Below are 72,089 nucleotides of genomic sequence, written 5' to 3' on the forward strand. Positions count from 1 at the left end.
ATTATTTCTTTAAGGAATGGGACTTTGATCCTATGATACCTTTTCCACCAGTGGTGGAACCTGAACACCCAGAAGCTTTTCTAACTGTTTATCCCAGAAAAGCAGCACAACCTCATGGTTTTGGATTGCCTCTTATGATTGGGGCCACTTCTGAAGAAGGCTTATTGAAGACGGCTTCTTTATTAAATATTCCTGGTTTGCTGGATGAATTTAAAGAGAAATTCTATGATGTTTTACCCATTGTGCTCAATTATGATCATTTATCTCAAGCTGAACAGACGAAAGTTACCGAAGATTTGGAAAACTTCTATTTTAGCAATGGCCATAATTACAACAGAATTAATCATCAAAATATTACAGATGTAAGTTTTACCCAAAAATTATAAAATTTTAATTCGCATTAATAAATTTATTTTGTTTAAAGTTAATGTCAGATGGTTGGTTTATTGCTGGGGTGGATGAGTATATACGTTTACGTCTTAAAAGTTACAAAGCTGCTCCCAAAAATGTGGCTCCCACCTATGTGTACTTATTTGAGCATAAAGGAGCGGCCAGTTTTTCGGAACTATTCAAAGGAGGACGAGAAATGTTTTATGGTACAGAAGAATACACATTAATTTTTATATAATTTTGAAATTATTTTAATGAGTTTATTTTCTATATTTAGGCGCTTGTCATGCTGAAGAATTACTATATTTATTCCCTATAGCTCGTGAACTATTCGTTAGTGCTTCGCCCACTAAAAATGATTTGAAAGTAAGAGATATTATGCTTTCATTATGGGTTAATTTTGCTAGAACTAGGTAAATTTAATTTAATTTCTACTGAAACAAATATTCTATTAAATAATTACTTTTATTTACAGTAATCCCACCCCACCCGACAGTAATTTACCTAAATGGTCTGCTACTAAAGATTATCCAGTAGTTTTTGCCAAAATAGGCAACAAAAACGAAGAAGACTCAAAACTTTTCCAATTCGATGAGGAACTTTATCAAGATAGAGTTGATTTCTGGCGTAACTTAAATCCTCACATTCAGGCTAAAGATTTTCAATTGAAAAATGAACTTTAAAAGCAAATTGGCATCCACTTTGTTAAAGTACCTACCAAATCATTATTAAATTTATTCTATAAACATAAGTACATAATCATATCATATTTTGTAATAAAAAAACGTTTTTATTTTTTTATGTTAAAAAAATTAAGGTGGTTTACTTACATTTGTGTTGCAAATTATTATTTAAATTGACATATACATGAAGTAAATTATGGTAAAAAACTCAAAAAAGTACCTTTTTAATCATGGTTCACTACTTCACAAACTTTCGCATTTTGCGCTGAAGTTCGATGAATATAGACCACAGGAACCGGATGAATTTTATTTTCTGCATTTGAATACATATTGTGTAATATAAAAGCTTTTTCAAAACCAAAAGCTTTTTGTCAAGCCTTCATTGAATAAAATAAAGCACACACACACACTTTGTTGCTATTTAAAAATACACACGCGGCGTAACCGCATTAACAGACGACGAACGACTGCGCTGCTCATTAAACAATTTGAATTCATTTAAGTAACGAAGCAGCATTAACCGGCGACGACTGCGCTGCTGCATTTCTACGAACATTTAGCCACGAAAAAAATACGAAATTACCAATAACTGAATTATTACGTTTAAAATGTGTTAAAACATTTTCACTTATTATTCTTTATATTTTTAAACACATTTTATATAATTTTAATACATTTATTTTTAATTTATAACTATTATTTAAATAATTTTACACATTCGTTACACAAATTGACCACGCGTTGCGAAATTAAGATGAAAACTAAAACAGAAAAGGATTAACGAAATAAATGTAAACAAAAGAAAGAGAATATAAATAGGCTTAATGTGTTGTTGTTATTATTAACTAAGGAGTAAATAATGTAACGGACTAGAGAATAGAATAATTTGTTTACGTACATAATTTAGAGTCTAAATTTTAGACCAAAATATCTATCGTTGAACAAATTAATTAAATCAATTAAATTAACTAATATTAATAGGTATTTATTTAACACAAAAATGTTTATTTTAGAAGTTTCAGAAGTTTCTCTAAATATAAATGTTAGAATATGATGATCAACATCTCAATCGAATGATACTTTCATGGAGTATATTTGGATTTTATACTACATATATTTGAATTCAATTATATTTTATTTCGATTTAATTTATATACAGTGCCGGACTTAAATATTCACACAGCATACAGATTTATCTTTAATCGTCCATATTTTTTAAAAAAATATTTATTGACATAACTTATTGAAATATATGTTAAAACTAAACATAAGTTGGCACATTTCAGTAAAAATAAATAACTAATGTTTCGAAGTTCGATTTCAAGGGGACAAAAATATTCACGCAGTTTCTAATTTTTAATATTTTGTGGAGTAGCCTATATTTTTAATGACTTTTTTTAATCGCCTTGGCATTGAATCGACAAATTTTTGGTGACGTCAGCTCCAATATTTTGACATTCCTGTGACAGGACTTCTTTAAGTTGAGTCTTACTAATAATATGGTGCTTTCCTACACGTCTGCCCAATTTATCCCACAGATGTTCTATGGGATTCATGTCAGGTGATTGCGGAGGAGTCGGGAGAATGTAGGGAATATGATGCACTATCCATATTCGGACGTCATGGGCTGTGTGTTTGGGGTCATTGTACTGTTGAAAATAGAAATGTTCCCAAGCGTTAACTTTATAGCGCATTGTAGTAGGTTTTCTTTTAAAATATTAAGGTACACTGTTTTGTCCATTGAACCGTCGATTAAAACTAAGTTTCCTACACCAATGAAGGTTGTGGCCTTTGTTTTAAAAATATGGAAGATTAAAGACAAATCTGTATGCTGTGTGAATATTTAAGACCGGCACTGTAATATGGATACAATAAATAGAATAACAAGTAAGATTGATAAGGCTTTCGCATCAACTACTAGCAGTTCTAGGAAACTGTCCCGAATTAGTGATTTTACTTACCTAACTGACCCTTTTGGATTACCTTTTGGATTACAATGAGACTGCATGGTAGCTGGTCCAAAGTAGTCAACGTCAGTTACCTTACTAGCAACCTAAATGGCTACTTGATCAGCTACATAACTAGTTATATTAACATGTTCAGGTGCTAATTGACCTGAAATAGTCAGTAAACAGATATGTCATAGACATATAACTGATTGCTTGTAAACAAATCAGCCTCCGACAACTCTCAAATAGATTACTTCTGATGGGTAAAATAACTACTTTTTGAAGTCAGTACAAAATAAAGGTTTAATTTGATTACACTTTAAGTTACTTAGAGACACTACAGTAACAACTGACTTCACGCTATGTTACATGGGATGTATAAAGTAACCAATTGACTTCTCTCTGCCATTCAAAGAGCACGTACGTGTCAAATGACCCAAAATATATAAGTTGGAGTCAGACATAAGTGTCAATTACTGTCTATAAGGGATACATTGACTATTTGCTAAACTGATAGGTTTCCCATGTGAACAGCTGTTACGAACAAAATAAACTATTGTGAATGAAAAGTTCATAGGAATATCACTATAAAAATTTTCCCTTTCAGGATATGGATATTTCATGGGAACATAAATTTCACTTGTTATAGACGATAGTGGAGATTGAGCTCATAAAATAAAATTGGTTATTAAAGATTAAAGAATGTTTACTTATCCCCATTAACATCTGTAATACCATTTAGGCAACTGACAACGCAACTGAAGTTCGGTTGCTATCCATATTCGAGCCATAAACATTAATTGTCAGAAAATATGATAAATTTGTATGGGATTGTTTCCAAAAACGGATTAGAATGTTTCGTGGCTAGTCTAGCAATTTTGGTAATTAAGCGTTAAGTGTTTTATTTAAAACTTTGGTGACCCCAACTGAAATTTTCCGACAAATATTTCGTTCTTAAATGTTCTTTTTGAAAGAATCTTTTTTGATTTTCTAGAGGGTTAAGATTAGAGATTTTATTTTTCGGGAACGGGATTCCCTGCTCAATTGTAAAGACATAATTATGTACGTTTTCTTTCTTATAATTTTCGGGATTTAGATTTTCCGAAAATCCTCTACCAAATCCCGAACACCGGGATTTTCAAAAATCAGTCCCGATTATCATCTCTAGTTAAGATCTTCCACAAAAATTATACCCATAAAATTCCGCAATATAACTCAGACATTAACTTACAACATTTAGTATAATGCTCACTTTGACCAAAAAATTAAAACTTTGACCAGCTGGACCGCCCTTTCAGAATTTTTGATATCATTTTTGGTAATATATCGCACCAACTGGTTGGGGGGTTACTCTCTATTGCAATGCGAAAGAAAAACTGAACAATTGGTACTCTTTATTGCGTTTTCGCATCGCACAAAAAATGTGTTTAAAATGTTTTTATTTACAGTTTTGACATTTCATTTCGCTATTGTTTATTTTGTGGTGCCAGTGTAGCTTATTTTTCAACTTATATTGCGAAAGCGTTTTTGTAGACGATACAGAGTACTAAATTGTATTCTTATCGCATTTACCTTTCGCATGGAACTTGCTTTCGCATCGCAATAGTGAGTAGCCCCCTGGTTCGTTTTAGTTTATTTAAAATTGTAAAAAAACACAGCATTATAGATTTTCTTTGGTTTTATTATTTTTTATTTTTATATTCTTTTCGTTTTTTATTTGTAATTTATAATGAAATAAAATGTTTATTACAATTAATATTATTTTGTTTTTAAGTTAATTTCATTTTGTTTTTTTCATTAATTACTTTATTTTTAATAGCAATTGTAACCTATTAACTAAAAAGTTCTGTTCTCTTTAATAAATAATTTTTATTTTGGTTTTTTTTTTTAAATTTATACACTGAAATTACTAATTGTAGTGAAAATAAAATTGAATTCTTTATCTTGATTTTTTTATAATAATATATATAGAATTATACATATATAATTGGTAGTAAATGTTTTATGTTTTCATTTATTTCTTAGTGTTTATTAATTATTAAACATTTTCAAGTGTAATATTTTCATTTAAATTTATTTTCATTATAAAGTATTAATTCTTTCTTTTTTACTTTTATTTTATGTCAACAAGATTGATTTTTTTTTTTTTTTGTTTTAAGAAAAAAATATTAAAAATAGTATAATAAAACTAGTTAAATAACATTGCTAAAACGATTTTTTTTATTTGTTTGTTTTGTAAGGAAATTTGAAATTATTCCTTAAAATTGTGTTAAATAAATTAAACGAAAAATATAAAATTAAATAAAATATGTATATTTAAATTAAACACAAAAGCGGGCAATAGGCAGAAATAAACAATAAAACAAATAAAAATAAATAAATAAATTTATTAACAAACAAAAAATAAACAAAATAAATTTGTATGTTAGTAATATAAATTAATAAATAAATTAAGTAAAATAAAGCATCTTTGTTTTTGTGTAGTGTGTTTGGTTTTTTTTTTGTAAATTAATGTATGTTTATAGATTTGTTGTAATAAAATGTGATGTTGATTCTTTAAGTTTTACATTTTTTAATTACATTTAAAGCCTACATGAAGAAATTTTAAAATAATGATGTATTTTCAACTTTTGTTTGTACAAAAAGTTCCTAGAAACATTTTAAATAATTTTATAAAATCTATATTATTTGTATATTTGTTTTTATTTAGAAATCATTACTATCTCTTGAGAAAAAAAAGTATGGAATGAATTCCATTTATTCCCTCCTGTTCAATAAATCGAAACATTATGATTTATTCATTTTAATTTTGAATACGCAAACCTGTTTCAATGTACAAAATATTTGAATATCAATTTGTCAGTTATTTGTTTTTGGGCGATTATTTCAAAATAAACCCACCGCCCAATTCTGTAAATCGAATCCGAGTAACGTTTTCGTTTTTAAACGAATTCGCATATTTTGGTTCTGTAAATCGAATCCACATAATTTAATCGATTTACTTTCGAGCAAACCTATTTCAATGTACAAAATCGAGCGATTTATAGTACATCAATTTATTTTTAAAATTTTTGCCCCAGTAAATCGAGTGATTTCAAAAACGTGCAATTTTCAAAAACGAGTAATTGACAAATTGATGTTCTACAAATACGTTTGTTTGCTAGAAATTAAAAAGAGTAAAACCATGTGGATTCGATTAAAAAATATGTGAATTTAAAAACGAAAACGTTACTCGGCTTCAGTTTACAGAACAGGGGAGGAAATATAAGCAATCAAGTATGTGATGGAAATCGATTTCGAAACTGAAAAATATTAAATTTAATCTTTTTATCATCAATTCGCATCACATTTCTTGTCTCTATCCAGTTTTTATTTTTCGTCTGGACAAAATATTACTTGAAAATCCCTCAAAATCGGCTGTTGTGCCAGAATATTTATAGTTCAAAATCTATTCTAAATTTCGAACAACATTCGAAGCTCTATTGACTCTAAAAATGTCGGCCTTATATGACCCTATAAACATTTTGAAATTCGTAAATATTAAAGCATGGTTCGTAAAATATTGCGCCAGAAAATTGATATTTAAAAATAATATTCTTCAAAATAGTCTTAATAATGTCTTAATATTAGGGTTCCTTTCGAGGAAATTTCGAGAAGTTCTTTATAAGTTTTCATCTTAAATTTACAATATTATTTTCACAGAGATAAAACAGATTAGTTGTGATTTGTTGCCAATCGAATAATTTGATTATAATCCTAGATTATATTCAATACTAGCAATAGAAAGTGAAATAACACAACAGAAAAATTCGGTCATTTAGACTGAATCATTTGATAAGCAATAAATTTGGTTATCACAACGAAAACTATTTCCTGTATGTGACAAAAACAGAAAAATGTTTATTATAAATTGAAATTTTAAGTTCTTAAACAAATTATTGAGATTATTTACATAAAAATATCAAAGGATATTCACATTTAGAGAAAATAATGACAATAACAATGTTTTAAATTTGTTTATATACTGAATCTGATTTGAAAAAATTCATTTCCAAAACGAATTACTAATTTTTTCCCCTTAAATTTGTTAATATAAGTCTACATTATTGAATTTGAAAAATTTTGCTGGTTTTTGGCTTAATTTAATATTGAAAAATTCCGGGGATTGAAAAGTTACCTATTAATATTTTTTTATAAGTTTCGAGTTTTAATAAAATATTTATAAAATTATTTAAAAAGTTGAAAACTTGTGTTGAAAAACATAATTATTTTTATAAATTACTTTTTTACAAAAAGAGAATTATTAATTGAAAATTTGTAAAATGTAAAAACAATAAAGTTGTTTAATTCTTACACTAGATTAGTCAGTTTGGTAGTAAAGAGGAAGAAGTATGTATATGTATGAGTTTTGGTTAATTGGTTATGATTAATTTAGATGATTGTGTTGCCGTTTGTTGCAAGTAAACTGTATAAATTACTCTCAAAAATATATGAAAATCGCTTGTTATTTATATATGTATGTATTTATGTATGTATATTTCTTTTATGTGTACTATATACTTTATATCTGTATACTATTTTGTTTTTGCTTTTCAATAATTACTATTATAGCATTAAATTTGTAATTTAACTATTATTAATGATGTATTATTACATATTTATACATACAATAATTAAACGATGCAAAACAAAAAATAGAACTGTTAAGAAAAACAATGTATATATTTTTAATACTAAATAATACTAATTCAAAATTAAAATAATAAAAAAACGTATTTGTGTAAAATTGTAGCTATTTAAAACTAATTAAAGAAATGTACATAAATGAAAATTGCTAAAAATGTTTAAAAAAAAAAACAAATACTACTAAATATTTAAAACTTTGTTTTGAAAATTTATAAAATTAAACAGAATTTCTAATACCATTTATAATTAATATCAAAATACTTATAAAGGCTTAATAATGGATGGAATATGGCAATAACACTACACAACAACCGTATACATAATGAAAAACTGGCTAGCTAACTTTTCATTAGGAAAATGTACAAACAAAAAAATCTTAGCCACGGTTGTCGAGGTGTTTTAAACATAAACATAACAATTTGTACTATTTAATTTTTAAAAATATATACATGGGGCAAACATAAATTTGCCTGGAAAGTGAGTTCTAGATCAAATTTTGTTCTGCTAACAATTTACTTTTGTTTCCCGTTAAAATTATTGCATGTATAAGTCACTATGAGAATTAACAATAAATATGCAAAATAAATAAATGAATATTATTAGGCTCTATCAGTCACTGACGTGAGTGGTATTCGTTACAACACTTTAATCATTGTATGGGTAAGATTTCATACCTTTCTTTTGTTTTGTGTTGTTTGTAATTTCCTATTTTATGTTTCTAAATGTAAATTAAGTGTGTACCCGTAGTAAGACAATCACTATTTCAATCTGTTTGGAATTTCGTATTAAAATGAAAGCTTGTTTGGTGTCAAAGTGTAAAAATTTTAAAACTAATTTCGAGAATACATTTTGAAGTAAAACAAGTAAGAAAGTATGGTCGGTCAAGCCCGACCATATAATACCCTACACTAAGTAAAAGAGCAAAAACATTTTTCTTTAAAAATTTCAATAATTTATATTTTTGAGTGATTTTCGGAAGTTGGCCTTAATTGAAGCTATGCTCAATTATGGACCGATCACCATGAAATTAGGTCGTGTAATTTATGTCTATATTAAAGTTATCTGTGTTGAATTTTGTGTGTATACCAACATTTTTAAGATTTATGCACGTTAAAGTGATTTTCGGAAGCGGGTCTATATGGGAGCTATGACTAATTATGGACCGATCGTAACAAAATTGGTGACATGAATTTTGTATATATACAACTTATTTGGAGCGGATCCAAATAAGTTGTATACCAAATTTCATCGAAATGTTTTCAAAATTGCGACCAGTACTCTGCGCACAAGGTTTACATGGACAGCCAGCCGACCAGCCAACCAGACGGACGGACGGACATCGTTTAATCGACTCAGAAAGTGATTCTAAGTCGATCGGTATACATTAAGGTGGGCAAACATTTTTTTTTAATTTATTTTTAAAATTTTTTTTTTTTAATTTTTGAAATGAAAAAAATTTTGAAATTTATTTGTGAAAAAATTTTATAACAAAAAAATTTTTTTGGTGAAAAAAAAATCGGGTTAAAAAATATTTTTCCCGATTTTGACCTATTATAGATCGAGCTTAATATGGCCTTATATACGTTGTTGCAAACGACTTTGAAATATCTATCATTAGATATCCATATTGTCTGTATTGATGACTTAGTAATCCAGATATAAATCAAAAAAGACCCAAAATCGAAGTTGTCCTGGCTTTTTCCATATATGTATCTCAGCCATTTAAATAACAACCAAACCAGGACTATACCCAACATATTGATGTATAATCATGTTTTCAAGTCATTTGGGACCTTCGGGAAAGTTGATTTCAACAGACAGACTGACATGGATATATCGACTTCGCTATCTATAACGGTGAAGGGTATAAATATACATAATGTATATTTTTACTTCGTAATTCAATAGGAAAGAAAATATTTTCTGAATTACAATGAACAAAGCATACAAAATAAAATATAAATCAAAATTTATTTGCATGGCTTCATTTGACTTACTTTTTGAACATTTTATATGACAAGTAAATGCCTGATTTTGGTATGCTAACAGTTGACCTTATGATACCGTGTAATTCGATTCGAAAATCTGATCTTTCGAATATATTTATGCAGTAACTGCCCTGACGATATTTTCGCATTCATTTGGTCAAATGCTAGCAGACCAAAATCAGGAAATCAACGATTTAATTATAAATTGTGTATTATAAAAGTTTTGAGTCAAAAATTACTTTCGTTTTACAGTAAAACTTCATTTCGAGATATAAAAAAAATAATATGTTTGATATAAAAAAAAATAATATAAATTTTTACTTGTTATTCAAACGAAACTAAATTTTTTTGAATTCTATTTCGCCTTGTTCGAATCGAACTCCCCTGATATTGGTGTGCTAACATTTGACAAAATGTATGCGAGTCCCCAGGGTGGCTACTGTGTAATTCGATTCGAAACTTTAATTCGAAAATCTTATTTTTCAGTAAATCCCACAATGACATTTTCGCATACATTTGGTCAAATGTTAGCAGACCAAAATCAAGAAGTTAACTATTATATTATAGAGGCAATTCATGTTAACGTTTTTTGTTCTTGCGAAAATGCACAATCACAAAAACAACATACAAAATACGTATGGTTATTGTGATTGGGCGAAATTTCGCATTTTCTCAAGTGTAAAAAAAAACAGTGACGTGAATTTCCTTATAAACTGTGTATTATTAAAGTTTCAAGCCAAAAATTTCTTTCGTTTTAAAGTAAAACTTTTATCCCCGATTTTCTCAATAATTTAATTATTTTTAGTGTTTTGTATTGGGCTAAATCTTCTAATTAAAATAAAATATTTTAAGCATTTCGCAGTCTTATGTAGAATTTTCTCATTAACAATTGGCAACCAATTGCAAGCTTTCATTTTAAATAGAATTCCAAATTTTATATTGCCCCGTTTCTGCATAACGAACGAAAAACTCGTCATGAAAATTTCACACAAATTTCCCACTACAATATTTCGTTCGTAATAACAGAATTAGGCAGTTCGTAACATTTTTGTCATAATTTTGTTTTTATATAATTTATAATGAAGCCAGTTTAATATTATTTGTTTTTTTGTTTGTTTTGGTTATTCGTTAAGTTAGTAGTAAGGAGCAATAATATTTTTCTTATATTTCTTTTTGTTTTCATAATAAATTGTAAGTGATGTTTTTTTATTTTTCTCTTTTTTTTGGGGGGGAGGTTCTGTAATTAGTTTACTTTCCTGACTATCAAAAAATTTGTTCTCATTATTTATTTGCAACGACTAGTTTTACAATAAATATAATTTCTATTATTTTTTTCTCTCATATTATCATCATCTTTCAATTTGTTGTCATTACTAACTATTAGGATTTTGTTAAACTCTGTAAGTATGTATGTATATCGATTTCAGCGGTTTTCAGAAAGTAACCTAAACATTTGAGTCCATATTATAAAAAAAAACTTAAAACTTAACAAAAAACACATACACATTATTTTCAAAAGGGTAGTAGGAGAGTCAAATATATATGTATATATATATAAGTATATATAAATAAAAGATTTAAGAATTTTGCTTGTTTAGTTAAGTTAAGTAATTTTCCTAAAGATTCATGTTATTTATAGTAAATCAGTTAATCAGCATACCACATCACTGCATGAATGGCCGGTTTGTTTCTTCATATAGTTGTTGTATTTAGTTGTAAATTATCAAAAAAAAAAAATAAGAAAGGAAATTTTTTTTTGCACTGGCTTAATGTTGTTTTTCGTTTTCTGTTCCTTTAGTTTATATCATATAACAAAGCGCAATTTTCTTTTCTTTTTATCATTGTTGTCCTGTTGAGGTCATTTGTGTTCAAAACTGAGTTTGCTTTAAGCTCAGTCGGGTTAGTAATTTCTTAATTGTAGTTCCTTTTGTTATTTAAAAAATTAATTAAATAAACATTGCTGAGTGATGGAAGTTTCCTTGGTTTAAATTGTCTACTTTTTCTGTTTTGTTATTCATTTCGTTTTTGTGTTTTTAATATGCACGAGGAAGTTTATCATCATAACCACTTACGCACGTTCATAGAACAATATATAGGCACTGGACGAGACAAGATGATGTTCAGACAATGAATCACTCACACTGTAAAGAAAGATAATAAATATTTTTTTGTAATGAGGGTGGGTACTAAGGATTTGGAATTAATTTAAAATCAAAACTTACAGATTATCATTAAATTCATGCCATTTCTTTGAGACAGGATGTTTGCAAATAGCCACATAATGGCCACCAGCGGTTGAGCCTGAAATAATAAAATAGTTCAAAAATATTATTTTAATGAAATTAAAAATAATTTACTAAAAATAATAAATATTTGTTTACAGGTTGATGCTCAAAAAAAAAGAAATAAACATTAAATTAAATCAAACTATTTATTACATTACACAATTTTACATCATATACATAAAAATGCGGGATTTACAATAGATGGCGTATCTTTTGAACGCGGTTTTTGTCATTTATTCTCTCTTAGTTATTGAACATTATAGTGTAAACAACAAAGTTTGCTTCGAAAATGTCGAATTTTGTATTAACAAAGCGTCATATGTGACAAGTTTTACTTTACTTCTTTAACTTGCCGCTGAAACACACCGATTGCTCGTGCGGTTCAGAAGTGGCGATTTTCAAACGGAAGACAAAGATCTCCCAGACAGACAAAAAAGTTTAAAGACCAAGAATTTGGGGCATTACTTCGTGAACATTGTTGTCAAACTAAATAAGAGCTTGCTAAATCATTGGGAGCTACTCATGCAGCAATTTCAAAACACTTGCAAGCAGCAGGATTCATCCAAAAACAGGGAAATTGGATACAATATTGAAGCTGAGAGACATTGAAAGACGATTTTGTATGTCTGAAATGCTGCTTGAACGCTATAAAAGAAAATCATTTTTGCACCGAATCATTACTTGCGACGAAAAATGGATCCATTATGATAACTCGAAGTGTAAGAGATCGTATGAGAAGCCTGGCCAGCCATTGTCTTAATTAGTTCTTGGCCTCAAAAGATGACCTGCACATTTTAGCTCAGAATCAATATGTTGATAGAAAGATTCGAAAAGTTTGATAAAATTTAAAAACTTGTTTTAAAAATGTTTTTTTAATTATTTATTTTCTTCTTTTTAGAGCATCTCTTGAATATTTCCAATGTAGTAAATTCGAATTTTCGAACATATTTGAAAATGCTTATATTCTTTCTATTGAAAATGCTTTAAAATTTATATTTTTTTTTAAGTTTCAATTTGAAAATAAAACAATTTTTTTTAATTTTTAAACATTATTTTAACAGCTTTAATAAAATATCCAATTGCCATCAGGTTAATGCATGATATAAAGATTATTTTAACAGCTTCAGCAATTTTCAAATTTCATTTCGAATTTTCGAACATAAAAAATTTAAAAAAATTTTGTAATTTTGAGCATGTTATGGAAAAAATATTTATATTTTTGCTGCGAAAATAACAAATTAAAAAATTTTCAAAAACTATATTCTAGCGATTAACCGGTTATATTGATGAAATATCCAAGTTATTGGCCAAGAAATCATAATTTCTTAACAAATGCTATTTCAGAAATTACTAATTCGGCCCTAATTTTGTAAATCACGTCACCAAGTGATATTTATGTGCAAAGCAAAAACAACAATTCACACATCTCAAAAATTTGTTTTTGTTTTATGTACAAATTGTAAACCAAACAAACGCACAAAAATTCAAGCGTTGATTTGCATTTCATAATTTTAAAATTGTGTACACAAAACAAAAACAAATTTTTAAAATGTGTGAAATGTTGTTTTTGCTTTGCACATCACTTTGGTGACGTGATTTACAAAATTAGGGCCTAAATGAATTTTTTTTTAAGTTTTAAACAACGATAGATGGAAGTATATTGATTTGAATTGAATTTTCGAACATAATATTGTATTGTCATTAGGTACGAGAAATGTTTCAAAATTAAAATTTTGACCTAAACTAACATACAAACATATTTTGAAATCTTAATTAAGACACTACCATATTATATTCTCTTTACATATGTTTATTGTTATTAAATCTAAACATATCGAAACTTACCCATATGATTTGAAATAGCGTATAAAGAATAGTTAATATTTGAATTGGTATTTGCACCATAGGGACCCATATTCAATTCACGCTCACCCGTTGGAAACTCAACAATATTCGATAATTTACTCCAGCGTGTTTCAGAGAAACGTTTCAAATCTAAAACAAACAATAAAAATCATATGAATTTAATAGCTTTCAAAAAAAATATCGCTTAAATAAAAAAAAAATACTTACGTATAACAAGATACTTTGGAAATCGTTGAATTGTAAAACTTTTCGTACATTTCCGCCGTGTTTGACATTTTGAACATGTGGGCATTTCATCACCATCCAAAACTTCCTCACGTATAAACAAATCAAGACAGGCATCGAGTTTGCAACGCGACGAGGAAGGCAGCGGAACACTTAAATCCCAAAAAGGATCAAAAGTAACACTGCAATTGCCGCAGGTGGTACATCTCAAAGTACTCTTAAGTTGACCCACAAATAAGTCACGTATTAAAGAATTCTCATGGCGGCCATACCAATCCCAAGTAAGTTCGGCCTTTTTATTGTCGCTGAAACCATAATATCATCAAATTAAAAAGGGGATTACATTTGAAAATTACTTTGTTGTTATTACCTTAAGTTATCATCTATTTTTAAATGATCACCTTTAGCACCAGAATTGAGGGCACCATGCAACGAATCCAAAAAGAATCGTAAGAATTCTTGAGCGTCTTGTTGATTGTAATCACTGTACATGCGATGTTTGGCGGAGAAGGATCGTTTTAATTCCATGGGTGTAACACTATTTACATTATTTGTCCACATTTCCTTAATTAATTTGGAAAATTCTGCATAAAAACCAAAAACCAAAGTTATAAACAGTATTTATTTATGAATTGTGTAATTTTTTTGTTGTTGTTGCATTTTTTCGTACCATATAAAATTTGTTGATCCTTGGACGTTGGAGATTTAGTGGCGCTATAATTTCGTAGGTATTTTGTCAATTCATATGTGTGACTAAGACACTGAATAACGGAGTTCATAAAACATGTATTTCCGATATTTCTCAGTCCACATAGGCCTAAAATTAACAACAAGATACATATTTTTTATTATATAATAGTCAAATCAAGTAAAGTTTAAACAAATTTGCAACATTTATTCTTTTAATATGATTGATTGATTCACCACACCAATGTTCTCACGATGAACCATTCGTTTATTCCTTATTGAGGTTTAAAAAAAAAATATCAAAATAATGTTAAAAAATAAAAACAAAAAAATATTGACAATTTGAAATTTTTATAATCATTATCGACTTTTAAATATTATGCTGGGTATACACGTTACGATAAGTCGTACGATAAATCGTATAAGTATGAAATTAGTAACGTGTATCATGTTGTCGTACTAACGAAGTATGAAAATCAAAAATTTTTGATTTTTGTGATATTTTTATTACTTGTCATTTTTTTCAAAGGAAATAGTACGATTTGTAGTAACGTCTATCACAAAATCGTACTTTAACTCATACTACGATTGTACGAAAAATAGTATCGTGTATACCCAGCATTCTATTTTAAACAACAAATGTTTTTTTGCTTCGAAAATGTCGAATTTTGTGCCAACAAAACGTCATATTCACCAAAACTTATGGTGAATGTGTTTCATCGGTTTCAACGTACGAGAGATGGTTTGTGCTTTTCAGAAGTGGTGATTTGTGAAACTCAACAGGAGCTTGAAAATTCATTGGGAGCTACTCAAGCAGCAATTTCAAAAGTTTGCGAGCAGAAGGATTGTCTAAAAGCTGCAAATTGAAGCCGAGAGAGAGACCTTGAAAGACGATTTTGCATATCCAAAATGATGCTTGAACTCTATAAAAGAAAATCATTTTTGCACCAAATCATTACTTGTGATGAAAAGTGGATCCATTACAATTACCCCAAACTTAAGATATCGTATGTGAAGCCCGGCCAACCAGCCGAATCGACACCAAAGCCAAATATCTATGGCGCTAATGTAATGCTCTGTATTTGGAGGAAGCAAAAAGGTCGTCCTATCTATCATAAGCTGCTGAAATCTGTCAAGACCAACACAGGGAACCTGTACTGAATTCAACTTATTCGTTTGAAGCGAGCATTGGCCGAAAAACAACCAGAATATGAGGATAAACATGAAACCGTAATATTCCATCATGACAACACTCGGCCACATGTTGCAATACCAGTTGAAAACTATTTATAATAAAGTGGTTGGGAAGTTTCGCCTCAACCTTATAGTCCAGACCTTGCCTCGACCGACTACTGTTTGTTTCGATTGCAGCAAAACGCTCTGTCTGGAATACGCTTCATCTTAGAACAGAGTATCCTAAATTGGCTTTATTCTTTCTTGGCCTCAAAAGATGTGCTGTTCTTTTAGTTTGGAATCCATATGTTGCCAGAAAGATGGGAAAAGGCCATAGCTTACAATGGCCAATACTTTGATTAAATTTATTGTACAATCCTCCATTTTTAAGTCACACATAAATATCATTAGTTTTTGAATATCGCTCATTTATGAAATAACTTGATTTAAAGATTAAGAGCGAATAAAGTACGTTTAAAACGCACTAAATTGAATTATCGAAGGGAAATTTATAATTTAGTTAAAATAATGATTAATAAATGATAAATTCTGCTTTGAACTTACCTTCAGTTTCTTCATCACTAGCTGTTGATTTCTTATTTTCGTCTGTATGATTATGAGACGTTGAGGAAGTCAACAATGCTGATCTTGAGCTGTCCCTATCATAGTAACGAGATGATGTGGGTGAAGCCGGCGGTAGAACACTTCGTAGAGTTGCTGAACTGCGAACCTAATGAAGCACAATACAAATTTATTTTAAAAAATAGTTAACAAACTTTAAGCTACATATTTTTCAAACATAAAAATATTAAGTAAAAAAAATTAAGCAAATTAAAATCTTATTATTTTTCGGTAAGTTAATTATAATTAAAAAGAAGCCAACAATAAAAATAAACAATACAAATAATAATAAAAGCATAAGTAGTGATTAAAAATTTTGGCACAATTTCTACCTCGTTGCGAGTTAAGAACGTGTCAGGAAATCAAGGGAAATTTAAAAGGGGCAGGGTAAAACAAGTGTAAATTGGTGTTTTAAACAAAGTGACTACAGTGTAGTATGTGATATTAAAAAGCAAACAAAAATTATCATGAAAACAATAACAACAAAAAATAAATAAACATAAAAACTTTACAACAACAAAAAAGCATGCAAAAGTACACAAATAAAAAAAATGTAATAGAAAAAAAAACAAAAGTACGACCACCCAATCGCGCGAAAGAACTAAAAGATCGTGTGGCGACAAACGCCCACTATTTCTACCAGAAACATTAACAAAAATAAAAGAAAACTATAAAATGTGCCTAAACTTTAGAGAGCAGCTAAAAAAAATAATTAAAGAACAAACAAAAAATTCCTATTAATCAAACAAAATTAATCATTTTTTGTGTTTTTTTTTTTAATATATATTAAAGAAAATGAATCTACTCTAATAAGTATTTGAAATTTTCGAACTATCAGAAGTGGTTTAAAATAAAATAGAAATAAATACTGTGAAATTTGTTGTGGGTGATTGGTAAAATGAAAATGATGAAACAAAGGCGAATAAACTTGGAGGAATTATTAAAAAAAATAGTATGCAGTTAAATTATTTAAATAAAAGATGTGTGTATTGTAATTTTTCTTAAAGAATTGTTTATAAAAATATATATGTATATATAGTTGAAATATATTTTATTTCTTTAAAGTACACAAACAGCCTATCTATTCCCCATATGCATAAAAAAATTGAAATTTATAAAAGGTTTATAAAACAAAATTTCTATACAAAAGTTGTTTTATAAACCTTTGACAAGTTTTATGCATACGGGGGTATATCTATGTATATCAGATATAAATCAAAAATAGTTAAAAAATAGAAGTGGTTTTTGCTTATATATCAGCCATTTGTGTCCCGATTTTCCCGAATTTAAATAGAAACCGGAACGATATATGTATTTATGTATCAATAGTATATGTATATGTATACCCCTACCACTCGTGGTGAAGGGTATAAAACAAACGGATTGACAAACTTAAACGGCATTATTCGGAATAAATGAATTTTTACCCAAAAAAAAATATATTTATAAAACAAATTTGGTTGATAAACCTTTGAAAATCAACAAAATTGCAAAGAAAAAAATATTACAAATTTTCAATAAAGTAAATTACAATTTACACACATCTCATTTTAAACACTATTAACTACATTTCTTTGAATAATGAAGTTTAAAAATTTAATTGTTTTCACTATTGTTTTTCATTGCTGAAGGTGAACTTACACTGTTGTCGTCTGTGTTATTACAAAGACCACCGGATATGGAGGTTAATTTCTTTTTGCTCACATCACCATCAACAGAACTGGAGAGTCCTGTATATGATGAATCTTCCGATTGGACATAATGTTTACTCGATTTTAGAGGCAGACTACCAGTACTACTCGGACTACTGCTTAGCGCATGATGATGATGGTGATGATGGCGCGCCGAAGCCGAAGATACAGCAGCCGAGGCATTCGGATAAATACTAGTGATGACTTTGCCAGCCGTTGAGCCGGAACTGCGATAAGGTGTACGAGTTAAGGAGCCACCACCGCCACTCGGTAGTCGCAGGTTACAATTGTCCAAATCACTGCTGTGCCGGTGATGTTGTAAATTACTAGTGCTGCCACTGCCACTGTGTGAACGCAGCGTTACCGAGCTAAGCGGTAAACGTTTCTGTTCACTATAACTATTGAATTTTTCAATAGACGCTCGAATACTACTCGAGTCAATGGGCGTTTCATTGCGTCTTTCGGTGGCAGACGTGGGTAAACTACCATTGGCGTATTTGTAGTTGTTGACCTTTTCGAAAACCAAACTGTTTGCCGATGACGCAGAGCAGGTGGCTGTGGCAGACGACGTGGAACATATAATTGTTGACTTGGGTCTGACTCGACTTTTGGTTACGCCAGAACTGTGTGAATGATTTAAACAACAACGTGGTTGTTCGCATTTACGCTCGGACATCATGGGTCCCGTTGTTGGCTGCTCATCACTGTCGATGAATTTAATGTCGTCTTGATCCAAAGACGTCTGCATATTGTTATTGCCGGAATTTGTTATACTATTTAAGCTACTATTACTACCGTTATTGTTGTTATTATTACTTTGGTTTGGGGACGAAGACGACGATGATGACGACAAGGCGCCACTAGCTGAGTGTGTAACTGATGCTGCTGTTGACGTTGTAGCGCCACTGCGATGCACCAACGGTTTTACTGTGGTGCGTGATAATAATTTTGCTGAACTATAGGAGGAATTTGTTGTGGTATAGATGGATGAGGATTTCTTAATAGCGGATGAATTGGAGGTGCCTGGTGTTGAAGACGATGATGTGGATGATGATGATGATGTGGCTGTGGCAGATGATAATCCTTTGAACTGTGATCCAGAGTAGTTGGCCTTATTGATAGACGTGGCAACCGCTGTGGTTGTTCCCAAATGACTCCCATTACCAGTTCGTCGCATCCCATTTATTGTGGCAGCTAAAGCTGCTGACTTCCCTGGCTATAAATGTAATTTTGTAATTTCAATGTTTCTACGCAATACATACTTTCAAACACTTAATTTCAACTATGAAACCACTGTGCCTAATCAGTGATTCTAATTTTAGGAATATTTCCGCAGTTAAAAGTTAAGCCGAATTTATAGTTATTGAATCCGCCTTTCAAAATTATAAGATCAAATACTTTTCGTTCTGTTTAGCAAAAAAAATGGTGCTGATTGGCTAAAATACTTGTTGTTCAAATGTTGTTAAGAAAGGAATCCTAGGCTCTCATTTGTTTGTTGCTCAATTAACAATTAACTACTATAGAAGTTATGGTCCATCAATCATGAAAAATAACCCAATTTAGACCTTTAAAAAAAAAATAATAAAAATATTTTCACACATTTAAAAATAAAAAAAAATAATAATTTTTAAAAACCTAAGTATCGTAGTTTTGCTGGGTAACTACGGAATATATAAACAACTTACCCCCAGTAACACGAAGCCTGGTTATGTTTTAACTAATGGTTATACTGACAGTTTTCATACAAAAATAATTTTAACCGACAGTATAACTATTGGTTAACACCTAACCAGGCTTCGTGTTAATGGGGGTTAGATGGTTAAAATTTCACATAGTGATGTAGAATTCTATCTAGTTTAAAACAACATCAGTAATTATGAAAAAATCTAATTCTAAAATTTTAATTTAGCGGTGTCGGTTTTCTAATGGATTAGCTCAAGTGGAACCATAGATTAGCTAGAATGAATATTTTATAGAGAAAGGAGTGCTCTCAAATTATGTTGGAAGAATATCGCGAAGACACCGTACAATCTATGTTTCCCCGATCATTTAAGAGCTGATTTGTGCAACATGAATTGTCTGTTATGGAAACGCCGGCACGTTCACCAGAGCTTAATGCTATGAAAAAGAAGTGGGGACATAATTCAGTTGATGATATGAAAACTACTAAAAAATTTCATAAATTCTATATAATGACCTTATTTATTTGACATGCACATTTAGCTATTTTTGTTTAACAATAGAAATAACACTAATCAAAGGAGAGGAAAGGATTCAAAGTTTGAACAAATATTTTACATAATAGTATCAATCAATACTATTTGTATTTTTGGATAAACTGGACGAAAAGTATGTGAGACAACTATATAACCTTATATGACCTTATAATTTTGAAGGGCACCTTATTTTGCATGAAATACAATTATTATTTTAATAAGAAAAGTATTAATTTATCTTTGAATTTTATTCTTCATTTTGAAATTTCTCTTGATTTAACTTTTCACATCATATAGAATTGCGCCACCTACTAAAATGCCCGTGCATCTCTATTATTGCATAATTTATGTTTGAAATGTGTCTAAAGGTTTTTTTTTTTTTGAGATCTTGAAATGCTTACCAAATTATTATTAGTCGATGAAAACCTATTTGTAATATTATTGATCGAACGACGATTATCAATGACCACAGGCAAAAATTTCTTATTTGATGTTTTTTCGGTTGTTGAGGGTTTATAAACTTGAGCATGTGCCAATTCACACTCAGCTTTCAGAAAATTTTGATCTTTGAATTCCGGAACTAAGAAAAATTGCTGATTAGCTTCTCTTACAGGATTGGAATTTGTTGGAATGTCGTTGCATTTAAAGGGACTTGCTGCTTTCGTGGAATGTATTGATTTTGTTAATGTTGTAGAATTGTTTGGTTGATTTTTAGTATTATTTTTAAGAGTGGTCGTCGTCGTTGGTTGTTGTGAGGTTCTTACAGCAGTTTTTGGTTTAACTGCTATTACAGGATTACATCTTTGCTTGAGTAATGGAAATTTTTGAAAATTATTTCTGTTTTTTTTAACATCTATCATTATTTAATTATTTGAAATTTATTATTATTGTTTTTCTTTTTATATTTTGTCTATACTTTTTCTTTGTTTACATTGTTTTTTTCACTTTTTTTGTTTATTTTGTTAAGGTGTTGTTGCTGTGGCATTATTTGTTGTTAAATGTACATAAATACATTTTTTAACAATAAATCACTTGGTTACAACTTTGGCTGTATTAGTTTACAATTTCTCTGCTATCACTAATTTCTTTTTAACTTTTTTTTTTAGTTTTTTTGCATATTTTTATAACACTTTATTCCATAATCCTAAAATGTAATTATTGGTTTGTTTTTATAAAGTTTGTGTTGCTTTTACTTTAACAAGCTAGTATATTGTAGGACCTGTAAAAAATTAGCTGGAAAAGGAAAATTTTGTTAAAAAATGATGATGATGGTATGTGATAATTGTTAGAAAAGAAAATGATTGAATTGAGTGATTTTATAATGAAATAATGGGAAAATGTCAAAGAAAAACTATTCTCTGATGTCCATCAGTAAAAACACAAGTTAGATTAAAACTTTTGGGACTAGGGTAAAAAAATGCATTTTTCAAGTTGCCACATACGAGAAAAATTAAAAGCAAAGTAAGAAATTTCAAATTAAACACTATAATGGTTCATAATACCTATTTAATAAATTAAATTATCTTCAATTGTTACAAAAAAAATACAATTATATTTGACAAGTTCTTCCTAACAGAAACTAAAGCATAAGTCAAGCAGAAGAAACTCTGCTGCCAAGAACATAACTCTGTTGTCGAAAAAAAACTAAGGTGTGAGAATGTAATACTAAAACTATGTGAAATCAATATCAACAATCGAGATGCGCTATATTATTAATTTGATTCTATGAATGGAATTATAGGAATAATAACAACTTTACAAATCCTAATTAAAGGTTCAATGGGACTTTTTATATTACTATGAATTTTAATAAATAAATAATGAGTGAGCCAGAAAAAACTTATACTTGTATTAAGTTAAATAAAACTTATACCGTTCAATATAAAAATTCTCAAAAATACGTAAATTTATTCAAATATTGTAAATATTTATTAAACATTACTTTCCGGAAATGATTCCATTAAAGATTTTATAGTTGCTTCCGTCACATTTCTGGACGAGGTGGTCCACTTACGCTTAAAATCGTAAATTTTGTAGGCACCACGTAATATATATTTCTGTGTTTATCGTGCCTGATGTTAGAAATTATTGGATTCTTTTGCCACAACTGTGAATTTTGTATGTTTTTTTGTTCGGTATTATTCTTGAACATTCGTCCAATAGCCACATACAAAGGATAATTTTTGGCTGACTCACTCTTTATTTAGAATGTTTTTCATAGTTATAAAAATATGGGGTAATTTATGGTAAATTTTCGCGAAATTCAAATCGCAGATACGTCTAAAAGATGGAAGGTATTGACATAATTTTTAAATATTTTTATTCCCTCAGATATCCTCTACAAATCCTAAAGAGTTGTTTTAAAAATTCTAACATTTATTTAACAAAATGTTTAAAAAGTTTTAAATTAAAGTTTTGAAACTTCCGTTAAAAAAAATCTATCTTTTTGGCCATACCTGAAATAAAACATTAGTTTTATTTCACTCTTTAAATACATTTTTTTTTTATATAGATAAAATTTAGCACTCTCTAATCTTAAAAACTTTTCGTACATTGTTGTTTACAAAAACAAAATGTCAAGCAATCATCATAGATGACTTATTTCTGTAAGAGAAAATAAATCGCATAAAAAGGCACGTGCAAAGCCCGTATTACTAAATTTTTAGCTACATTTTGTTACACCACACAATCTCAGTACAGAGTGTGTGTGTGCAGCATGTTGTGTTAGTTGCAATCATGCACATGGTTAAAATGCATCTTATGTATGTAGGTTTATGGGTTAGTTGCCGGGTTAAGTGGTATTGGTTTGGTTTACAAGAATAAAAAACCGCTCAGCCATATTTGAGTCATAATTAGAGGACGTTGCTGGCTATTTTTATGGTTTGTGTAGGCGATAATTATTACCTTATTTGTATCGGTGTCTTCCAATTCATTATTTTCATCTGTTTTATTTTTACTACTACTATAACTGTTGACTTCTAAGTCGGGAGCAATGGTTTCATGGGATGAGGAGGTTTTTAATTTACTACTACTACCACTCTTTGTAATGCTCGAGCTGGATGACACGACAGATGTTGCGTTATTCTCTGTTTCGGTTTTCGGCTCGGAGATTTTCAATTTATTAAGTTTTACATAAGCCACCGTATCGATGCCATTGCTGGTGGCTTTTGATGTAGCTACAGATGATGAAGTTAACGATGATGTTGATGGTATATCCGTATTGTATTTCTTTCTGGTTACAGTATCGCCGCTGATGCCATTACGTAGTGGCTTTTTATCTTCATCATTGACTTTCGGTTTTCGTAAACTTGTTCTGCGTAGAGTAAATGTTGCAGTTGGAACATCTTCAGAGCTGTCTGATTTATTTAGATTTGAATTTGAATTAGATGCACTTATACGACCGGATAGTGACGATCTAGTACCACTCGTTGACCTACGGAGGGATGCAGTAGCACTGGCAACAACATTATCTGTTTCATCTGAATCATTACGACTATAAATACGACTATAGCGATTTGTTCGGGGTCGATCCAAAGTGATGTTAGCTGTTATATCACCGACCGTTGAACGTCTCTCCTCTAGATCGGTGCCGGCCTCATTGAGCGATGATCTAGAACCAGAATCCAATTGAGTATTTGGTTTATAATGAGCCGGACTATATTTTTCATAAAGGTCCAGACCAGAAGTGGCAACATAACGCGCCAGGGATGACGATGAACATGAGCCTGACAAACGTTTCGAATCTTTACTGCTGCCACCACTAGTTTCTGAACCCGAAGGTGGTTTCTTCGTTAACGCCTTATCTTTAGAGTCTTTATTCAATATATCCGAGGCTTTGCTACGTCTGTTCACCTTCATGTTTTTCACATTTTATAGTTATATATTTGAAATGTTATTTTGTTTGTTTTTTTTTATTTGTTTTGCAGTTTTATACAAAGTTCATCAATCATATTGTGTATTGGTAGTTTTTGGTGGTATTGGTTGATTTGATTGGTGGTAGTATTGATGATGTTTTTGGGTTTACACAAAATTAAAAAATTTCGTACGATGTCACAAGTTTTTAACATATTTACACAATGGTTCCGAAAATTACAAGAGTAGTTTTGTTTTTAAGATGAGAACATGATACAATTATGTATAACAAGTGGTAGAATAATGGTAATCATAATAATAATGATGATGATGATGATGGTGGTGGTCAGTAGTAGCAGCAAATGATGATAAGTTTAATTGATCCCAAACATTACAGGTTTGATTATAATAAGATGGAAATTTGTCATCGTTAAATATAGCCATATAAAAGAAATTGTGATTGTAATTTATATTTAGAATTATTTTAATGCAAATTTTTACTTAAAACCTGCAACATCCTTAATATAATTCTTTTCATTTTAATTTCTTAAAATTTTAGTTGAATTTAAAATTTTAAATCTATAGAATTCCATGGATGCCTAAAAACATTATTTTCAATATTCTTTTTAATATTTTCAAACTAATAACGGAACTCGAATTGCTTCATTTTTAAAATGAAAGAATTTTAAATTTGCTTTATTATTTGTTTCTAATGGTCATATGACTTTAGTTTAATAACTATGTAGAAAAATACATCAGTCATTTAATGCTAATTTAACAAAAATTCAAACTTGCTTGTAAATTTAATAATTTCTAAAAAGGTATAGTTTAGCTCTTTTATACTGCTAATACACTATTTTGAAAGGGGCTCCTCCCCGAGCAAATAATATTTTATATAATATTGACATGTTGAACAAAAATCTGTCCAAAATTTTTAAATCGTTTTTTAAGTAGAAATTTATGACCGATTATGGCCAATAGGCTAGGTTATTGAAAATAAAAAAAAATCGTTTAGCCAGTTTTCAAGATAAGATTTCAGATAAAAATCAGTTTTTTAGCAGTTTTACCTCAATAACGTAGTTTAACCAAAATTTTTAAAAACAGTTTTTTTTAAATCACGGTAAGGTAAGCTCTTAGTTGAGTACCATCGTTTACTTTAATATTTAAGAATGTTTGGTGGATTGTGTAAGGAATTGCAAAATTCTAATTTTTCAGTTTAATTGCAGCTGATTTTATCGCAGGTAATATATTTAAGTTTGAGTGATTCAGAAACTAGACAATTTTTATATTAATTTAATTTCAAAAACAATAACCGGCTATAAATGTATCTTAACATATTTAAAAATAACTTTAATTTGCAAGAAAAATTTCAATATTTTTTTGAATCAACGTTTTTAGTTGTGGTATTTATTTATTGTTAATCAAATGATTTTCTATTTCATGTATAGAACAAATCTTTGGATACAATCGATGATTCGATTGCCAACAAATCACAATGCATCTGTGCTGAAAAAATACTGTAAATTAGGCCTATTACTTTTTTAAATTTTTTGTAAATATCTAAATGGCCCTAGCATATTCGAATAGACCATTGAAAGTTATTTGAAAAAATGGTATTGCTGTTTCGCTGTTGTCAGAAAAGTTCACCCACAAAACGTGGTAAATTTTGGAGATAATTTTTTTTAATTGTTTTTTATCCAAAAAAAACGCAAATAGTTTTTTCTATAAATATATCAACCTGGCTCGAATCTATATTTTAAATTTGCGGTAACGGGAAAAAAATAAATCGTTTTTTTTTTTTGGGTGAGGTTTTTACTGTAAAATTACCCGAAAAAAATTATATCGTAAATAAAACAACATTTGCGTGGTGCTAGGGCAAAAATTTGTACATTCAGATATACAGTAATTTCTAAACAAATATTCCAGGGAATATCCGGCAAATTTTTCCCGAATTAAACCAAAAAATATTACTCAATGAGAAGCTCAATTTTTGAGGATTCTAAAACCATAATCAGTTGTTCACATTTTCAATTAAATTCTACGTTGCTAAGATACAACTGTTAAAAAACACAGTTTTTAGTGAAAACCTAAAAGTGGAAATATTTTAAAATGTTTCCCATATTTGTGTTCAGCGTACCAAAATTATATAAAAAAAGTTGTTTTGCGGGAAGAGCCCATGAACTTTGGGAATATTTTAAGCCACTTTAATGTACACACCTACATGGAAACAATTTTTAATTATTTTCATTTCAATTAAGATACAAAATTAAAAAAAATAATCGTTGTCCATTTTTAAAATCTCATTAAAAAAAAATAAATTAAGTACAAAAAATAACTCACATATATCTGAGTGTGAGTATGTAAATGATATGTATATTTGTTTTAATACAAAAAAAAGAAATTGTGTACTTTGACAAAAATATTTCTAGTTACTACTTAGTTGTAAAGAAAAATGTTGAATGAATATTACAATATTATTTCATACAAAAAAAAACGAAATCAATCAATGCATTATCATATACATATTAACAAAAACCAACTCACAATTTGGTGTATTTTGGAGGGATTTAGTTAATGTTGGAAGGATAACTAGCACAATATACATGACTTTTGCATAAGTGTTTGATATTTGAGATAATTAACAGAAATGCATGATATTACTGTAGCCAGAGTATTTTTGAGTAAATCTAAAACAGCCTTTTCTTTCTTTTGGTTGTTATATGAAAACTGTGTATTGAAAAAAATTGGTATTATAATGCACAAATAAATTGTTGTAATTCACAATGTTAGGAAAAGAGTTTCATATCAATCTAATGTGTGTTGTGCATGGATTATGTGTGAGTTCATCAGTTACCAGAAATCAATAGGAAAAACCTCAAAAGCTTGTATCACAAAATTCCAAAGATAGGTTCATATAATAGTATAGTATATATGGTATGTTGATATATTTTGAATAAGTATACCAAAATTAATAGTTAATACATAATTATTACTCACTCCATATCGGCTGAGCGTAGTTGTATCATAGCCGCCGTTGCCTGTAGAGCCTAACGATGAAAATGTGCTACGATATGTGCCAACACCAGTAGAACCACCAGTTAAACTGGAGCCAGCCGAACGATAGGTTGAATAAGAACGCGGAGAATATGAACTGGAGCCCAAATAACTGCTGGGACTGTACGACGAGGAGGATGAGGTTAGTTTTGATAGACTACTAGCACGATCTAAATAAGATTTGTAGCTACTGCTACTGCGATCAGTTATTGAAGATCTTGATGTTGAATCTGAAGAACCGCTAACACCAGTCGCCGACGACGATGTTGACGTGCCGTAGATGTTGCCACTGGCTGAAGTTGATGATCGGCGTGGCGATATCGAAACCGGCATATTAATAACGTCGACGTTTAATCAATTATAAGTTTGTTTTAATACGCTTTATACGGCGTATTTAATGCAATTATATTTTCAAATTGTTAGTTAATATAACACGATGTGAAGTAATACAGTATCTAAAGTTTTCTTCGTTTCTGTAAAATAATTTCCAAAGAATTAATGTGTTTTATTAATTTGATAATTTATATAGGTTATTTATAATCACTTACCTTTTATTTCCCTCATGGGTGTGGTACTTTGGTTATTTGATTGCTGTACTTCTTACATGCTTGATATTCAGTTTGAGTGTTTAATTTTTTAATCGTTTCGAGAAGAATACCTGAAAACTTTAGAAAAAAATCAAATATAATAATACATTTTTAAAAAACTTAAATATAGATTTTTACTAATAAGAAAAACCAAGTTTTATACTTGGTTATATATGTATATTGTATTTGAACTCGAAGTAATAATATTCAAACTGACCTATAAAACTATGTATTGGCAAACAATTTTATTAAGAGTCCAAACAATTAAATTATGTTTAATTTTTCAAATTTACTAACAAAAAGTAACCGTTATCAATTGAGCACTTCAAGAAAAGAAATATTTGTGTTCTTGTTTTCTTTACACTTGTGCCCCTTTACCAAATTAGGCTAATTACTTTTAATTACTCCAAATAGTAAACATTTAAAATCGTACACAATAAAATGAGCAGAAATCAACATCTTAATTAATGATACTATATAGCACATTTTGTTTTTTGGATCAAGATGAAAAAAAAAAACGTATCAGATATTTATTTTTAGAAGCAAAGGAAAACCACTATGCGACCAAGAAAATAAAATAAATACACAGATGGACGGACATACATATTTCGAAAAATAAATGTGTGTATGCAAACACCAAAACGACGAATGTACGAATATATAATATATAGATTTGTACCGTATATTCATTCCCCGACCAAGACGATAATGATGATGATGATCATTCAACATTCATTGTCAAATATCAAACAACCAAACAATTCTTATTTTTTCATTAATTAGTATAAGAGAGTCGTCAAACAGTGCTGCCAGTTTAAGAAATTTATTGAAAACTTAAATCGATTAGGGTAAAATATTTTTAAAAGTTTATTGAACTTAACAAAAGGGTCATGGTCATTCAATAAAATTTTAGTTCTGTAATATAGCCAGAAAAAGAAAATCAAAGTCATAAATACACATAGATCGGAAACTCTGATGTCAAAGACCTAACTCAGTTATTAAAAACCTAAGTAAAAATAAAACTACGTGAACACAAAAACAACACTCGCTCTATGCGTATTTCTCTATGGTTTAAAGGTTCGAAAGAATTAATTCTTTTCTAGAATGTGTTGCAGACATTTTTAATATTGAATTAAGATTTCAGTGTATTAAGCATAAATTGAATTAATTAGAAACTTTGGAGAATTACATAGAGATGAAATTCGAAAAGATTGAACAAAGTGATATACAGAAATTTATTATTATATTTATCGTGCTGTAGATTTTCCAGAATTATGTATTTATTTTCGGTTCACAAATGGCTAAGATATAAGAAATAAAAACACCGACTACACCCATTATTAATCTATCTTTGCTCTATATCTGGATTACAATATGGATATCTAATGATAGACACTTCAAAGACCTTTCCAACCACCATAGAATTTCGGATAATGGTCAAAGTCGGGAAACCTATTGTTTAACCCGATTTCTTTTATCTTAATAAAATATTTTTACCAAATTCTTTTTTTATTTACCAACAAATTATTTTTCAGTCGAATTTTTTTCAACAAACATATAAATAAATACTAATTTTGTATTCCCGAATAACCTTTTAATGAAAAATCTTTTTCAACTAAAAAATTTGTAGGTATTCAGCAAAAAAAATTGTCTATCAAAAACTTGTTTTAATATAGAGTGGTTTTAAAAACGAATAGTTGAAAACTTCATGTTCTACAAATCGCACGATTTTGTACATTGAAACAGGTGTGTTTACTCGAAAATAAAACGAGTAAATAAATCATATGGATACGATTTAGAGAACCCCAAATCATTGGAATTCGTTTTAAAAACGAAATTGTTTGTCGAATTCGGTTAACAGAACAGATAACTGAGTTAGGTCTTTGACAGGAGAGTTTCCGCTCTATGTAGGTATATGGTAATAGTGCCAAAAACTGTAATTATATTTTTTGCCGCCTTTGATTAATATATTTATTGTACTTGTCAGATATGTATAAGCAATTTCATAAGCTTTCTAACTATTAATCTTTCTTCAACTTTTTGTTTTTAAAATATTATTTGCATAATTATAACACCAGACACCTCATTTTATATTATGTTTTCATTTAGTCAACTTCAATAGATATCGATTTTTGACACATTTATTTTAGCTTGCAATACTTGAAAATATCACAATAAATAAACAAAATATGCACTAGAAAATATTCAAACTAGCAATTTTTGTATATGTAATTATATAAACAAAAATAAGTTTGCAACTTTTATTTTATTGTTTTTGTAATATTGATTTTTAAACATTGCGTTTGGGATTTGAATGTGTACTTTTGGGAGATAAACTAAATTTTCTTCTGGCAGCACTTTCACATAAGGAAAATTGTTTTTCTTTTTTTATTTTATAGATCTCATTTTTCACTGCATATTTCACAAGTTTTTTCAACATTCTTTTTTTGATAATATTTTGCACTGTTTGTGTTTTATTGAGTTTTTATTTATTTATTTTTCTCTCAAATTTTCAGCATTTTTTTTATCGCACGTTTTGTTGTTGTTGAAAAGTCAAATCAAATCATAAAAAAAAACAAAATATCTATTTTTAATGTGAGCGATTCATGAATTACGCAAAATTAAAACATTTTTGATTTTTTTTTCACTCAAAATGGAAAATTTATAAAAAAGGTGTAAAAAAGATAATTATCATTTAAGATTGTATGAATATTATGGAAACACGTTATTTTTTTTATTATCATAATGATGACGAAAACAAACCAGCCTGGCTGGCTAAGTGCCCAAGTGGAAATAGGAAAAAAGTCAGCAGTGGGGTGGTGTTAGTCGGTAGTTGTACATGATAGTAGTGGCGATGATGATATTGTTAGTGGTGGTGGTAATAATTCGTAGTTAGTGGGTTGGTTGATTGGTTGCGATGGCAATACAACACACTACTACTAGACGAGTACTGCTATTTTCTCTACCACATTATGATTGAAACAATAATGACGTTGTTGATGGTAAGTTAGGCAGCCAAACTCCGGGTGGATGAATAATATTTTTCGTTTCGTATGGATATATTTCACTGTGGAGGATCTTGCGCCAATTTGTCTTTTTAAGACATTGTTGAATAGCCAATCCACATTTTGAGCAATTAAAATCGACAAATAAATTGTTATTGTACAAAATTGTGCGACTGGTGGTTTAGGGTCTGAGCTTCAATATACATAGCATATTCATTATAGTCACAAGATGTTTGCTAATATCCACCTTTCGATCGGCAACGGTTTACTGAGGAGTTATTTTGTAATTCGCTTAAACATTGTACATATGTCGAAAATTTTTTAATTCTAATAGAATTACACAATAACACCCGCATTGATCGCCTCCTTTAAAGACTTGACCAGTTCAGCAGGTGTCTTTGGTGATTTAAAAACTTGTGAATGCTGTGAATGATGATGGATGTTTAGTAATACCGAGAGAAGGAAAAAACTGTTGTTATTTGTTCTTAATTTTGTTTTTCTTTCGAGTTCATTTAGAACGTTTTTATTATTTTCTTAACACTGTTTTATCTTTTCTTCGTACTGGCTTGTTAACAAATTTCGTTTTGATTCAGTTTTACAGCAATCTTTATTGAAATTGTTATGGTTTTATAACATTAAGTTTTCCGTAGCTAGAAATGGGGGGTCTTCAAACCAATCAGTCCCATAAGAATTACACGGTGTGAGCCGTTTTACGTGAGCCGGAGTATAAAGTTGAAAATGCTACCAGATTGCCAGCATTGATTCATTTTTTTTTTCGAGGCCGTCGTACTTGTAGTAGTAGTGTAATTGTAGTAGTAATATACTAGTGGTAACAGTCGAGGTCGTCTGCTCTCAAAATGGTTAAATCACTAATAATTTTTCATCGTTCACTTTTTTACACATTTATCACCGTTAAATAACTTTTGTTTTTAACAAAAACTTACTTAAAATTTATTAAATTGCAATTAAAATTGATGATTTTTAAGTTTATTTTTAGCAGTGAAAATTTCTGCGAATATATTTTTCTACTCCTCGCCAGTGATGGTAACTTAGTGGTTATTCCCGCAAATCTAGCGATTTGAAAAACTATTTAGCGATGACAACAGTGTTTCAGCTGTTGGCGAGAATTATAGCGATTTATTTTATTGTATTTTCAATGCACGAAAAAAATATCGAGTTAAAAACTGCAAATTGTAATTTCTTTACGTCAAATTAATACTAACACAATAGTTAATATTTTAAATTATTAACAATAGTGGTTAATAACCTTCACTATGAGTGGTATAAGTTTGTCAATCCGTTTGTAACCCACAGTTTTCATTAGCGACATTGTAAATTCTAATTCTGCTAACTTACATTCATGATTGAAACATCAATATATCCGCTATACTTAGGTTTCTAATTGTAATTTCTTTACGTCAAATTAATACTAACACAATAGTTAATATTTTAAATTATTAACAATAGTGGTTAATAATCTTCACTATGAGTGGTATAAGTTTGTCAATCCGTTTGTAACCCACAGTATTCATTAGCGACATCGTAAATTCTGATTCTGCTAACTTACATTCATGATTGAAACATCAATATATCCGCTATACTTAGGTTTCTAATTTCAATTTTTTTTCACCAAAACTTTTATAACATTTTAGGTGAATAAAGATGTTGGTGAAAAAAAATTGTGGTTGGACAATTTTTGGAAAAATTAAATATGGTTCTATAAAAATGTTGGTGAAAAAAAAAATTTATTCAATTTTTTGTTTAGCATAATTTTTTTTAGTTTTGTACACAACAATTTTTTTTCACCAAATATTTTCAAATATTCTCCACAATATTTTTTCACTAACATCTTTATTCACCTAAAATTATATAAAAGATTTTTAAAACCAAATTTAAAAATCCAAGTCAAATTTTATTAAATCTAAAGAAAAAAATCGTTTAAAAGGAAAAAAATTAATTTATATGCTTATTTAAAAGATTATTTCAGAAGATCTCACTAAAATCCTAAAAAAACTCAAATTTGTATACAAAAAGGATCATATTTGCTAATATTTTTGGATTGAATTGTTATGTTTTGTTCGTTTTTTATGCTTTTGTACACAAAATTCGTGGTTGTATTTTCAATTTAAAATTAAAATAGATATTATTCGGTTAATCGAATAATTTTAAATTAGCCGAATAAATCTAAACCCCGATTAATTATTTGCTCGGTTAACCAATTAAACCAGAAACCCTATTAATTGAATACCCTAAATATAAGTGATGAAAAATAACGAATATTCTATTATTTTCACATTGACATTGAGGTAGACATGAAAGTAGTGATGCCAGAAACCAAAAGTATCGCTTTAATAGAATTGCCAACTTTCGATATAAATATTATTGAAACGGTTCGAAAATTACAGTTACACATCTGCTCAAAATAATAGATACACCTAATTGGAAAAAATTTAAATGGCGGTAACATTGAAAATTTCCTCGCAAGCGTTAAGAATACATCATATTATTAAAATTTCTATCTGGCAATGTCATGTCAGTCAAAAATCTGGCAACTATTTGCTTTCATGTTGATTTTTAAAAACGAATTTATTTGAATTACAAAAAATTATTTGCTCATAAAAATAGATACACATCAGTAATTTGTAATTTGTTTATATACAATTTTTTTTTGTGCAATGTTTTGTTCCTATTTACGTGAAACAGTAAGTATAATTTAAATTTTAGCAACAATTTTATAAAAAATAGGACTCTTTTGAAGAAAATGGGACGAAATCATCATTGTACCGAAGATGAGAAAAAAATTGTTCAAACGATGAGAAATCAAGGAAAATCATTACGGGAAATAGCAAAGAGTATAGGAAGATCTTTACATTTTGTCCAAAATGCTTTATCTAAAAAACAAAAAAGAGAAACTCGCGGTAGACCAAAGAAAACCAGTCCAGAAACAGATAGGCGGATCGTCCTTATGGTTAAAAAAGACCCTTTCATATCATCGAAAGCTATTTCTGCGGAGCTATGTAACGAAATCAGTCCACAAACAGTTCGTCGTCGTCTTTTACAAGCTAAATTGCCGGGAAGAATTGCCAGAAAAGTGCCACTAATGCGCCAAAAAAATATCAAGACAAGATTAGAATTTGCTAAAGGGCACTTACAATGGTCCTGGTGTGAAGGCGAAAAAAAATGGAGAAATATTTTATGGAGCGACGAAACAAAAATAAATTTGTTCGGAAACGACTGCCAAAGAAATGTACGCGGACCAAAAGGAAAATAATTCCACGTTAAATTTACAAAAAAGACGGTAAAACATGGCGGGGGAAACATAATGGTTTGGGGTTGCTTTTCATGGAATGGTGTTGGTCCGATATTCCGAATAGAAGATACCATGAATGCTAGTGGGTATAGAGACATATTGGAAAACGTAATGCTTCCATATGCATCGGAAAATATGCCATTAATATGGACATTCCAGCAGGACAACGACCCAAAACATAGTTCAAGATTAGTTAAAAACTGGTTCTTGGAGAATAACGTACCTGTTTTAAGCTGGCCCAGCCAATCCCCTGATTTAAACCCAATAGAAAACTTGTGGAGTGAATTAAAGATAAGGCTTTCGAAGGATGTTTTCAAAAATAAAGACTATTTATGGGAGAAAACGCAAAAAATATGGTACGAGATTCCATTGGAGAAGTGTCAGAACTTGATATCCAGTATGCCCAGAAGAGTGGAGAAAGTTTTACAAAACAAAGGTGGATATACTGGATACTAGCTTTACTTTAATAATAAACTAATTTTTTTAAGATAAAATTTATTAGCTTTTGTTTAATAAGAATTTTTAAAAATGTATCTATTATTATGAGCACCAAATTTTTCGAAATTTAAGAAATTTAATTTACTTTATAATATTTATTATTAATTATGAAATATTTTGTTTTTGTTTTTTACTCTCCTTTTAACTATAAATAAAAATCGACTGAATTTTTTTTATAATTTTACAATATACCATTATTTTTTTTCGTTTTTAAAAAATAAATTTTGGTGTATCTATTATTTTGAGCAGATGTGTATATCTTATGAACAATCGTCAAAAAAAACCAAGTATCTATTGGAAAGTAAAAATTTACAGAAATTATAATAAAAAATAATATTTTTTGATTAAAAAACTATTAAATTATGCAAATTCATAAATTTTAAAGTTTGCTAAATTTGTTTTTATTAGCAATTTAAATTTCAATAAATTTAGCATATGGCAGTCTGTATGTTGAAATCAACTTACCGTAGCCCCCGAATAACTTACATACATGATTCAAACATCAATATATCGGCTATGGTACCAGTTCGGTTGCTATTTAAATTCGAGTAATATTTGACGAAAAAGACGTAACCACTAAATAAAATACATTTGAATTCTTTTATTTATTTCAAAAACTTATTTTTTTAGGATGATTCAAACAAAAAAAAAATTGTTTTACAAATTTGTACTAAAAAAGTGGTTTTGAGCAAATATTTGCCATGTGAGACACTGCCTTTACAAATGTCTGCCATAGCAATTCGGTCCTACAATGGGTGAAAATCTGGAAAAATATTTTGTAGCCCGTTTTTTTTTACCAAACTATTTTTTTACCATACATTGTTTTACCGCAAAATATTAAAAATTGTTTAAGCAAAAAAAAAACAACAAAAAATATTTATCTTAAAAGAATGAGGGTATATAAGATTCGGAGCAGCCGAAAATAGCTCTCTTAATTGGTTAAAATCTACATTTAGCATTTTTATATGTAATAAATTTATTTAACATATTTACATAAATTCATATGCATTTTAACAAGACATTAAAACTAAATTCCCAACTCTTGTTCCACTTGCTGCTCAAACTTTCTCATATTAATTAAAACCTTTATATTTTGTTCTTGTTCTTTATAAGTCAAATATATGGTAGCCAATGATTGTCCAACTAGAATCGAACCCAGTATAGGAAGAATTGGTTTGGTGAATTTTCTAAGTAACTGTAAGACTTCCAATGGGTTTTGCGTAATGGAAGGTAATCTATAGGTATAATGGCGTGTAGCGAACATACAGGCAGCCATGGGAGCCAATATAGTGGGATAAATAACACCAAAACCAACTTGAAATGCAGCAGCTCTCATTTGAACACAAGTTGGACACTCTCCCATAGGTTCTAATAATATAGAACGTTGAATAAATAATTTATGACACGATAGTGTAAATAATGCCGGTATAACAACAATTGGTAGATATGTGGAGAATCTGCCATATGTGCCCAATTTTAGTTTTTGGCGATAGTGATTATTAACAAAAATACCGGTGAAAGTGGCAAATGCGGCAATGATTCCAGGAGTATAACGGAGGGACCATCTAAAATTAAATATATTATTATTGGCCATTCTAAGCAGATGTAATTATGCAGCATACTTACACTTCACTTAATTTTTCCCAATTGGATATAAGTTTCCATTGATAGGTCAGTGCTTGCTCCTCACTAATTACAACAGCATCTTTCGGTATTTCATTGGAACGAGCTCTCGATAAAGCCATTATTGTTTAGCTTTTTATTCAATATTTCATAGATAAATTAAAATAAAATTTTAATGTAAAAATGCTTGTTTGTGTAAGGTGTTATGAAATTTAAGAAAAAAAAAAACAATAAACAGATGTTCGAAAGTGATGACAACGCGAGATGATAAGAATTTAAAAAATCGCTAATTTATTTTTAAATATTATTCATAAAATAGACATTAGAATAGAATTAATAATCGGACAAATTGTATGTCTGATAAAAATGAGCCTAAATATACATAAAAACATGTATGCTAAAAATTATAATAAATTTGAGAATGTAATTTTTTTGAACTTTTTAAAAATTTTGCGAAATTTTAATAAAAGTCGTGATATGAGAACATTGTAAAATATCTGTAAACATTCGATGTGATAGATAAAATTTATATTATGAAATTAATCTAATTTTGTATATTTATATCCGGCAACTTCAAAAAAATTATTCAAATTTTCAAATTTTTGTTTAAATTAGTTTCCCTACCAAATTATAAATTAAAAATATTACATTTTGAGGTTACTACATAATGTTGATAATTTGTCCATTATTATGGATTTATATATATTACTGAATTGTGTTGAAAATTTTAGAAAAATATTTTTTTTTTTAATTTGAAAGCTATTTTTAATTATTTTTTTTGTAAAAATATTACACAAACGATTTTTTTGAATATTGCTGATTAATTCGTAATTTTGAACTTACGAAGTAAAAAAATATTTGAATTTTGTTCCATACATCAAGTTTTTCTTTCTTTTATGGTATCCCATTTTTGCGATACAAATTTATACATAATTAATCCCATATTAAGCACAAAATTATGAAATTGTTTGTATTAAATTTTGACTGAGATCTTGATTTTCAACTGCCGATAGATAACTGAAGACCTTATTCAAGATATTTTTTCCGTATTCTAATATGTATTATGAAAAAAAATGTTAAAGAAAAAAATTAAATTACATGTATTTGCTTTTTTTATTAACAAATACTTTAGTAAAAAATTCCTTTGTTTTGCGAGTATAATTATGTTTTAAAAATGCAACTGTTTTCTTGAATTCCAAAACTGATTCATTGGAATAGTTTTAAAACTAAATTTTATTTTCGTCAGAATTATAGTAAATGTATTAAAAAATTAAAATACAATAAAATATCATTGCTTAAAATTATGCTTGTATAAATATATTATATGTAGTTAATAATAATTCATTCGTGTGCAGTATGTAGGGCTATAACTTTTTTTTGCAAATATCTATGAATATGGACATCGTACAATCAAATACATAATATTTTTATTACAAATTTGATGGAATCGAATTTAAAAATTATATCTTGTATTCTTAATTCACATTAACTTAGTTGTAAAAATAGGGAAAATTTTGAAAAATCATATTGCATGATACTTGACAAAAAAATGGCTATACCCCCAATGTGCAGTGATAATTTTTAAAGTAGATTTGTGATAGTGAAATAGTGAAAAATATATGTATAATTAATTATGTGTGTATGCATCTTATAGATTATAATAATCCACAAATTCCACAGTACGACGATAGCAACTAGGATTCAATCTCACAGGTTTCCATTGCTTCTAAATAATTTTAAAAATTTATGCAAAATAAAAAACAAAAGAAAAGAAAAAAGATATTAAAAATATACAATATAGGGGGAAGTAGTTATAATAAGTAGTTAAGTAATTTTAGAAAAAAAATTAAAAAAAAAAATAAACAAAATCATTCATATGAACAGTAATGGAATGTAGTATAGTAAATTACATACTCTTGCACAAAGAGAAGAGATAGCGTCAGTTAGATAGGAGAGAGTTATATTGTTGCTGTTGGATAAGAGCACCTAAAAGCAAAGGCTTGTTTTTTCATTCCAAATAGCAAATGTTCATAATAAAAATTGTTTAGTTTTTAAATGACGATCAACATCATTCTTCAGTTTGATTTAGTTTAATTTTCTTTTTTGAATCATGCTCAGTAGGTTTGTTTGTTCTCTTAAAATTTTACGTTATTAAGCTTAATTGGCATAGTAACACTTAGGCAGACAGATTACAACAGATATAATACGTAGTAGGAATATATTAAAATCAACTAAACTGTAGAACTGGGCATAGGTGCAGAAGGGGGTATTATATTTGGAATGGCCACGACACACGCTCCAGCACGACTAAATGTCAATAATGATACTTGCGTCCACTCATTAGCTTCAGGATCATATTCTTCCACCGTTTTTAAATAGTGATTACCATCGTAACCGCCAACGGCCATCAAACGATCGCCTAATAAAGCACAACCTATTGCATCTCTACCAATACTCAAGGAACAAATCTGAAAGATGTTTTTATGAGTGAATTTAAGGTTTTTTTTGCTGTTTTTTAAAAAAAGAAAACTTACCAAAGTCCAAGTGTCAGTACCAGGATCATATCTCTCGACTGTGTCAGTACGACAAACCGAAGGATTACTAGCAGGGCAATCATGACCTCCCAAAGCATAAATAAAACCATGTGCCACAGCGACCTTCAGAGCAAAAATTATTATTTTGAATTTTAGCGTTTTAATTAGAGAGAATAACAACTTACTCCAACACCGCCTCTGCGTTTATTCATGGGAGCACGCATAGTCCACTTATTTGTGTGAGGATCATAACATTCTATAGATCTATGACACACAGAACCGTCACGACCACCAACTACATACAAGCGACCTCCTAAAACAGCCACTCCTGCAGTAGAGCGCATAGAATACATAGGAGCCACATAACTCCAAGTGCGTGCCACAGGATCCCATCTTTATAGAATTATCTCCATATAGATTACATTATAGCTATAAAAAAAGTATAAAACAACATACCTTTCTACAGTATTAAGATAGCTCCAGCCATCATGACCTCCCACGGCATATAAAGGTCCTTCTAAAACAGCAACACCTAAGCCATGGCGGTGCGTTCCCATTGGATTCAACGGAGCCCATGCCAAAGAATTCAAGTCTAAACTCTCTACTGTGTTAAGCGTTTTTAAACCGTCACGACCACCAACAATAATTAACTTATCATTCATTACAGCCACGCCAAATTGCAAACGCCGAGCTGACATATTTTTCCATACAGTCCATTTGTCTAAACGAGGGCAATAGCTTTCAATACTGATGGCTCCCTAAAGATTTAAATAATCAATCAATTTTAGAGGTCTATTATATGCCTATATTCGCTACTACCTTATGGGCGTCCATTCCACCAACCGCCAACAATTTACCGACGGTTGACTTTCTTGGCTTTGTACGTTCTGAAGCTATAAGCGATCTTCTTTCAGGTAATAAATGCCATTTTAAAGCCTCCATTACCAATTGCTGACATTCATTTGAGGCGCAAACACTCTCCACATGATCCATTATAAAGGACGGCTGTAGCAATGGCAATCTCACCAATGCCAATAATTCGGGAATGTATTTTTCTCGAACAGCTGGATCATGTTGTATCCAAGACATTAAACTGTGGAAAACATCCTGTTCCGAGGGTACATTGAGATCATCGCTAGCAAGTAATTTGCCCAATTGATCGCCATTTAATTGGAAAAACTCTTGATTTTTACAAACCTATAAAAAATATGTAGTAATGGTAAAGTTGGTTTTCAAATCATTCTATAAGTAAAACTATATATACTCACCTGCATAAAGTGTTGACATGTATAGGCTTTGGCCAATCTTAATAAGGTATTACAACTTTGTTGTTCGGCGAAAAATGCAAATCCCAAACAATTTGAGGGATGCAATTGTCTAGCTAAAAAGTTACAGCAGGCTGTAACCACGGCATTTAATTGTAAAAGACAAGCTGTGGCCAATAGTGTTTCAACTGTGTCCTCACGCAACTCAATAAAACCCGTATAGCAATATTGCACAAGTATTTGTAATGCATCTCCATGTACCTCGCCTAGAGTTACTTCTTCTTCTTTCGTTTCACGCAAAGATCCCGTGAACATGGCAGAAAAATAAGCACTGGAAGCTGATAATACTAGACGATGTGCAGGCACTCTAAAATAAATGTCAAAAATTAAAAATAAATTGAATAGCGAAATATGTATGTATATATGAGGAAAATCAAATATTTTAGATAATCTTTTAAGTTCAAAATGGTTTAGTTTATTCCTGTACACTAATTTAAAACTTAAGACTAATATTTCATTAAAAATAACAAAAAATATTTAAAATTTTTATTTTTCGAATTTGGATTCAACAATTTCATGACTACTCATTTTTGAAAATTTAGTAATACACAGAAAAAAAAAATTCATAATTGGAATGAATTTTGTAATAAATATTATTAATCGAACTTGACTTTTTTTTCCCAAACTTATTTCATTCAAAATAAGAACATGTTCATAAATATTATAAAATTTTACATGACGGAAACTTTTGCTTTTTTTACTTAATTTTTTTAATAAATTGCATTATAATTGTATTATATAATGAATTAGTGCAAGAATATTTGCATAATAGCCATATATTGGCCAATATTTTAAGATAAAAAGGAGAATATCTGAAACTTAAAAATTATCATTAAACTAAATAAAACATTCATAAATATAAAAGCATTTCATCCTATTAAATCAATTTAATCATTTTCGCGCTTTTTATATCATTTTGTAGCTGAAAATCATAAAAAAACTAAAAATTTTCCATGAAAAATTTCAAACATTTTTGAACAACATAAAAATAAAAATGAAATTGAAATTATATTTTTAAAGCCTTCTAGATTTTATTTCAAAACATAAAATATTAAAAAAATCATACTATTTAAGAAATTATTTATAAATGTTATGAATTGAAATCAATGAATTCGAATCATAATATTTATGTTGAAATTTTTTTCTGTGTAGTATGTTTAATGCTGCCTTTTTTTGATTGCAGTTTAAAACTTTGCACTAATTAATTGTAGTGCAGATTTTTGCACTAAATCTTCGTTTAGTGATAGTTAAAAAATTATCACTATCACTATTTTTTTAGTGCTAGTTAAGAAATAAGCATTATCACTAAAGATGATAAAAAATAGTGCGAACTAAATTTTTTGAAATTTTAGTGAGTGATAGTGCAATGCTGATTTCAATCAACATTTAGTGCACTACACACATTACCAACGCAATTTTAATGTGCATTTTTAGATCAACGTATTTGTTTAATTGTTCTTTTAAAGTGGACTGGTTGGCTGTTCGCGTTCTATTCTTTTGTTTATATTCTCTCTATTTAATACGACCTACACTTGATGGTTTAATAAGAAAAAACCTGCAACAAAAGGCAACAACATCAACAAAACAACGCCAAATATGAATAAAGAAGTGAATGAACGACAGACGACCGACTGCAAAATACTATAAAGAGACTAATTGATCATTCCTAACACGATGCAGAATAGATGAATTTTAAACAGTTTCTGCGAGTTAAAACTTTTGCATGTACATTGTACGTTTATGTTAAAATGTGAGCATATTGTAAGAATATGGACATATAAACAACAAATAAAAAAAATATTAATTTATGTATATATGTATATTATTATAAACAGTGACAATGGCTATACTAAAACTTTAGTAAAATCTCCAGACAACCAATTGCAGTCAATTCACTTTCTTCGTTTTTGTTGATCGCTTCTCATTGTCAACAACAGAAACAGCGGCAGCAGTAAAACCAAACAGCCAGCTAGAGTTGAGGAACAAAAAAAATCTGAGAAAAATATTACAAACAAAGAAAACTTGCTATTGCAGATTGTTGTACATATTGTAAAAACAAAGAGATGATGCTGCAAATCGTATAATGGTGGGAAATTAATGGATTTGTTTGTTTTGGATACAAATAAATAAAATTATTTCTATAAGAATAATGACGACGAAATGGCTATGTACCTACATATCGCTCCCTTACTGCAAGACCGTCACAACTAAAAATGTTAATTTTAAAAATATTATTCTTTAAGTAATCCAAATATTCTGTTAATAATTTGTTATTTTAGGAGTACAAAACGTTTAAATTGAAAAAAAAAATATTAAGATTACGTGGAAAGTAATTTAGCTCTAAACTATATTTCTGAGTTGGGATGTGATCTTGCTTTAAGTAATATCTAAAATATTTTAGTTCCGGAATTCATTTTAAAATTTTCCTTCACTCTAATCTAGAACATTGTAGTGAATCAAATATTCTATAAAGTATATTTTTGAAAATTAAAAAATAAAGTTTTTGTTTAATTGAAATTAAAATGATACCAATTAATAGAACTATCAAGAAACTATTAGCGTGTGTTAAAATATGTATTCCATATTTAATAATTTTTAAAATACAAATTACAATCTTTTAGTAAAATTGTTTTATGCTAACTTCCCAATTTTTAGTTTGATAAATTCACTGAAATTTATTGTTGGGGGATAAGCTAGTTCCTATGCGCATTTCACTGGTTGCTTAGGCCAGATCATCAGGAAACCTTTTCCCAAAAAGGCTTTAGAAAAACTAAAGATATTATACAAATAGCTCAAGCTTTATTTGTAAAAATATCAAAGCTTAAACAAAACACCAACAATAAACCGTGATTTATCTTTTCTTACATTTCTCAACTTATCTTCTTTACACTCAATTGGGGTATTCACATGGTCTGCTATTATTCATATTGTCATAATGTCCTAATATATTATAATAGTTGTTGTTGTGTTTTAAATAAAAAAAGTATTATTTTATGACAAAACAATAAACATACATAGTTCAAATAGTGTTATTAGTTTAGAACTTTTTTGTTTGAAACACAACAAAAATTTGATTAAACTATCAAAATATATTAGGACATTATGACAATATGACCAAATAGTAGACCGTGTGAATACCCCAAATATAATTTTCCTTCATGATAATTAAAGAGCACGTGATTAAGTTTTTCAAAAATTAATATTTCGCGGATTTTAACATTTGCATTAAATATTATTTTCATTCTGGAACCAGTATTCAATACTACCAAATTAGAAATATCATCTGAAATATTTAAGGATATAAAAAGAAAAAATGTGAGTAAACACCAGTGAACTTTTTGATTTTTTTTTAAAATCATGAAAATCATTATAGTACGACTTAAATCTTTTTTTAGAACCGAATCTTTTATTCAGCCCAATCTCCAACAAAGCGAATTTTTTAAGTTTTAATCGATGGATAGATTTTAGGATTTTTTATTAAAAAACTGAAAAATTTAAAACATCCGTAAATTTTAGTTTCACTTATATACCACCAAGAAGTATTACCATAATTATTTATAGGCTATAGAAATGACCATAGTCAAGTGACTAATTTATGTTGGATTTAATCTGTAAGTTAGAAACCATGAAACAGATATCAAATTTGAATTTATTAACCACATAATGCCCTAAGGGCTCGGTTATGTAAATGAAGAATTAATAAATAGAAATATGAAAAAACTCTTGTAAGTCTCAAAGTGTATTTTTAAATTTTCAATGTTGATAACTTTAACAATAAAGGATTAGTTACCTAAGACACACACAGTATATCTATAGTCTGTCGATATGTGCCACTGTTTTTTTTTTATTAGTTTCTAAATAAATACAAGCCATCTGAATTCAGTTTCATCGCTTTGAAAAGGTTACATTTCCGAAGTATGCTATTAAATATACTCAAAATGGTAAACAATATTTATCTATAAAATCAATTTACATATTAAGTACATAAAAGTTTTTGACAATTGATTACTTGTAATTTTAAATGGCCCTTCTAGAATTTTTGTATACACTTTATTTTGCTTGAGAATTTAAATATTTTAAAACAAATTTACATGCAATAAACTGTTTAATTATTCTTGGTATATGCTACGTTGCATTGTAGTATGTCACAGTAATAGTTCTTTGTTTAAATTAATATTCGTTAAGCAATGGCTGAAGAAAACTTTAAACTTTATTGTATTGAAATATTTATTTGCCTTCACTTACCTACGACCATCAATGCCTGCTATTAGGACAACATCACATAGCTGTTGATTCTCCAAATATAATTGCATACGTTTGAGGACACTTTCAGCGTGATCACGACAGCGAAAGAACTCATCTTGGCTGACGGCTGAGTTTAAACTACCCAAACTATAATCACGGGTCAAGGATTCTGCATCCGTTAGTAGCGATATGCGGGCCGAGGAGGAATTTGTAGATTCACGACTGGGACTCTCTTTGTTTGTAGTATTGGCCATGATCTTAATCAAGCACAAAACATTAGTTTTTTTTTTTGTTTGTAGGAAAATGCAGTGCAATACAATGACAATGTGAATATTAAATGGTTTACAGTTTCCGGTTTTTTCTTTATGATGATGTTGACAAATTAGTTTATTAGATATTTAGTATAGACGTTTTGAAGCTTTACGTACATACATATGTATGTATGTTTTTTGGTTTGTTGATTTTAAGCAATTCAAAGATCAAGATTTCTTTGTACTAATTATTAAAATAATTCTCAATAGCCGCAAAATAAAATCTCACTGCTGTGGTACGTTGTTCGTTGGGAGGGAACGAAACACAGTGCAATTTGTTTGTGTTGCTGTAATTTTTGTTTTAATTATGACCGTCGTTGGGAACGCACGTTAAAGAACTGAACCAGTACAACCAGCATTCTTAATGTGGTAAGCTTTGCAGTAGTAGTAACAGCAGCAGCAGCAACTGCACCTGGCTTCTTACATTCGCTGGCTCTTGAGACAACAATGAATGCACTACTCCACTCTGCTCAACCAGCAAAAAATATACAAAATAAATGCTAAAGACAAAACACACACATTCGTGTATTCATATAATCGAATATGTATGTATAAATGTCTAGCTAGTAATCTCACAATGGAACTGCAACAGCAAGTAACATCGTCAACGAGATATAGTTTGCAATTTTTCTTAATATAATTTATTGTAGTTTTTTTTAGGGGGAGGCGGTTACGTCCAGGGGTATCGTACACCACAATAGTTGTTGTTGTCTTTTCTTTTTATCTCATAAACAAGAGTCAAAGAAACAAAAAACGCACTTGCACTTGATTAATAATAAAGTGAACCAGTTTGGTCACTTTACATTTAAGATCAGAATACCGACAAGGGATGATTGGGCCGCGAATTCTGTCCTAAGGGATGACGTGATCTCAATCTACACTGATGGTTCAAAGACAGAAAGAGGCACGGACTCGGGAATATTCGTTATTTCTGCAGCGACGTTGATCATGTTTTTTTATTTATTTATTTGTTACACTCTATTCTTCATTGTTTTTCTTTTTGTTATTTTACTTTTCTGAGTTTCCTTTATTTTCTATAATTACTTTATTTAAATTTCATTGTTTGCTTAATTTATATGTTGTTTATTTTTTTCTTATTGTTCTTTAGTATCTAATTTGTCTGTATTCTCTTGTCAGTTGCCATTCTTTGTTTTGATGAATATTTTGCTTTATCCGTTTTGTTTATATTTCATTTGCTAATGCGATGATGCCAGATTTTTAGGGGGCAGTGTTAAAATGATGTGTCAGGGTTTGGAGAAAGTATATATTAACATTTACTTTTTTTTGTTAAATACGAGGTGAAATTTTGACACATCGTTTGTTTGTGTTTTTAACAACTTTAATACATATTAATACTTAATATTATGTATTTCAACAATACAACAATTAAACTGCGATGAAAAGTATTTTAGTATGTACCATTTTGTTTATTTATTTGTGAAATCCATGTTCTGTCTTTGCCCTGCTCTATCGGGGGTTCGGACTGCGATAATAGGTATTACTTTTTTGCACGGCCTAGCTGATCTACTGTGGATGTCAGGAAGATAGATTCGTTCATTTGTGCGTCTGGTTGGTTCGGCACTGAACCCAATTCCTACATGTGAGGATCCTATTTAGGACCTGAGCATGATCCTTAGGGTATCACAAAGGGAACAATTTAAAAAAATTTCAAATCAAGGGGAATTTTTTCACGTGAACAAAGTTGATGAACGAAAAAAGGAAAATATTTCATGTGAAATATTAATTCGCGATAGGGGCGAATATTTCAAAATAAAGACATTTAAAGTTATATCTAATTTTAAATTTCTATACACATTGAATTTAAAATGACTTACCCCCATTAACACAAAATCTGGTTATGTGTTAACCAATAGTTATACTGTCGGTTAAATTTTGTTTGTATCAAAACTGTCAATATAACTTTCAGTTAACACATAACCATGTTTTGTGTTAATGGGGGTTAAAGCTTTAATTAATTTAACTTTTAGCCAGAATTTCTAATATTTTCAAAAAAAAAAAATATGTTTATGAAAATTTGTTCCTTCCGAAAAAGCATTTTTTGTTTGCACTGTGCAAATTTCTTAGACAATAATAGCACAAAGAAATTGTAATTTTTAATTAACTTGTATCTTACTTTAAAATCAAACAGTTTGGTTTGTATTTCCTATGGGTTTCGAAATAAAAAAATAAGTTTTGAATTTCTTTATTAATTAAACCTCCGAGTCGTAGGACGTTAAAAAATTTCATACGTTTTATGCAAAATAAGCTAACAGTTCGAAGAGAGTTCAATGAATTGGCATCATTTTAAAAGCTTTATTTTTAAGATTTTTTATTAAAATTTGCAACCTAACTATTGCACGGAATGAGACAAATTAATAACGCCAACAGTTTTAGCAAGCATAAGTATATGAGCATACAATTAGAAATTGGCGTGTCATATGGAAACAAAATTGAAAAATATTTTTAGTCAAATTTTCCAAAATTTTTAATTTTACTCATACAAAAAGATAATACAATTTGCTGTTCTTTATCGCACAATCACCAATAAATTAAACATTATTAATCCTTACCAATTCCAAACTAGCGACAAACTTTTTTTAATTGTGAAGATAGAAATCTACATTTGTGTTGGTAAAATTGCTAACAATTGTTTCATTCATTTTATATTTTTAATGATGAGTCAAAATCATTGAATCATACTTTCATTTCTCTTATCGTATCGTTTAATTGATATAATTTATTACAGAAATTTGTGTTTATTTTTAAGTTTTTCTTCTTTTTGATTTCTTGTTAAATTAAACAACTTTAGTGTGGTTGACAAGATATTACATTAAGTAAAAAGAATATTTTGCTTGTGTATTTTGATATTTGTTTTTTTTTAATAAATTATTTATTGATTGGGTGAAGTATTACGTTTCGGTGTAGAGGGTGGCAAATCCATTGTTTTACAAACCCAGCCTGCAATATCAACTTCCTCAACCTCAGCCTTACGTATCCAAGCATGATTCTAAAAAGGAAATAAATAAAAAAGATATTAACAATTTGGTTTAAAATCAAGTAAGAGTGCTGTATTCGTCAGGGCCTAATCATATATACATCTCCAAAGTTTGGATAAATATTAAATTTGGTTAAAAAAATTGTTGCAACAAAATCGAGATAGTCCTGTAGGTGGATATTTCGATTCCGTAACGATTCTGAACACACTTAATGGGGTCGCAAATTACAAACGGAATGACAATCTTATATATAGCTACCTTAATATAGAAAGGCCCTAACTAACATTTTCCTTACTTTACAGGAGAAGAAAACAACTTAATAAAACTTAGAGTTCTGTAGTTGCGATTTTTTTAACACATATATGTGATTATACCCACAATTGAAGTGAAGGGTATAATAAAAAACTTGGATTACTTACCAATAATGTTTTCAAGTCAGCTCGTTCATCGGGGTTTTTCTTCAAGCATATATCCACGAAATCTTTAAACTCGTCTGTAAATACGTTGTGCTCCAATTTTGGTGGAGGTTCATTGACTATGTAATCAAGTAACTCAAATATGGCCATAACTTTTGGTTCGACCAACGTCTGTGTACCATCTTCATTTTTCTCATCGAAAATGGCTGCTATTGTTTTGGCATCTGGTGGTGGTATGGGATACATGCCTATGGCCATCTCTACCAACGATAAACCTAAAGACCAAATATCCGACTGTACTGAATAGTGAGTGCCCTGCAATCGTTCAGGCTGTAAAATCATAATAATTTCATTTCAATTCATATGCTTTAGTTTAAAGTAACTTACCGACATATAACTTCTGGTGCCAACAAAGGAATTTGCCATAGAGTCTATCAATTGACCAGATACACCAAAATCACAGATTTTTATTTCTCCACTGCTGTTTACTAGAATATTACTTGGCTTCACATCTCTATGCATGATGGCATGTTTCTCCCTTAAATAACTAAGACCTTTCAATACGGCCAACGTTATTTTTCCCAATATGGGTTCTGGTATTTTGCCAGCTCTTTTGAGTATTAAATCCAATGAACCGCCATCCATGTATTCCATACAAATACTGATTTCACCATCACTATAAAATGCACCATAGAAGCCCACAATGTGAGGAAAATTGCACTCATGCAAGACTTTTAACTCTCGTATAATTTGTTTCTTAATGGCCGGCTTTACTTCCAAGTGTATCAATTTTCTAGCCATTATCAATTGGGTAGGTATGTGTCGGACTTTCATAACCACGCCGCCATTGCCGGAACCCAGTTCGCCCAGTTTTTCCAGATCGTCATCTGACAACTCGCCTATTTTCTCCTTTTGGCTTAGGAATACTTTAATACGCTTACGGGCTGTGTCATCCATCTCAAGTTCCTCCAGGGTTTCGGTCAGGGCCTCAATGCTCGTCTTCGGCTTGCCCAGCAAACTATGTTTTCTTTAATTTAACTTTTTAATGAATTTTTGTGCAACAAAACAAAAAATTATGCAAGCAAACAATGAGGAAACTAAAAGTCTTAAAACAGAGGTGGTAGATGGTAGATGTGGAAGATGTTGAAGATACTACTACACTGAAAGGATTAGTTGGTTAACGTAGAAGAGAAGATTTTACATAAAATTACAACGCGCTAGACATCAATAACAACACAGCTCAATCAGAACAAGACGTGACATCAAGAGAAAAAGAAGATACATTTCACGACCACAAACTTTCCAAATGAAGTATGCAAATAGGTACAATGTTGAAAATCGTTTTACATCTAAAGAATAATACGAACTCGGTGTAACTACTATTCAACAATAGAAAAACTTTTTCTGAGTTTATAAGGTCTAAGTGTAGGAAATGTCTCATGAAATAGAAATAAAACAAGATTCTTTAACACTTGTTGACTTGTAGGTTTCCAAAAATACCCATACGTGATGATGATTTAATTGAAAAATAGCATTGGATAGTTTGATTACAAATTAGATCATTCATTCATTCGTTATACATATTTTTAGGCTATATAGTGAGATGTGTTTAAAGCAATTAAATGTGATAACAATAATGAAAATATAAAAAATGAAATAAGTATTTTAAAAAAATCAATATTTACTCTGTGCCAGAAGGAGTTTTAAACGGTGGTGTTGGCACCACCTGTGATGAAGCTGCTGACGCATCCACTGGAGGCAGTGTTAAATTCAACTTGTTCTTAGACATCTTCCTTAGAGATTTAACTGCTGTTGGCTTGGTTACTTAATATTTAAGGTTTTAATAACAAAGTTATTAATTTTCTGTTGCAGTTTACAAAATATTATTTTTTTTTCCAAATTCCTAATTTTAAAGAAGATACACCCAATTTTCTGTTGTTTTTCTTCGTGTTCTTTATTCTGTTTTTCTTCATAAAAAAATTCGCAAATAGAAATCAGCCGGTAACAACAGCGAAGTTGGTTGCAGTTTCTCACAATAATCTGGTAGTATTGTTTAGTGGTTTGCAAAAGTATGGTAAGCTTGTTTATTGTTTTTACATCAAGGTGGTAACATTGTGGTAAAATAGTGGAGAGTTGTGGTAAGTAATGCCAAGTTCGTGAATGTACATCTGTACATATATGGAAGCTTGAATTTATGTATATTTAAAATTAAATTTAACGGCTTTTATAAATATGGTATTGCATTTCAAATACATTTTAACTGTTTTTTTAATTAAATGATTTATGTTTTATAAGCCTACGATATTTCGTCCCCTTTGGACGTGGATCCACAAAGTGGGTCAAAAGATCAATTGAAAAATTACTTTTGTTCTAGATGTCTACTAACAGAAAAATTTTAAACTTAATTATTTCGAAATGGCAAATAAATTATACACTATTGTTTTATTAAGGGGACGATTTGTAAGTATTATTAATTTTCATAAATTGTATTTAACTTCCTGTTTGTCGAAGTCAAAAGAAAAATTAAAAACTCCAAGTCTTAAAAATAGTATGTACTTTTAAAGGAACATGTCCCACCTTTATCTTGATATCGTTGAACTAACTATATATTTTACATAGACATGACATATTTTTATATGTACTTTAGATATAAATCAAATCAAGGAAAATACATATTTTATTTATTTAAAATTTTCAGAAACATATTAAAGATTTTGTTTAAATGTTGACAAATTTTTTAATATTTTAGTTTTTAGAGAAAATACAACTTGTAATCAAGAACCCTAAATTAATATTGAAAAATAACAGATTCAAATTAATATTAAGAAAAATTAAATTGAGAAATCCAAAATAAATTCAATTTGATATTGAGAAATTCAATTTATCACAGTAACGAAAGCAATTTTGTTTTCAACTTTAAAAGAATTTTATAAAATTCAAACGAATTTCTATGAGCATTTAAAATGTTTACATAGAAATCATATTAAAAAAATAAACAAATTTTGTGATTTGTAAAAACAAAAAAATTTTAAATTTATAAATTTTAAAATAAATATATTGAGAAAAATACTAAATATACACCTACATACATAGAATTAAAAAATCTTGATATTGAGAAAAAACAAATTGAAATTAAGAAATCCTTATTAATATTGAGAAAATCTAAATTGAAATTAAAAATAGGATATTAATATATAAAATAATTTATTATTTTCAATATGTATTAATTTATCAAATTGTATTTTCTCATTTTTAATTTTCTGAATATTAATTTGTATTCTCAATTTCAATTAATTTTTTTCCTAAATTTTAACTAGAATTTCTAAATTTCAATTTGTATACCTATTTTCTCAATTTCAATTGCTTTCAGTTTTCTGTTCTGAATTTTTCGTTATTAATTTGAATTTGTTTTTTCTCAAGTTGTTTTTCTGAATTATAATTTGTATTTCCTCAATTAGATTTCGCATCTTCAATTTGTATTTTCTCAATATTCTTTTGGATTTCTTAATTTTTATTTGTTTTTTTCTCAATATAAATTTTGATATTCTCAATTTCCAATTGAAATGGTGTAGAAAATGTGCCAAAGTCTAAATATCAACTTGAAATGGTTGGAAAAGAAGCTGCATACTCACATTTACAATAGTTACAATAATAGGAAAATAAAAATAGTGTAGGTAGGTATGTAGGAATGTTCATAATATTAATACAAAATATTCCTAAAGCACTGTGTTTAATTTTAAATGTTTAAAACTTTAAAAAACAGTAAACATTCAGTATTGAAATTAAACTAAATTTTTTTGCTTTAAAATTGATTATTATCATCAATAATGATATTTTATTTTTCAATAAAGTGCGTAAAAATTAATTAATGTTTAATTATTTAGAATTTGTATTTATCTTTAAATTTTCCATGTTCAAAATACATTTTTGTAAAATCAATTTTTCTGCTTTGTTTTCATTTCATGTAACTCCGCCCTCTCTTGATAACTTTTCTCTTCCCTATTTTCATGAAGCCCTCTAGCCATCTCTGTCTCGCACATGCTTCCCTAATGTAACTTGAGATAAAAACACAAACAAACAAATATTACTGTTTTGTTTTGGTGTGTGCTTGGTATGTATGCGGTTGTTGTATTTTTGTATATTTTCTTTATGAATATGTGAGTGAGTGCATGAATTTTTTTTATAGGAGGATTAATGATGAGTCAATTAACTTGACTTTCTTAGTAGCCATATTGGCATTTATATTTGAAAATACATACAGTTTGCCACCAAAAACATTTAAAAAAAATTAAAAATAATTTATAAAAAAAACAATAATCAAAAATTGCCAAACGAAATAAAAAGTCATACCTATAATTAATTAAAAAATATTTGAAAAGGCCACAAACTTGTTTGTCAGGTGCTGTTGTTGTCTCAAATAACCTTGAAAAAAATTTATGTTCGTATTGTGGTGGCTGCAATTAATCATTTTAATTATTAAAATCAATCACCATTTTTAATTAGGCATTATAATGCATTAGTTAGATTTATTTTACTGAAGTAGTCAAAATATCAAATAAAATATTATTTATTAACTTATTTAAATCAATAAATTAAAAATTATACTTTTTGTTGATGAGCTATTATATAGAGTTATTCTTTGTATGGATTATTTATATAAAATTATTTATGGCAATAAAATTAAAACGCAAAAATTTGCATTAATTTAGAAAATAATAATGCATGAAGTTTTTATTATACTAAAACATTTGCCAAATCGTTACGCTTCTAAAGATTTTGTTTAACATGCTTATAAAATTCTCTTAATAATAAAGTCACTATAAATAATGAAGATGTTAAAATGTTGTATTAGATTTTTTGTAATATATTATAATTGATAATCAATTGATTACAAGCGGTTTTTAACACATCGTTATTTTTTTTTTGACAAATTAATTAATTTGTCATCAATAATTTTGTAAATTACTGAGTGGGAATGGATTTACAGAATTAATTGGTATTTTAGAGTAAAATTCACATGTCTCTTATACATGTTTATTAATATTATTTATTGACATAAAATATGTAGAAAAAAAATTGTGGCGTGGATGCAATATAAATTACTATTACTATTCTACTAAAAATATTTAATTGCTACAAAAGAACATCAACGATATGATTATTTCATCACAAAAAGAGAACATCCGTCTTATAGTTAACGATAATTCTGTGTTAATTTGTGTTAAATTCACTCCATCGAAATGTTTTTCTATTTTTCGTTCTAGTTTTAAATCATAATTTAAAAAAATGAGATTAAAACTATTCACCTTTAAGTAATTTACATACACAGAAAAAACTATATTTCAATTCAAACATTTATCACATATTGAACTGGTTTCAATTATTTCATAATTGAATCAAGTATTCGAAAAATTACAAAAATGTGTTTTCAATTACGAAAATTATCTATTCAATAATTTTTGTATTTAAAATTCAACCAATAACGAAAATTGTATATTCAATTGTCAAAATTATCAAATTCAAAAGTCAAAATTCAATAGAAAATATCAGAAAATTTTGTTTTTGAGCAAATGAATACTTGATTCAATTATGAAATAATTGAAACCAGTTCAATATGTGACAAATATTTGAATTGAAACGGTTTAAGAAATAGTTTTTTCTGTGTACGTATTAATCATTCTATTTGATTCTAAATTGAGCAGTTCTTATATCTGTCAGAATGTTATATAAAGTTTCCATTTCCTATATTTTAGGATTGGGGCATTCGGGATGATTCTCAGATGAAATGTATGCTCCTAACTAAGCTTAAAGAGTTCCAACTTGATAAAAGTTCGCACAGCACGTCTGCTAAGACCCGAGTCGCTTCTAAGGATGAGTCTGATTTTACTTAAAACGGTAGACAGTTTTTCTGTTCCACACACTCAGTTCATTTGTAATACGTTCGAAGGGAAATAGATTGGACCAATATTATGGTATTGGGCTGTGTCCAATTTAGATTCTGAAAAGTTTGGAAGTTCCTTGTCTCTAGCGTAATATGTATTTCTTTTTCACATGAAGATAGATGATCTTTAGAGCGCAAGGAACTATTATTCAATTTAATACAACAGATTAACAATCCATAGGAAATTTTAGAACAATTATACTTTCTATATACATATATTTTTGCATGAATGCTTGAGCTAATAAATGAAATATAAATACGGTCCTTTGGAATGTGTGTTTTTTTTAGGGTAAAACCAAGTGATCTTAATATCGTTATTATAATTGAACTCTACACAAGTTGCTGATCGTATCTAGGATTGCCATGGTTGCAACGGGTAACGGAGGATCAGTATTCGGTGTTGGCGAGGGTGCCTGAGAAATGTAATTAAATACAGTTATTTTTAAAAAATATTGGAAATTAAATAAAACTTTAATTAAAAGAATCATTACATATTTTATAAAATGTTTGCTTAAATTTCTATAGTTTTCAAATTTCATTTTGTAATGAGGGATTACAAATAGATGGCGTATCTTTGGAACGCGGATTTTGTCAGTTTGAAGCGTACATATCTATCATTTATTCCCACGTACTTATTGAACATTATAGTGCTTCGAAAAAGTCAAATTTTGTTCTATATGCGGGAAGATTAGCCTTTCTTCTTTAATTTTAAAAACTTGAGATGGAAGACAAATTTCGACTAGGCCAGCCAAGAATACTAAGAATTACTCCATGCAGATCTTTGTCAAACTCAACAAGAGCTTGGGAAATAGCAAGGCAATTGTGTAACATACGAATTGAAGCCGAGAGACCTTGACGATTTTGTATGTCCGAAATTATGTTTGAACGCTATAAAAGAAAATCATTTTACCACCGAATCATTACTAGCGATGATAAATGGATTAATTACGATAACCCGAATAGTAAAAGATCGTATGTGAAGCCCGGTCAACCAGCCGAATACACATCTATCTATTATGAGCATTGGCCAAAAAACGCTCAGAATATGCGGCCAGACATGAAACCGTAATATTGCATCATGACAATTTTCGGCCATATGTTACAATACCTGTTAAAAACTATTTAGAAAGAAGTGGTTGGGTAGATTTGCCTCACCCGTGTATTTATTATTCTGACTTCAAAGAATACATCTGTAATCGTATGAAAAAACTACGTAACTCCACTTTTTGAGAAAATTGAGGCAACACAAAAAATAGAAAGTTTCATTTACTATCACTCTGTCAGATGGTAATTTTGATGTAGTTTCTCATTTAAAAGTTATTTTCATGTAAATACTTGCTAACTCCATACATTTTTTGGAAAAAACAAGGTAATTCCATGGTTTCTTAAAAAACAGAAAAATTACAAGTTTAAAACGATAGACTAGACGATAGTGTGCTGGGCTATCAATCTGAGGGTTGCGGGTTCGATTCCCGACAGAGACTTTGGGTGTATCTGCAGACAAGCAAAAAGCTTCGCAATTTGTTAAAATGATAAGTGTGTTTTTCTCGTGTTTTCAAAAAATTAAGTTACCTAGTTTTTCCAAACGACCACAGACATTAAAAATGAAATCTAGACACTTATTGTACTGAAATGTATTCTTCAATTGTACTAGATCGTTGTAATGTCATCTATTAAGCTTAACATTCGTGATAGATTTCGCAGTCTCCGAATCATATTTCTTTAGTTCATAATTAATTTAAATCATCATAATTCAATTAAATCTACAATGTGTTTGTGTATTCTTATTATAACAATATTTTTTTGAGGCAGAAGAATAAATTTGCTTCATATTAAAAAATGATTTTCCAAGAACTTAAAAAAATATTAAAATTAACCATTTTTTCAGGAAGTTTTTAATAATGTAATACAAAAAAGAAATTCCAGATATAAACTCAGGTTTTTCTTGCAGTCATTTGACCATAATTTAAATCGTAAATCAATTCCTTAGAAAGACTCGTTTTTAAAAATTTTACACATTTCAACAAAAGCAACAGCATTACAAAACTTTAGTATTATTACAAAAAACGGGTGGTCCAACTACAGGTATCTGATATGAAATTAATAATTCTGAATTTCTATTGTACATATATGACTTTATTAGAAACAAGTAAGATAGCTATATTCGGGTGTGCCGAATCTTATATACCCTTCACCAAATTATACTTCAAAATAAAAATTATAAATATTTTAAGGTAAACAAAATTTATTTTTTTTCTACGGTTTTTTTAATTTTTTGGAAAAAAAAATTTTGGATTGTTATTTTTAATTTGAATTTGTTTTTTTAAATTTAAATTTTTTTTTTAGTTTTTTAATTTTTTTTAATATTTAGCAAAAAAACTTTTAGAGAAAACTAGTGTTTATAAACCGGTTAACCGGTTAACCGAAAACCCGGTTTTTCTTCGAAATCTCGGTTTTTTGCGAACCGGTTAATTTAAAATGTTGATTTTCGGTTAACCGGTTTATCCGGTTTTTATCACTCGGTTAACCGGTTTTTAAAATTTGGGACTAAAATTGATAAATCTTACGTTTTTGTGCATTGTATACACATTATTGGTCTGATTTGAAACCTAAACTGCTGATTTACAATACTATTTAGATTGATATTTTTAAGAATTACAATGATTCTAAATAGTAGAGGATGATGAGTTTACTTGAAAACTTTTTCAGAATAAATTGCACATAATGAAACTATTAAAAATTTAATTCCGCATAATTCTTGAAGTTAAGCCAAATCTTAATAATGATGCAATAATAGTGATGATTTTACCAAACGTTAAGTTGAATTTGATGTGCAGACAGACCTTCTTTCAATCAATTTGAATTCATCAGTGTGTTTTGTTCTTAAAATTTTATTTTATTAATAATTTTGTTAGCTTAGTGTACAAAGTCCTTTTCAGAAGTATTACAAGAGTGACAAAAAACGTTTAAAATCCATAATTTTAAATATGAAATCTGATAATGGAGTTTTATTACTTACATATTTGGTACGATTTATAATGACAAATAAGCACAGCTGAGAAGAAGTGCGTTTGTATCTTATAGGTCCTTTTTTGGGACTTGTAACATTTTCTGTTTTATATCAGAAAGTCGTGGTGATAATAAATTTCAAAATTATCAAATATTTAATTAAAAATTAATTTACATTTTTTGGTTGAAATTTAATGAATAAACTATTTACTAAAACAAGTTTTATATAGTAAGTAACATATTTATACTCAATTCCATTTGATAATTTAGAATTTTTTACAAAATAAAATGGACTTAGCACTTTTGTATATTCATAGTTATTTAATATTAACCATTCCGGACTACTAAAAAAACTACACATTTTAAAACTGTATATATGTACTTTATTGGACATTTTAAGTTTTCTACATATATATGACGGTTAACCGGTTTAACCGGTTTTTTCGATGTCGGTTAACCGAAAAACCGGTTTTTTAAAAAAGTCCAATTTTCGGTTAACCGACAAACCGGTTTTTTAAAAAGTCGGTTTTTTATAAACACTAGAGAAAACAAAAATTCGGGTCAAAAAATATTTTTTTCCGATTTTGACCCATTGTAAGTCTTATACGTCGTTGCAAAGATCTTTGAAATATCTATCATTAGATATCCATATTAACTATATTATGATATAGCTCAAAAATCGAGGTTTTCCTGCTTGAATTCGAGGTTGAATTTTACCGTATGAATCGTGTATGTAAGTTATTTGGGGGCTTCGGAAAGTTGATTTCAACAGACAGACGGACATGGCTTAGTCGACTCCGCTATCTATAAGGATCCAGAATATATATCGTCACCTAAAATGCAAAATAACGTAACATCACTTTTCATAAGTTTATAGGAGAAGCAAAAAACGATATAAAATGAAAACTACTTGAGATATTGAAACAAAATTTTCAAATCTGAATTACAATGACTCTAGAAATATATTTTATGAAAAAAAGCTAATTTTTTCAAAGCACATTTTAAGATATGTGGCTTACGTTTTTTTGAATTGTTATTTTCTGAAACAAAAAAACTTATCATCAATATAAATTTTTATGAAAATATAAAAACTTAAATAAAAATATATTTTTTTTAATTTAAATAAAAGCAGTTTATATATACATTTTAATTTTATTATGCTTTTTTTATCTTAATTGCAAACAACTACTTTTTTAAACTACAAAAGGTTCTTCATTAAATTTTCATTAAGATTGCAAAAAATATTCAATTGCAACAAATTTATTAAAAACAAATTAGGATACTACCTAAATTAAGGTAAAGACGATTTATTAATTAATTACTCAAAGCGTATACGTTATTTTGTTTAAGAAAATCATATACTTGATGATACTTTAGTTTCAATTTTGGTTATAACTTGGTTATTTTTGATAGTAAAAGTTTAAAATTTTGTACACATATGTAATATGATGTAGTGAATAGTAATCAATTATAAAATCAATTTCGAATTTTTTGATGATACGTTGTTTTGCATTTTAGGTGACGATATACTTTATAGGATCGGAAAATTATATTGTGGAAATTACAAACGGAATGACAAACTTAAAATATAAAAACAAGAATTCCCATTATTAATGAATGAAACATGAAAATTAATCGTATCTTACTTAGTAGCATCGATATTTAAAAATAGACAAATTGAGATCATCAAGATTTATTGGAAAATATCAATTGTTTGATCTTTTTAATAAAGCCATTAATAAAAAATCCAAATAAATTTGTATTTTTAAATTTTAAAAAAATATACTTATTCTTGGACCACTCTATATAATATATAATAAAATAATGCGACTGCGTACATTACTCATTCAAATGCATAAAAAAAGAAGTTAAATCTTTTCTTTTATTTCATAAATTATTTTCATATAAAAACGTTTGTATATGCATTTCCATATCTGGAAACGAATTTATTGATGCGTTCATCAATAAAATGGAACATAATGCAAAGTGATACTCAAATGAAATTGATGCCATTCGCACCATATCGCTCTCGGTTTGTTGTATCCACATTTACAATGATACCGAATTCACAAATAAAAAAAAATTAATAATAATAAAAACGATGCATTCTTTATTCTTTTCCTTAAATAACAATTATCTGTGTGTTTTTTTTATTTTTCAGTTCTAAAAGCAAATAATTATGAACGTTTGAGTGTGTATATTCAACCAGAAAACCTGGTTTCCCAAGTAGTCGTTAGTGCGATCGCTGGCTGGCTCAACTTCTTCGATTGAAAATGCGGCAATGCACAAGGAACAGAAATTCTCTCGACATTTCCACATGATCGCTTTCAATTAGGATCACTAAATGGGTAAAAGTAAAATATGAAAAATACCGAAAACTGAATACAACAAAATTAAAAGAAAACTTGAAATTTATATTCAGAGTTTTGTGCTGCTTTGTTTTAGCTACTGATCATCATCACTGGCAACATCATTATGATCGGTGTATTTTGAATCTGAAGAAAATGAGATGTTGTTGGTTGAAAGAAGTTATGAGTTAAAGTTACTATAATACCATTTTAAATCTAACATTCATATTAGTATTTATCTTGCATCTTTTTATTTAATAAAAAAAAAATAGAAAAAACTAATGAACATAAAATAGAACACAAATTTATGTCCTAGTTTCAGAGTTAGCATAACTTATTTAAAGAAATGCAAAAAGAAGTACAAACAAAAATTCAAAATTTGTAATAAAAAATTCTTAAAATTGTTTGGTTGGTTTAAAATCTTTTTTTTCTTTATTCAGATTTTTTGTTTCTATTTTTTGTTTTCTGTTATGTAAAACGAACAAAATATTGTCTATACGAAAGATACTAACCTTTTAAAGTGTTTCGTTCGTTTTACAAAAACCGGCCCTTATGTGAAATGAGAAACGTAAAATTTTTATTTAAAATTATTCATGCTTAAAATGTTAATATTTAATTACTTTTTTTTTTCGTTGTTGCATGGTTGTTTGTATTTAAAAACTGCATGCTTTAAATGCCACTACAGCATGCACAACACTATGAATATAAGTTTGTGCAGATTTATACGTATAGCTTTTAAAACCCAGTTTTTTGATGTGACCAACTTTTAGTAGATTTCAACACGCTGCTTAATAAATATATAAACATACATAAATACGAGGATGGGTCAATAAGTTCGCGAATTTTGGAACTTCCCGGCTCTTAACTGAAAGGGCAACACTGTTCCTGTCAACAGGCTTCTGTCATTTGACTCCTGTCAAAATTTGAACAATTTGCGTCATTTAGTTTGTGTTTGACAGCCATTGATAGCAGACTACCTCGTGACTTAAGGAGAAATTGGAAAAAACTTCACTCAAATAAAGGCTAAGCTTGATAAATACTATGGGAACTTTTCAACATCAATTCTTGACGCCCGAAACAATTGAAAAAATTACGATATGGTGTTGGCCGATCGGAAATTGAAAGTGCGAAAGATTGTGGCACATATGGCTCAGTGGTTTAAATTTGAAATGATCACTTGGGTATGAGAAAACTTTCCGCAAGATGGCCGCCGCGTTTTCTCATAATCGGGTGCACAAAAGGGTACACATATGTGCAGTTTCCATTGCAAAAATCCATGAATTATTATGCTACGAAATGCTCCCTCTTCGCCATATTCACAGATTTAGTACCGAGTGATTATTTCTTGTTTCGAAACCTGAAGAAATGTCTCGGCGGATAGAGATTTGACTCCAACGATGAAATCATCTTACAAAAAATACCTACATATGTATATCTTATTTATTGGAAGAGATAAAATTATTGAATAAACGTTGGACAACGTGCATAGAGCTCGAAACCTATATGTATAATTTTGTCATTGTGGAAATTGGCATATAGAGAATTCTATTTAACAATGTCCATTACAGAAAACTGTTTCGGGTTATTCGAAAAATTGCATTTTCTAAGAAAACGGTTTGGAAATACGGTTACGCCGGTCCCACATCCTATCCTATCCCACAAAAATCAAACAGATAAATTCAAATTTTAGCAAAAAATTTATTTTTCCAATAATTGAAAATACCGATAACGTTATTTTATAAATTATTTTATATTATGAAATGATATTATACAGAGCGCCCACTCGAGGACTTGCAAGTAACACTAGTGAAGGATATGTTTAAGAAAGACCGTGATAAATATTTCAGTATATACTATATTGCCACCGGTTTCCTTGCTCGACTTCTCGAACAGAGCCAAAATAGATTAAGGCTTCGTAGAGCCGATCTACCACCCCACTAAGACGAGGTCCATTAATCAAGTAATTCGTTTTAATTTTAGTTATATGATTTAAATATTTATTGGTAGGCCTAATGACCTAAGGCAGATTCAATAAATAAATATAGAGTTAAAAAATAAAAATTGAAATCAACTTTCCGTAGCCCCCAAATAATTTCAAACATAATTGATACACAGAAAAAACTATTTCTTAAACCGTTTCAATTCAAATATTTGTCACATATTGAACTGGTTTCAATTATTTTATAATTAAATCAAGTATTCATTTGCTCAAAAACTAAATTTCTTGATATTTTCTATTGAATTTTGAGTTTTGAATTTGATTATTTTGACAATTGAATATACAATTTTCGTTATTGGTTGAATTTCAAATACAAAAATTATTGAATAGATAATTTTCGTAATCGAAAACACATTTTTGTTAATTTTTGTGTTGCAATTACGAAAATTATAAATTACTAATTAAAATCGACGAAAATCGGACTGCAAATGGCTGAGATATAAGAAAAACGACTACCTCGAGGACCTATTTTTTTCTATCTGAATTACTAAGTTATCAATATAGACAATATGGATATCTAATGATAGATATTTGAAAGACCTTTCCAACGACGTATATAACGTCATAGTAATTCGGATATACAATGAGCCAAAATCAGGAAAAAAAAATATATTTCCCAGTTTTTTTTAGAACATTTTTTTTTTACCAAAAAATCTCTTTCACCTAATGAAATAATGAAATGAAATAACAAATAAATAACCATAGAGAATAGACATAGAGCGGAAACTCTCCTGTCAAAGACCTAACTCAGTTGTCAGAAACCTAAGTGGTGAGAATGTATTAGTAGAAAAAACTATGTGAAAACAAAAACAACACTCGTATGTGTGATTATTTTGAGTAATTTTTTTGTTTGAGTTTTTTTTCTAGTTTCCGCTCTATGTTTCTCTATGTAAATAACTACATAATTTTAAGGAGGAAATAATTTTAAATAACTATATAAATTTTCAGTTTTGTTCAAGTTTAATTATTCATATATCAGCTGTAGGTTTTAAACCATTCTTTTGATTTTATTAATATTCCAATGTCGCGTTCTGGTATCTAAATCATCTTTTGTTGCCAGTACTCCGCGATCGTTCTAAAAAAGTGGCTGAAAATTAAATTTAGTGGCTTTGATTAATAAACAAGTTACTAAATATTTTAAATGATTGTTGGTCTCATTAGGGATGTACATATATATGTCAGTATGTGAAATGTATATAAAAAATATGTTCGTATATTTATAATTGTAATAAATCCATATTGCATACTTACTGCAAATACACATGCATATTTGGGTGGTCACTAGAGTGTTCGGAGGAACACCTTTTTGGGAATCAGTCGATTACTGTATACAAATATTTTTGTAAAATTTTAATACATTTGGAAAATTAAAAACCGATATTTACGTGACAATGTGCGCGGTTTCGGTTTAAAAAATTTAAAGCAAAAATCCGAAAACTGAAGACAAATTGACGATTTCGGTTTTAAGCTATGCAAAACCGGCGTTTCGGTTAAAACTGAACTTCAGTTCGAAAAATATTCATAATTTTCACAACATCAAATAATTCTCGAATAATTCGCGAAAAGTAATTGTAAACAAATCTCCATCGAAATTGTTAATGATCCGATATTGCTATCCTTCTCGTTCGCAATAGTCGTTCTCGAATATGTTTAAGAGAAACATTCGAATTAAGTTCGTTGGTGATGAATGCTCTGGTCTGGTAGGACGGGACACTCTATGTATGTATGTTTAATTTGTGTTTTGTATTTTAGTCCTTTTGTTTTTATACATATGGATACATATGGATGTAAGTATGAATGTGGTACATGTATTCATTACATATTTGTATGCATTTCACAACCAAACAGAAAAAACCCCATTCAAAATATTGTCTCGTTTCGGAATTTTCATTTGGAAATCATACAAATAGCACCAACAATAAAACCTACATACATATTTTGAAAATAGAATACTACTAAGTCTATATGTATTTTTGCATATTGTTTGGTATTATTGTATTGGTTTAAAATAGAATAATTGTTTTGTTCATATGTACTTGGACAGACGGACATACATTTTAAATGTTATATTTTCATAATTATTGATCGTTTGCTGTGTCTATTGTTGTACTTTATTTTTAGGGTTTTATTTTAGCAAAATTGTTGTGCCTTGTTTATTTGGTTTTCTTTTTTTTTCATCTACATTATTTTTGCTTTTTTGTTTTATATTGTTGTTATTGTTCATTTAATTGTTTTGCTGCTGCTGCTACTACTACTGGAGCCATTCAAGTGGAAACCTTTAAGTTGACTTAGGGTCGTTGTTCTCTATAATTACCCGTATTGAATATGCAGAACCAAAACTAAAAAATAAAACAAAAATTGCTAAAATATTGATAATTGCAACAGCACTTAATGAAAGGTGGTAATGAATGTATGTATGTATACATGCACTCAAATCATCATTATCTTATTACCTGAAGATGTAAAAACAACAATTAACCTATATAATTTATTAACACACAAATAGGGGATTTATTGTTAAAAGATGTTGGGCCAGACAATTAACAATCCCACAAATATTGTTAAGAATCTCTAGAACATTATGATTTTAATTAGAGGTCAAAAGTCGAGAATATTTTACAATTGTTGAAATAACATTTTATTAATAGAAAATGTATTAAAATATGGACTTTCTTAAACAGAAAGAAGAAAATCACAACTAGTCCAATACCGATGAACTTTTTTAAGCAATTCTAGAACCCAACTACACAGAAAAAACTATTTCTTAAACCGTTTCAATTCAAATATTTGTCACATATTGAACTGGTTTCAATTATTTCATATTTAAATCAAGTATGCATTTGCTCAAAAACAAAATTTCTTGATATTTTCTATTGTATTTTTAGTTTTGAATTTGATTATTTTGACAATTGAATATACAATTTTCGTTATTGGTTGAATTTCAAATACAAAAATTATTGAATAGATAATTTTCGTAATTGAAACACAAAAAATAACAAAAATGTGTTTTCAATTACGAAAATTATTGACTTATAACAAGAAATTTTCAGTTTTGTTCAAGTTTAATTATTCATATACCAGCTGTAGGTTTTAAACTATTCTTTTGATTTTATTAATATTCCAATGTCGCGTTCTGGTACCTAAATCATCTTTTGTTGCCAATACTCCGCGATCATTCTAAAAAAGTGGCTGAAAATTCAATTTTAGTGGCTTTAATTAATAAACAATTTACTGCATTAAACATTTAATTTGACATTCAAATTGTGTCTCGTTCGCGATAAATCAAGATAATGACAACAGCTTGTATTTTAATAATTATATTTGTGTTAGTTAGCACCCGTAATTGTAAGCATAAAAGCGTTTCTCTCTTAGTTTCGGAGTTATAGGACTTAAAAGTCAATTATTAATAATAATAAATATCCTATAACACAGATTTGATGCACAATGGTTACCTAAGTACAAAAATGGTAAAATTTATGATTTTTTTTTTCTAAAATTGTGAATTTTTTAGATGTTTCTGCACATAATTTATGATAACTCAAAAAGCGTTAGTCCGATCTTATTGAAATAAACTTAGAAGAGTTAAAATTTATATAACCTTTAATCTGTTTATATATTGTGTTTTAATCGGCTCAGTAGTTTCGGAGTTATAATAACAAATTTCAGCAATAAAAATATTTTTTACGTGAAAATAGCTAATTTTTGTGTTTTAAAAAACACATGAAAAATTGAAAACGGCAGAAATTGTTCATGTTTATTACTTTGTCGCAAAGTCGCATATAATAGCAATGAAATGAGAAATCGAACATAAAAATCAATTGATTCCTTTCGAATTTTTTCACAATTAAATGAATTCGCTCAATTTCACAAAATGTTCCTTTTTTATTTGATATTCATACAATTGAGTAGTTAATATTCTTCTTTTGAATGATTGAGTTTTGGAAACATTTTCCCCATGCTATGTAAAAATTTTTACATATATATTGCTTTTTAATCGGCTCAGTAGTTTCGGAGTTATAATAACAAATTGAAGCAAAAAATATTTTTTTTTTAGGTGAAAATAGCAATTTTTTGTTTTAAAAAAATCATGAAAAATCGAAAACGGAGAAATTGTTCAGATTTATTGCTTTATCGCAAAGCCACATGTAATAGGAACAAAATGAGATATTTATCATAAATATCGATAAATTATTTTAGAATTTATTCACAATTAAGTGAATTCGCTCATTTTCACAAAATTTTATGAGTGTAAATTTTACATATTTTTATGGTGATGTGTAATTAATAAATTCTCTCTATATTATGTAATATATAAAATAATATAATAAATACAAAGTTTTTTGTGGTTTATGAAAATTTAAGTCGAAATTATTGGACTAGTCGTTATTGAAAACATGTCGGAAAAATATGTCGTATTGTAAAACAAAAGTCTTTTCAAACATTTCAACCAGATAACTCTCAATTGATAGCTATATTATTCCATATTAATTAAATAGTAAATTATTTAATAAATTATGTTCCTATTTGCTGATTTTTGAATTTTTCTAGAGGCAGTCGAAAGTGGGTTATATATTTTGTCGCGTTCGGGATACCGTGTTTATTGCTAATATATTGGAAACTGCTCATCATTTACACAAAACAAATATACTATTGAAAACTTAAAATATGTCTTTATTTTTTTCACTATAAAGACGTATGAATGTCGCGTTCGGCACGCTGGAAATGCTCATATGCAATAAATTGGATATTAAAAGAAACTCATTGTTATTAAAACAACAAATAAATTATTTTTCTATCAATGAATTTTTATTTTACAGATGTCCATTAAATAAAATCAAAGTAAAACACCTAAAATGTTTCTTTCAACTAATAGTTCTAAACGTTAAACTCGCTTTGGACTTCCGTGTTAACAATAATAGACTATTAAAAATGTGTTAAAAAACGAATCAATATAATTTGACAAACGTACGGAACGCACAGGAAATCGTGTTACACAAATGATGTGTAACGCGTCGTTGTACGTTTTATATAAAAGGAAGATGTTGTGATTCGTTTCCTAGTTCACAACTAGTAGGAATGAGTTTTAGTAAAAAACAATATTAAAAAAAACACACACACAGACCCATAAAAAGGACCTGAATAGAAAAAAAATATAATAAAAAAAGAAGAAACTATAAATTGACCTTTTGACACACATCTGCACTTCAAATTAACTACTATTCGTATTTACAACACGAGAGTAGTTATACGAATGGATACATTCTTCAATTGCCTTCATATGTATAAATTTTAACTGCTCGAAGGAAAAACAGTTGGACAGACGTGTCATTAAAACTGCTATGGCGGTTATTATTACGTGAGGCCTTCAATGAATGAATTTTTATTTCATTTTCAATAACAAAAGAAACTATTTTTTTTTATTGTAAAGAAATAAAAAATCTTTTTTTTTATATACGAAAAAAAAACAACAAAAATATCTGTACCTTGTTAATGTTTAATACTTTGGTCCGGCTACCGGAATATATTAATTCGTATTTGTATGTAGTAGGTTGGTAGAAAAAAAAAGAAATGAATGAATTACATAGTTCATGAATACAATAAACGAAAAAAATCGAATTAATTCGTTGCCACGACTTCACCAAATAAACAAAAAAAAATAAAATATAAAGAAATAATGAAATATGAAATAAAATATCAAAAAACCAGAATGCTAAATAAATTTCAGCTTCTACAATACATTCCATAATGAAGTAGAAAATAACTACCAGAAATAAAATAGAGAATCGTATCATTATTGTTTAAGCGAAAGACTCGTTTTTAAGAAAAGAAAATGTACTACTCAAGTTAAGTCGAATTTTGAATACTCTGCATATTTAAATAGAAAAAAAAATTATAATTTCTGTTGAACATTTTAAATCCAAATTAACAATAACTGCAATTTCTAAACGCTGTTATGTTTTATAGATACATTTTTAATTTTCTAAACAAAAATATTCAATAAGATATTGACAAATATCTACAAAATTTGTGATAACAGAAGAATTTTCAATAGCATTTAGGATATTATTGGGATAACTTTAAATTTTGCTTCATAACTTTGGAATTATTTATAGAACTTGACCTTAAATAACTTTTCAATAAAATACTTTTTTTCAATCAAATTTTCTTTATTAAATGATTAATAACATTTCAATAACAATTTATCGTTAACGATATTTTCGATTACTTTTTTATGCAAATTCTTTTTTGAGGCATTAAATAGAAAATTCATTTTCGATAACTTTTTTATGAACAATTGATTTTCGATAACTTTTCTACAAAAAAACTTTTAAATAGAAAATTCATCATGTTCTAGAACTTTTCTATGGAAAATGCATGTTTGAAAACTTTTATCTAAAAAATTTATTTTCGATAACATTTCTCTAAAAAATTATGTTCGATAACTTTTTTTCGAGAAAATTTATTTGCGATAACTTATCTATAGAAAATAAATTATCGATAAGTTTTCTACGGAAAATTAATTTTCAATATCTTTTCCATAAAATACATTTTCGATAACTTTTCTCTAGAAAATTAAATTTCTAGAGAAAATTAATTAACTATAACTTTTCTACAGAAAATTAGTTTTCGATAACTTTTCTATCGAAAATTAGTTTTCGATAACTTTTCTATTGAAAATTAATTTTCAATAACTTTTCCATAGAAAATTCCAAAAATTTCGAGGAATATGCTCTTGAAAACTCATGTAAGATAACTTTTCTCTAGAAAATTGATATTCGATACCTATTCTCTATAAAATGTATGTAACTTTTCTCAAAAAATGTATGTTCGATAACTTTTAGCTAGAAAATGATGTTCGATAACTTATCTCTTGACATTTTTTTTTGATAACTTTTATATTGAAAATTAATTTTCGATAACTTTTCTACAGAAAAATAGTTTTCGATAACTTTGATATCGAAAATTAATTTTCAACAACGTTTCCATGGAAAATTCCAAAAATGTCGAGAAATTTTCTCTTGAAAATTCATGTTCGATGGCTTTTCTCTAGAAAATTGATGTTCCGTACCTTTTCTCTATAAAAATTAAGCTCGATAACTTGTTCGGTAATATTTCTCTAGAAATTTTATATTCGATAACTTTTCGCTAGAATATTATGTTAGATAACTTATTTCTAAAAATGTATTTTCTATAACTTTTCTCTATAAAATTCGAAAACTTTTCTCTAGAAATTTCATGTTCGATAACTTTTCACTAGGAAATCATTTTCGATATATTTTCTCTAGAAAATTTATTTTCGATAACTTTTCTACAGAAATTTCCAAAAATTTCGATAAATATTCTCTTGAAAATTCATGTTCGATAACATTTCTATCGAAAATTGATGTTCGATATCTTTTGTTTATTAAATGAAAATGAGGTTCGATAACTTATCTCTAGAAACTTTATTTTCGATAACATATCTCTAAAAAATTAATTTTCGATATCTTTTCAACAGAAAATTAGTTTTCGATAACTTTTTTTTTATCGAAAATTAATTTTCAATAAAAAAATAGAAAATTCCAAAAATTTCGAGAAATTTTCTCTTGAAAATATTTCTAGAAAATTTATTCTCGATAACTTATCTATTGAAAATTAATTACTTTTCTAGAGAAAATTAATTTTCTATAACTTTTATAGAGAATATTAATTTTTAATGCTTTTCTATAGAAAATACCAAAAATGTGGATACATTTTCTCTAGAAAATTGATGTTCGATACCTTTTCTCTATATAAAATAATGATCGATAACTTTTCTCTAGACAATGTATGCTCGGTAACATTTCTCTAGAAATTTTATATTCGATAACTTTTCTCTATAAAATTTATGTTTGATAACATTTCTCTAGAAAATGATATTCGATAGATTATCTCTAAAAAAAATTATTTTCGATAACTTTTCTCTAGAAAATTTATTTTCGATTACTTTATATAGAACATTTATTTTTGATAACTTTTCAAATGGAATTTATATTCGGTAATTGAAAGGAAAAATGTTTTCAATAAATTTTCGAAAGAAAATAATTTTTAATATATTTTTTCAGATAAATTTTCGAGGTTGCAAATGTTTTGGGAACATATTTTAAGATCCGGTTCCTCCTACTGTCTTAGTTTATTTTTAAAAATTTAATATTTCTTAACTCATCTATAGGGTTCTTAAAATTCGTAGCTGCCCAGTGTGAAATAATATTTTCATTTAACTTTTTTATTACTTTTAGAAAATTCCTTTATAACAAATCAAACAATAAATGATAACAATTATGTAAGACCACCGTTTTTCTATGTGGAAAAAATTATTAAAGAGAAATTTCAAAGAAAACGGTAACTCTTCATTTTATCATTTAACATTTTATTTTATCAGTTTTTTTTTTTCTTTAAATTATTTTTGGGAAGGGGAAAAACAACATGAATATGATGTGGACAAAAAAACAATAGAAGGCAAATAGCCATTTCGTTGATAATTTATTGAGGCTGTCAAATTAAACAATTACACTGCAACTGGTGTTTAGCTAGACAATAGGCGACCAAACCCATAACCATAACCAGAGGTCACTCACACGCACATTTTTTGGAGCAACTAATAAGTAAATGAATGAGTGAGTGAATGAATGTCCAACAAAATTAATGAATGAATGTAAGAAATTTGAAATTTTTGATTATTGTCTTGTTTGGTATTTTGTTTGTGTTGTTGCTTCCATGGAGGAAACTATAATTCACTTACTCATTTACAATCAGGTGCAATCGGACATTTTTATGTAAAGAACGATCGACTATTTCAAGACTTATTTCACACTTTATTTTTAGTTTTCAAGCATTGAAGAAGCCTTTTGTTAATTGTTCTAATTGTTGTTTAGGCGGTGGTGCAACAGTCATCATTAGTTAAATGGGTTTTTTGTTCCTTCGATTTTCTCTCGCCAGTGTGTCTAAAGTTGGTTGCACCATAAATAAATTACGACATTCCATTGTTACGACAAAGATCGTAGGAAACTGAAGAGAAAAGAGAAGCTGAATTGATCTTGCACAAGTACAATTTTCAATTATTTATTTCTGTATATAACAACCACCTTACTTGATGCTGTAGCTATTGTTAGGTTAGGTTTTTTGTATTGATTTGTATGCCTGCAAAGAAACAGGAAGGAAGTGTCACCATACTTTTACTTTCTTGTATCTTTGAAATTATCAAGGATTTTCTTCCCAAAGTAACACCTTACAATTAGCTGTTATTGTTGGTGCATTGTTTCGTTTCGCAGTTACCTTGTCAACATTTCAATAGCCATTTCTTTTAGTTGCCAATTTTGGCTACTGTTGGGAAAGTAGATCGTGTGAAAATTTCAAATGTTTTGGTTTCAAGTTCCTAGGTGGTCTTCACCAAATAAACAAAAAAAAATAAAATATAAAGAAATAATGAAATATGAAATAAAATATCAAAAAACCAGAATGCTAAATAAATTTCAGCTTCTACAATACATTCCATAATGAAGTAGAAAATAACTACCAGAAATAAAATAGAGAATCGTATCATTATTGTTTAAGCGAAAGACTCGTTTTTAAGAAAAGAAAATGTACTACTCAAGTTAAGTCGAATTTTGAATACTCTGCATATTTAAATAGAAAAAAAAATTATAATTTCTGTTGAACATTTTAAATCCAAATTAACAATAACTGCAATTTCTAAACGCTGTTATGTTTTATAGATACATTTTTAATTTTCTAAACAAAAATATTCAATAAGATATTGACAAATATCTACAAAATTTGTGATAACAGAAGAATTTTCAATAGCATTTAGGATATTATTGGGATAACTTTAAATTTTGCTTCATAACTTTGGAATTATTTATAGAACTTGACCTTAAATAACTTTTCAATAAAATACTTTTTTTCAATCAAATTTTCTTTATTAAATGATTAATAACATTTCAATAACAATTTATCGTTAACGATATTTTCGATTACTTTTTTATGCAAATTCTTTTTTGAGGCATTAAATAGAAAATTCATTTTCGATAACTTTTTTATGAACAATTGATTTTCGATAACTTTTCTACAAAAAAACTTTTAAATAGAAAATTCATCATGTTCTAGAACTTTTCTATGGAAAATGCATGTTTGAAAACTTTTATCTAAAAAATTTATTTTCGATAACATTTCTCTAAAAAATTATGTTCGATAACTTTTTTTCGAGAAAATTTATTTGCGATAACTTATCTATAGAAAATAAATTATCGATAAGTTTTCTACGGAAAATTAATTTTCAATATCTTTTCCATAAAATACATTTTCGATAACTTTTCTCTAGAAAATTAAATTTCTAGAGAAAATTAATTAACTATAACTTTTCTACAGAAAATTAGTTTTCGATAACTTTTCTATCGAAAATTAGTTTTCGATAACTTTTCTATTGAAAATTAATTTTCAATAACTTTTCCATAGAAAATTCCAAAAATTTCGAGGAATATGCTCTTGAAAACTCATGTAAGATAACTTTTCTCTAGAAAATTGATATTCGATACCTATTCTCTATAAAATGTATGTA

At 28.5% G+C, this 72,089-nt stretch overlaps 5 protein-coding genes across 9 annotated transcripts in view; 1 reads left to right on the forward strand and 4 right to left on the reverse strand.

The window, feature by feature from the left end:
- Positions 1 to 1,226, forward strand: part of LOC135957986 (venom carboxylesterase-6) — a 10,200-nt gene extending 8,974 nt beyond the window's left edge. The window contains exons 4-7 of the mRNA XM_065508837.1: positions 15 to 362; positions 425 to 596; positions 668 to 803; positions 866 to 1,226. Of these exons, the coding sequence (XP_065364909.1) occupies positions 15 to 362; positions 425 to 596; positions 668 to 803; positions 866 to 1,073 (864 nt within the window). The 3' untranslated portion in view covers positions 1,074 to 1,226. The remainder of the gene's footprint in view (positions 1 to 14; positions 363 to 424; positions 597 to 667; positions 804 to 865) is intronic.
- A 10,467-nt stretch (positions 1,227 to 11,693) lies between these two features.
- Usp2 (Ubiquitin specific protease 2) lies at positions 11,694 to 32,040 on the reverse strand. Of its 4 annotated transcripts, XM_065510396.1 has the most exons (11): positions 31,903 to 32,040; positions 27,915 to 28,031; positions 27,310 to 27,839; positions 23,365 to 24,312; positions 16,497 to 16,662; positions 14,743 to 14,889; positions 14,443 to 14,656; positions 14,055 to 14,377; positions 13,827 to 13,976; positions 11,919 to 11,997; positions 11,694 to 11,837 (listed from the first exon to the last, which is right to left on the reverse strand). In XM_065510396.1, exons 3-11 carry the CDS (start codon positions 27,697 to 27,699, stop codon positions 11,765 to 11,767), a joined length of 2,490 nt encoding a protein of 829 aa, XP_065366468.1. In that variant the 5' UTR covers positions 27,700 to 27,839; positions 27,915 to 28,031; positions 31,903 to 32,040; the 3' UTR covers positions 11,694 to 11,764. The 4 variants fall into 4 exon arrangements, with proteins under 4 accessions (XP_065366468.1, XP_065366470.1, XP_065366467.1 ...); XM_065510398.1 differs by lacking the exon at positions 23,365 to 24,312 and having other exon boundaries at positions 31,903 to 32,039; XM_065510395.1 differs by lacking the exons at positions 23,365 to 24,312; positions 27,310 to 27,839; positions 27,915 to 28,031; positions 31,903 to 32,040 and adding exons at positions 18,195 to 19,460; positions 20,862 to 21,560.
- A 3,684-nt stretch (positions 32,041 to 35,724) lies between these two features.
- LOC135957331 (uncharacterized) lies at positions 35,725 to 36,583 on the reverse strand. The gene is made up of 2 exons (XM_065508056.1): positions 36,393 to 36,583; positions 35,725 to 36,331 (listed from the first exon to the last, which is right to left on the reverse strand). Exons 1-2 carry the CDS (start codon positions 36,509 to 36,511, stop codon positions 35,794 to 35,796), a joined length of 657 nt encoding a protein of 218 aa, XP_065364128.1. The 5' UTR covers positions 36,512 to 36,583; the 3' UTR covers positions 35,725 to 35,793.
- A 989-nt stretch (positions 36,584 to 37,572) lies between these two features.
- On the reverse strand, positions 37,573 to 45,602 carry LOC135959195 (kelch-like protein 5). The gene is made up of 8 exons (XM_065510281.1): positions 44,494 to 45,602; positions 40,192 to 40,555; positions 39,743 to 40,120; positions 39,380 to 39,681; positions 39,109 to 39,316; positions 38,924 to 39,046; positions 38,627 to 38,857; positions 37,573 to 38,115 (listed from the first exon to the last, which is right to left on the reverse strand). Exons 1-8 carry the CDS (start codon positions 44,745 to 44,747, stop codon positions 38,038 to 38,040), a joined length of 1,938 nt encoding a protein of 645 aa, XP_065366353.1. The 5' UTR covers positions 44,748 to 45,602; the 3' UTR covers positions 37,573 to 38,037.
- A 1,902-nt stretch (positions 45,603 to 47,504) lies between these two features.
- Positions 47,505 to 50,113, reverse strand: Dsor1 (mitogen-activated protein kinase kinase 1). 2 transcript variants are annotated; one of them, XM_065507157.1, is made up of 4 exons: positions 49,902 to 50,113; positions 48,604 to 49,234; positions 48,220 to 48,546; positions 47,505 to 47,811 (listed from the first exon to the last, which is right to left on the reverse strand). In XM_065507157.1, exons 1-4 carry the CDS (start codon positions 50,003 to 50,005, stop codon positions 47,695 to 47,697), a joined length of 1,179 nt encoding a protein of 392 aa, XP_065363229.1. In that variant the 5' UTR covers positions 50,006 to 50,113; the 3' UTR covers positions 47,505 to 47,694. The 2 variants fall into 2 exon arrangements, with proteins under 2 accessions (XP_065363229.1, XP_065363228.1); XM_065507156.1 differs by having other exon boundaries at positions 48,604 to 49,243; positions 49,902 to 50,112.
- Positions 50,114 to 72,089: the final 21,976 nt, after the last annotated feature.

This window comes from Calliphora vicina, chromosome 4, assembly GCF_958450345.1.
Source record: "Calliphora vicina chromosome 4, idCalVici1.1, whole genome shotgun sequence".
In the NCBI taxonomy this organism is placed as follows: Eukaryota; Metazoa; Arthropoda; class Insecta; order Diptera; family Calliphoridae; genus Calliphora; species Calliphora vicina.

Coding starts and splice junctions, on each gene's coding strand:
- Usp2 (XM_065510395.1), bottom strand. CDS start 21,320: ATGATAGATGTTAAAAAAAACAGAAATAATTTTCAAAAATTTCCATTA. Junction 14,890..16,496: donor TAGTGATGAAGAAACTGAAG/GTAAGTTCAAAG, acceptor TGTTAATTTTAG/GCCTATGTGGACTGAGAAAT. Junction 13,977..14,054: donor TCCAAAGTATCTTGTTATAC/GTAAGTATTTTT, acceptor TGTTTGTTTTAG/ATTTGAAACGTTTCTCTGAA.
- LOC135957331 (XM_065508056.1), bottom strand. CDS start 36,511: ATGGCTTTATCGAGAGCTCGTTCCAATGAAATACCGAAAGATGCTGTT. Junction 36,332..36,392: donor TGGGAAAAATTAAGTGAAGT/GTAAGTATGCTG, acceptor ATTTAATTTTAG/ATGGTCCCTCCGTTATACTC.
- LOC135959195 (XM_065510281.1), bottom strand. CDS start 44,747: ATGGCCAATACTACAAACAAAGAGAGTCCCAGTCGTGAATCTACAAAT. Junction 39,682..39,742: donor GTGGAATGGACGCCCATAAG/GTAGTAGCGAAT, acceptor TTAAATCTTTAG/GGAGCCATCAGTATTGAAAG. Junction 39,317..39,379: donor TATCTTAATACTGTAGAAAG/GTATGTTGTTTT, acceptor AATTCTATAAAG/ATGGGATCCTGTGGCACGCA.
- Dsor1 (XM_065507156.1), bottom strand. CDS start 50,005: ATGTCTAAGAACAAGTTGAATTTAACACTGCCTCCAGTGGATGCGTCA. Junction 48,547..48,603: donor GCACCAGAAGTTATATGTCG/GTAAGTTACTTT, acceptor ATGATTTTACAG/CCTGAACGATTGCAGGGCAC. Junction 47,812..48,219: donor CTGACTTGAAAACATTATTG/GTAAGTAATCCA, acceptor TTTCCTTTTTAG/AATCATGCTTGGATACGTAA.